This window comes from Leguminivora glycinivorella, chromosome 9 (assembly GCF_023078275.1).
Source record: "Leguminivora glycinivorella isolate SPB_JAAS2020 chromosome 9, LegGlyc_1.1, whole genome shotgun sequence".
Lineage (NCBI taxonomy): Eukaryota > Metazoa > Arthropoda > Insecta > Lepidoptera > Tortricidae > Leguminivora > Leguminivora glycinivorella.
Genome location: NC_062979.1, coordinates 18,364,028 through 18,436,116, shown reverse-complemented (window position 1 = coordinate 18,436,116; position 72,089 = coordinate 18,364,028). Strand labels below are relative to the sequence as shown.

At 36.2% G+C, this 72,089-nt stretch overlaps 1 protein-coding gene across 1 annotated transcript; it reads left to right on the top strand.

Annotated features, from left to right (window-relative positions):
* The first annotated feature begins 23,809 nt into the window (after positions 1-23,809).
* On the top strand, positions 23,810-63,540 carry LOC125229540 (spondin-2). The gene is made up of 7 exons (XM_048134404.1): positions 23,810-24,084; positions 36,650-36,849; positions 48,932-49,036; positions 52,859-53,038; positions 58,422-58,642; positions 58,968-59,152; positions 63,117-63,540. Exons 1-7 carry the CDS (start codon positions 23,895-23,897, stop codon positions 63,317-63,319), a joined length of 1,284 nt encoding a protein of 427 aa, XP_047990361.1. The 5' UTR covers positions 23,810-23,894; the 3' UTR covers positions 63,320-63,540.
* The last annotated feature ends 8,549 nt before the right edge of the window (positions 63,541-72,089 follow it).

The window sequence follows — 72,089 nt, the reverse complement described above, 5'->3', positions numbered from 1 at the left end:
AGTATATACTACTGACGCCATCCTACTAGTATTAAACCTACTCATTGCACACAAGATGGATTGGGATCTTCAAAAGCCTTTGAATTCCTAGGCAGCTGTGTGCACTGCAGCTTTTCTCACGACGTTAGCTATCCTTCACAGAGAAGCTGTGGCAAATATCGAAATGGTATTTTGCCTACAAAAGCATGGGGGAGGCCCGATCTTATTTATAGCCCCTATCAGTTCCTTTCACGTTGATTTGCAAATGATTGTCATCTTAGCTAGCTCCCCAGACCTCGAGGTCCATCGCCGCAGAATATTAAACTGAAAAAATATCTAAGTCTAATAAGTCTATTTAAATTTTGTATTTATAATCAACTAGCTTTTTCCCGCGGCTTCGCTCTCCTTACATTCGAAAATTGTGGAATTCGTCGTACAAACTTCCACCCCCCATTTTAGGGAATTGGGGGATTAAAAAGAGACAAAAATTAGCCTATGTCACTCTCCATCTCTTCAACTATCTCCAGTTAAAAAATCACGTAAATATGTCGTTCCGTTTTGCCGTGAAAGACGGACAAACAAACAGACACACACACTTTCCCATTTAAAATATTAAGTCTGGATTGTATTGTCTCCGCTGTATTTTTTGCTGAGGTGTGCTAATAAAGAGTAGGTAGTCTACCTCTATCTATTAACATATCATACATAAATTCACACCTATTCCCGAAATGAGTAGGCCGAGCGCGCCAAAAGTACATCAGTGCTAATCAATTGCAGTGCTTAAATAGCATGCAGTTCTTAGCAATTAATCGTTTAACATAAACCGATTTGTAGTGACAGGAAGTTATGCTAAACCATCCCCCAGATCACAATCGAACCCAAATCTGACAGTCGACTTCTAAGACACCCACTGCACCCACGGGAATTGGGGTGGTCGAAATTCCTAGCACGTGACGTCACAAATTAAATTTGTGTTAAGTATTTAAATGTTTACTAGTACATTTATTTTAATTCCTCCATCACATTTGGCACTAAAACTGGGTCACCACACTGTTTTCCCCTCCAACCAACACTTTAAAACTTGAAAATTCAACAGTTTAGCCGTAATGCCTCGTCAAAGCGTTTAATAAACGTCGCGTTAAAACTGAGAGAGATTTCCGCAAGTGGAGTAGCGACATGAAAGCATTATTCTGCGAGGTGAGAATTTCTTTGCGGAGTGTGGACGGCGGGCGTGGTCTGAGGGTAAAGAAAATAGAGGGAAAATGTAGGTGATTGACGTAGGTGAGACGCACAAAGCTAAGACATTAGCATAGGTACCAATTTAAAGACGAATACAAACCAGCGATAAAGAGAGATAAGTACGATACCCAGTAACGTGAACAATAGATCACTTGTCTGGTCGCAAAGGTTTGCCCGCGAAGGAGGGTTAACCCACCATTTTATATAGAATTTGACAGTTGACAGCCCACTAACCCTGAGTTAAGTGGTTGGTGCAAGTGGACCTTAGCATCACTTGCACCACCAAAAATGGAGGGTTAACCCGAGGTTAACCCACCATTCTTATATAGAATTGGACAGATGACAGCACACTAACCTTGAGTTAAGTGGTTGGTGCAAGTGGACCTTAGTATCACTTGCACCACCAAAAATGGAGGGTTAACCCAAAGTTAACTCACCATTCTAATATAGAATTGGACAGAATAAAGATGACAACCCACTAACCTTGAGTTAAGCGGGTGGTGCAAGTGGCTCTTAGAGGGAGATATATCGATCGCATTCATTTGGAAAAAAGCGCATTTCTGAGTAATTTAGAAATAAATAATATAAACCGCTAGTTGCTTCCATCTTGCGTCGCTCGGAGAATCTGCGAAGATTTATTCGTGGCTCGCTTTTGACACTATAAAGGCCTTTCATACTTCTAAAACGTTGTTTACTCGTAATATTTACCGACGCCCGCTGGCAAAGTCAGGTAAATAGTGACTTCTTTTGGCAAGATAGTGTAGAGTTTTGGTGGTGGAAGCGCTGGTGGCCTAGCGGTAAGAGCGTGCGACTTTCGATCCGGAGGTCGCGGGTTCGAACCCGGCTCGTACCAATGAGTTTTTCTGAACTTATATACGAAATGTTATTTGATATTTGCCAGTCGCTTTTCGGTGAAGGAAAACATCGTGAGGAAACCGGACTAATTCCAATAAGGCCTACTTACCCTTCGGGTTGGAAGGTCAGATGGCAGTCGCTTTAGTAAAAACTAGTGCCTACGCCAAATCTTGGGATTAGTTGTCAAAGCGGACCCCAGGCTCCCATGAGCCGTGGCAAATGCCGGGATAACGCAAGGAGGATGATGAGTGTAGAGTTTTGGTTTAGACTTTAATACACCGTGGGCCTGAATAACCGAAAAGATTTAACAGTGTATTCCTGATCACATTTAGAGACTATACATAATGTCGTATAAACTTTTCTGGGTATCGCCTAGTTTCAGAGTTATTACCAATTGAAAATTTTTTTTTTTTTCTTATTGTTACGCAGTACAAAACGCCTTTTTAACGGCGTTGATGCCATTACAGAGAATAGTCTCACTATTCTCATAGATAGATGTCAAAAAGTGAGAAGTAAAACCTTTCAAAAAGAAGGTTAAAAATCCATTTTTAGGGCCAGTATTACATTTTTACTTTTTATGTGAAAATACATACAAAAATAGTAAACAAAATGCAAAAAAAATTTTCAAAAAAAAAGTCATATTCTTTGTTTGTTTTTACAGCAAAAATACGTGGTTAAAATCTTTCAAGTTATGCTGGCTCACGGTGTATTTGTGGGTAAAAGTTTTCGTTACGTAACCTGCATCATTGTGTACCCATGCGATCGTCTAGCATTCGTTTCAATATTCAACGTCTTTTTATAATAAGTATTTTGCTGTTTTGTTTGACATTATTTTTATTAATCATTTTATATATTAAACCCGTATTGACGACTTTTTCAAGGCGACATATTCACCAACTTATTTATTGTATCCCGTGTGGGTTAAGAACTTCACCAACCACTTTCCTATAGTGGGTGCCGAAGAAGTCGACTATGGGATATGGATTCAATTGTAGCATAGGCTGGCAACCTGTTACTGCAATGTCACAATTTCGTATCCTGTCTACCCCTTAATTGCTTATAGTGGCACTAGCAATTTTATGTGCTCTGCCCAACCCTTATGGGAATACAGTGTGAATATATAACGACCGGTCTGGCTCAGTTGGTAGTGAACCTGCCTACGAAGCCGCGGTCCTGGGTTCGAATCCTGGTAAGGGCATTTATTTGTGTGGTGAACACAGATATCGTTGTCTGAGTACCTACAACACAAGCCTTCTTGAGCTTACCGTGGGGCTCAGTCAATCTGTGTATGAATGTCCTATAATATTTATTTATTTATTTATTTTATATGTATGTTGTTAAATACACATGTATTTAACAAATTAACAGACAAAGTTTCATTTAAAGAAACAAACTGGTATTTCAAGCAACAGATAACCAAAACGCAAATCAAAAGCGCTGAAGCCACAAACAATGCGGTACAACCACGCGCACTCGATCGGATTCAACAACTCGCAGTCACGAGTCGGCGGGCGGGCATTTGCATTTGTGAGATGCTTTAGATGAACCGGCGGTGCGAAGACTCGAGTTCATTTGCGATGTTCTATAAGTGGAGGTCAATTAAAACAGTTGACGCTTAGGGTTTTCCCAGATGCGGAATCGGTTCCAGCCAAGCGCGGATTCAGCTTCGTGCCCAGGGGGGTCACGTGGTAAAGGCCCCGGCCCCAGGGGGGGGGGGGGGTGACGTGGTCTATTTGTATGGCTAACTGCGTAATTGTACTCGAAAACACTTAGTAACTACTTAAGTTTTTAGTTTTGTTAAAACAAATGGATGTCTACTTTTACTCTTTAGTGCCAAAGTTTCAGGGCAAAGTTCTAAAAGATAATTTAGTTTAATGTAATTGACTTTGGTTTTTAAATTAAGCTGTATTTGCACTACTTTGTTTCACAACTTTCGTGTGTTTTGCATTGGGTTATGACTGCAACTTGGTCAAAATAACAGTGAACATTGTAAACACTAATGGCGTTATTCATTATTACCGTTTTTAGGGTTCTGTAGTCAACTAGGACAACGGACAGACAGACATGGCGAAACCATAAGGGTATAGGTTTCGCCATGTCTGTCTGTCCGTCCGTCCGTCCGCGGATAATCTCAGTGACCGTTAGGACTGGAAAGCTGAGATTTGGTACCAATATGTATATCAATCACGCCGACAAAGTGCAAAAATAAAAAGTGGAAAAAAATGTTTCATTAGGGTACTCCCCACTTTATTACGTGTAGAGCTATCACGTAAAGTGGGGAGTGATTTTTTTTTTTCATTTCAACCCTGACGTGTGCTATATTGTCGGATAGGTATTTAAAACTGAATAGGGGTTTACTAAAATCATTTTTTGATAATGCTCATATTTTCGGAAATAATCGCTCCTAAAGTACCTAAGAAAAATGTGCCCCCCCCCCCTCTAACTTTTGAACCATAAGTTTAAAAAATAAGAATACAATCACAAAAGTAGAACTTTATGAAGACTTTCTAGGATAATTATTTTGAACTTGATAGGTTGAATATTTTTTGAAAAAAATACGGGATGCTACGGAACCCTACACTGAGCGTGGCCCGACACGCTCTTGGCGGGTTTTTCATTATCTGTCATGTTCAAATTGTTGACTTTTGTATTTGTGTGATAGAGATAAAACACTTTTAACTTTGTCAGTTCACTAACTATATATAACGAATAAGGGATAAGACACTTGATCTAAACAACAATATTTTTTTTAGTGACATAGGCAGCAAACGAGCAGACGAGGCACCTGATGGGAAGCAGTCATCGCCGCCCATGGACATATTTTGACGTTCATCAGCATATTATAATAAGACCACTTTGAAAAAGCAAAAATTACCTACGTATTTTTTCTTTAAAGGCTTATGTAGGAATAAATGTTTATTACAACACAAATAAAAGTAGAGTTTTATGATAAAAAAGCCACTACACCCGAAAATCAGTATAAGTGGAATTCCGGTATCTGCTTATTTGCGATCTTCAAGGAAATGGGCGTGATTGTGTGCATAAATCAGTCCATTTCACGGAAAAGTCACACGTTGCGTTGGATTTTTACGCTACACCTCGTGCCGAGCGATCTCTCGGTCGATATCTCAGAATAGACGCGAAATGGGTCACAGCTCCGCGACAACAGACGACTGAAGCTCCAGCCTAGCCGAAGGGACAATCGTTGACGATACGTCGCTATCGAAGCGCAATCTGGCTCTGTCGAGCCACTACAGAAGAGAGTGAGAGAGCTAGTTATGTTTATGAAACGTAAGTGATTGCGATGTTGGCTAGGTACCCGATAAATCGGACTCGGAAACTATGAACTAATAGATTGTTTTGTCGCGGAAAACGACGGAACGGATCATGCTCTTTTTGGTGTTGAAATCGAGTTAAAAGTTGCAAAAAATGGGTTTCAACTTTTTCGTTTAACGCGAAAAGTCAGAGTAAACGCGACGGTTAGAAAAGTTTTTTATTGGAGACAAAAACTGGCTGTTTTATTGAGGCATGCAATATACGTTGACGTTTTAAAAATGTGTTGTAAAATTTATTTTATTTGACATTTTATAAAGCATGCTTTTAGGGTGCAGTTCTGACTTTCTCGTTCGAAAACAGGTTGTTTGTTAGCAGGGCTTTGTGAGTAGCAGTAACATTAAAATTATTGGAATTTCAACGGTATACTCGTGCCAACAGTTTGTTGTAATGTCATAACATAGTAACTGAAACACAGATCATAATAAACGGTCGATTTGTACCAAGGCCACATACCTACCACAGAAGTTCAGTCGTAAAAGTTAATGACATTCTCAATGAAGAGATGTGGGATAGTAAACAGTTTATAGGTTCACGGGGTTATTTTTAACTTTCTTAAACTCAACACGCGTGTAGTGTTGTTAAGTTTACCATTAATTCATACATTTACATAAACAGTAGTATACCCTACATGTAGTTTCGCTGTATAGTACAAAGAACACAATGCGATATTAGAACTAATATTTTTTTTAAACTAATTTTTGCATATTTTACAATAAAATTATGTATAATAAGTGTTTTTTTTTTTATTTTAGTATTTTCTGACATATTAAGGGCCATTTGCACCACCCGCGTAACTCGAAGTTAGTGGGCTGTCAACTGTCAAATTCCATATAAATTTTCGACGGTGCAAGTGACCCTAAGAGGTTTCTGAAAAACCGTTATTCAAAATCGAGGTGTTCCGTGAATAAAATTGTGTAGGTACGCAATTCAAACTGAATGCCAAATACGTAAATTTCTGGTTAAATTGTGGCGTAGGCGAGAGGCTGGCAACCTGTCACTGCAATGTCATAATTTGGATTTCTTTCAACCCTTTTTTGCCAAGAGTGGCACTGAAACTTAGTAGTTCATGTGCTCTGCCTACCCCTTTACGGGATACAGGCGTGATTATATGTATGTATGTATGTAAATTTCTGACATATTCAGACATTGAAATTGTGAAAGTTCCCGTGTCAATAAAATTTGTGTAAAAATCTTTTGATTGAACTAAACAATCTGAAATCGTAAGAGTCCATTATTCGACGAATTGGCTGTCAATTCTCTGAAAGCATTACCGTGTAGACCAAACAATAGGTATTTTTCCCCACACCAGTCGACCATTTCGATTTTACATTGTTCCCTCGATAATTAAGATAAATGATCGGAGTATGAACAATTTTATCGTACGATCGACAAATTCGACAAATTTTGAGCCTTTTGTTGATTGACGTAGGGTGTAAAGTGCTGATTGAAAGTTTGACGTTATCTGTCTCTATTAGTGGGTAGTATTAAAACATGCTTATGCTATATTAGCAACTTTGCGTGTTTTGGTGTGTTAATGGTTGATGTGTTGTTAGTAGTTAGATTTGTTAATTTTTGCTACATGTCTCGTGGGGCACAATTTCTCAATGGTTGTTATGTAATAATACATCATATTTTATGAAAACTATGGCTAACTTAGAAAAGGGCTTTTGTGTGTGTGTGTGTGTGTGTGTGTGTGTGTGTGTGTGTAAGTGTAATGTTTATTGTCTGCATGTCTAATGTTTTGTGTAATGTATTAATTGTAATTTAGAATAAAACATAATAAGGTCATGTTTTGTAACACCAAAATAATAAACTATTTTTATTCGTTCTACTTAAAATTTTAAAATAATCCAATAACTTTATTGAACTATCCAATTACTACACTTCCTATTGTAAATTTATTTCAAAGTAAGATAAATAGCCGTTAATTAAATAATCTAAACTTAAACATAGAATATAACATACAATTATAATCTAATCTCACATAGTTATAAGTACCTACTAAAAACGTGTAAATTCTCAACCGTTTACTTAACCAAATTAATTAACATTTTAAAGTTCCCCGAAACTTACATTCGCGCAGTTTGGGAACATTTTGAATTATTAAATCCTCATTAGACAGTGTATCTCAAACTTGGCTTCGTAACTTGGCGCTAGTATTTTAATACGCCCAGAATATTTACTGTGCAATTTTGTATATTGCTTCTGGATTATTTAAGTTGGATGGGAAATTTATTAGGTTTATGTTAAGGTTATACTTTTAACATAAAAGTTTGGATCTTCAAAAATGAAGTTTTATTTGACATAATATTTAATCAAAAAGTGCTTACAACTAGGTACGTGTCTCTACTCGTAATCCATTTTATAGGAACCTAGATAAATAACGATCTAACTTGATAGACCCGTAATTATCTACTGCACTATAATATCAAGTTTAATCATGATGTTCCTAATATTCACCCAAATTAATATATATAACCATACCAGATCAAAATAACCACCTCTCTCTGTAATATAAATACAAATATTGCAAGCCATTGAACGTTGAAATTATGGAATTATTAAACAAATATGGCTGGCCGCAGTTTCTCAAACCCTGCGTTGTGTATACCGGGTGAGTCCTGCAACACGAGAAAATACCTGATTAACCTGATTAATACGTGATTATACTTCTCAAATGATTTTGCACTATGAAAAATGATTCAGACTTCAGATTCCTGACTTATCAAACAAATATGATAATGTACTGCCATGCCTCTAAGGGTACCTTATTATAAAATGTTACACAGTTTCCCAGGAACGATTTCTTCACTTTCTGTAGACGAAACTTGGAAACCGCTAGCTTATGTTTGTTCCGTGTATTATAACTATGAATATCTGACAGTTTCTTAAAGGACTCTATATTCTTATGAGTATACATTATCACATCTAGTATGTATTGTGAAGCTACTGTAAGGATGTCTATCTCCTTAAAGCGTTCCTTCAGTGAGTCACGTGACGCCACGTGACTCACTGAAGGAACGCTTTAAGGAGATAGACATCCTTACAGTAGCTTCACAATACATACTAGATGTGATAATGTATACTCATAAGAATATAGAGTCCTTTAAGAAACTGTCAGATATTCATAGTTATAATACACGGAACAAACATAAGCTAGCGGTTTCCAAGTTTCGTCTACAGAAAGTGAAGAAATCGTTCCTGGGAAACTGTGTAACATTTTATAATAAGGTACCCTTAGAGGCATGGGATCTGCCCTTTACTTCATTCAAGAAGTACATAAAAAGTGCACTTCTCAAAAAGGGGTACTACAAAATTGATGATTACCTGGGAGATACTACACCATGGCCGACTATCCAGGCTCAAAATCTGTCATAGTTTTGCTAGCAGTGTCCCGGGAGACATTGTGTCATGCTTAAGGCGCTGTTGCTACTGGCTGTTTAAATTATTGATCCTTATTATTGTATAATTATAATTTGGTATATATATATATATATTGACTTGTTGAGTACATACTAGTTATGTATTCTGTAGAATTAGTTGGAGATTGCTAGCTTAACAGTCTCTTGACGTGAAATTTGTATTTCATACGCATTTTTTTTTCTATTTCTAGTTCTTTTGACACTTGGAGAACCTTTACACCTCCAAATTTTTATTTTTTATTATATCCCATTAATTATAATTGACTGTGGGGACCTTTTACATCTCCCAAGATCTTGTTTTCAATTAAGTCAATTTAAACTATGTAACATACAAGCACGGAATGTTGTGTCTTACATCTAGGTATACCGTATTCACTTATTATTGGAATATTTAATACAGCCCGGACAGCTTGAACATGTCATGCTCGCTAAAAAGTCTTTGCTTACGGTGACGTCGTTGATCGGGTCGCCACCTTCCCGAATGAAGGTTGAGGGAGGCGATGGCTGAGATGCGCGCCATATTCGTGAACGGGTGCTGTTTGTGAAGACCGGTCTGTTTCGGCTAATAGGGGCTATGCTATTCTATGTAACATTAATTTTGAATGAGATTACGTTGAGGCACTCTGTTCGGTCCTTGTTTGTTTATTTTTCTTTCTGACTCTTGGAGACCATATACATCTCCAAGGAAAAAAGTAGATTAAGTATACATATATTTTTTTTTCCTTTGCTTAAGACAACAAGAGTCTTTTACAACTCTAAAGTTATTTTAGTTATTCGGTTTTTTTCTTCATGTATAATTTTTTTAGATGTACTTTGACACTTAGAGACTCTATACATCTCTAACATCTCTTATTAATAATCATAATAGCTTTGTACTTTGTATAATTTCTTGTGTTAATATTTTTTTTTTTATGAATACTTTTGCTTATTAAATTGTATCTTGTTTTTTTTTTTTTAATGCATGTTAAATATAAGATGTAATGTTTTGAAAAGAAGTGGCCCGCCGAGTTTCTTGCCGGTCCCATAGTGGATACCCTCCTCCAACTGAGGGGGGACTGAAATCTTCTCGAGGCTGAGGCGTAGGGTTAGAGCCGGCGTAGTTTTATTTGACGTTCATAAGCGCATTGTAATATGCCTACTTGGAAAATAAATATTTCATTTCATTTCATTTCATTACTTACTTTGAAAAGTGATTAAGACATCAGATTAGACTTATCAAATAAATTGATGAATGAAAACAAAATGAATGAAATATACGAAACTATCGTTGCTTGTCGTGCCGTGCTTTAAACTAAGGTACAAGGGATCAATCGAAATATTTTTCAGTCTTAACTAGCGTGCCATTTGTGTACTGGTACACATGTGTCATAAGTAAAAATTGTCGTCACTAGAACATGGTTAGAATGGAACTACCATGAAACGGAACGTTTCCTTAGAAATATATGTATATGTGAAACAAACACACACACACACACATGTGTATTGTATTAATATTGTCAATAAACTATTTTTTATAAATGTCCAGGCGACACATAGGTATGACACTCGAGTGGCCTTCAAGATTGCTTGTACAGTGAACTGAAGGTGCAAGGCAAATTCATCAATGATTCATTCATAGTTTGTCCTTGCAATTTTGCAGCTTAGTGGTTATGTACCTTACCTACCTCGAAAGATAAATACCTAAATACCAATAACTCAGGAGTAAATATTCGTGACACGCGTACAAATAAGCCCTTACCGTCTTAAACTTCGCAGTATAAATACTGATTCCTGACATAATAGTGTTATCGGTACCCACAGGCGTTTAAACAAAAGGGGAGCGTGGGGCAACTTAGCAACCGCGAGGGGAAACTGGGGCTTATGGTATCATAAACTAGGGGCAAAGTGTAAAACAAATATTGGTGGAGAAAATTTGATGATTTTATTAAGAAAGATAAATTATTCCTTGCGCTCTTTTGGAAAAAGGGTTGATAGGGTAAGGTAATTTTTGAACTTACATTTGGTCTTGCATTATAGTAAAACTTAATTACGAGGTAAATTAATATTTTGAACGTTAAGAAATATGTACGCCTGACATAAAACTTATCCAAAATGTTGGAAACAATCAAATCGTTGCTCAACTGTTTTACTCAAGTAAGGCGTCGGATCAAATCATTATTTCCTTAATTTTTCCCCAATTTCCCTGATTTTAAAGCCCCAGTCACGCTCGCGCTCACACTTCTCTAACGTTTAAACCGAATGGTGCCTTATAATGCGTTCGGGGTGATTACAGCTTATTGCTTCAGTAGGCCTTTGGATTTTATTGAAAAGTCACGCCTGCAAGAAATCGCGGCTGCTAAGGTTTAGTACTTACCTGCGTCTTTGTGTAAGGAAATCAATACATATAAGATCTTAACAATACAGCCAAGAGAATTTTGAAACACGATTGATTTAGTCACGCGCCCGCGGTAAGTTGGTTTGTGTAATCGAAATAAAGTGATACCTTTTTGTAGTGTAATATTATATTTTCAGTTAAGAATATGACCCTAGAGTTCATTGTGTATGATGCGGCTATATAAAAATAAATCAATATTATAGGACATTTTTACACAGATTCACTGAGTCCCACAGTAAGCTCAAGAAGGCTTATTTTTTAACCGACTTCAAAAAAGGAGGAGGTTCTCAATTCGACTGAATTTTTTTTTTTTTTTTTTGTATGTATGTTACTCGATATCTCCGAGAATCGTGGACCGATTTTCAAAATTTTTTTTTTGATCGAACGGGTGTAACCCCGAGATGGTCCCATTGGCACCAAGTCGGGGTCTGATGATGGGATCTTGGAGAAATCGAGGGAACTCTTCAAATGTTATAGGCACATGTAATGTTTTTAGTGTATTTTTCAAAGGTACACCAGTATTTACGCCTGATGGTAATAATTTTATGTGGCTGAGCTGATGATGGAAGGTCAACTCCTCAATGGTTAGGAGTTAAAGGATAATTCTTTCACTACTGTACATATCGATACCTTTGGGTTCAATTGGCGTAAAGGACAAAATGCAGGTTTTCAGGAGAAGCAAAAAACAACTTTTTTTTTAGAAAAATGTTTATATCTTTTTTGTTTTTTGACCTATATTTGTGACGTATATAGAAAAATATGTAGATTTTTAGTATCCTTCACCTAGTGTAGCAACCGTAGTGATAAACTAAACGGTTTAGAAGTTAGATGGTTGTAAAGGACACGTCAAAATGCTATGGACGTCCTTTACACCCACGATTTTTTTGAACAATTAGAGTCGATAGGGTCGTAAATGACGGTCTTAGATGATTTTTATACAAATTCGGGGCGTAAATGTAACCAGAATGGTACAAATGGCAACTGTTTTTAGCTTAGTTTACAATTGAGAAATTTGAAAAATGTATCAAAACGTAATTAATATGGCGTAGAATAGCCACATTAGTGTTACAGTGTATATTTATCTAAATATTTAGCAAAGACAAAGAACAAGACTATTTTATATCCAGTTATGCAATAAAGAAACAACATTTGCTTAAAAACTAAGTATCTCATATTTTGGAAAGTTATTATTTTAGTACTCGCCGCTGTCTCAATAAGTTACGCATTCAGTATTTAATTCTAGCAGGGAAACGCTTTCGTAGTTTAAGTAAATATAAAAACACTAATGGTAATCACGTAAATCTTTAATCAGCAACTGTGAATATATTAATACGACAGTAATTTTAAGTCTAAAGTAGAAAGAAGTTCTAAGAATAACTAAGAGTTAAGTACTTATTTATAAACGCAAGTTAGGACGCGTATACAAACTGTAGTCAAAACTACCTACTATGTTGATTCATATTTTTGATAATTTAAAATAGAAGATTGTTATTTAGTCTTAAACCTGTTAAATAAGAATAATCTTAATTATGAGTTCAATCCTAGAAATATTACAGTCAATGCTTTAAGTACCTGAGTACATAGCCAAGTCACCAAACGCTAACGCTCATTCGCTAGCGAAACGCACCTGTTATTGTCGCACTAAATGTTAGTATAGTCTACTGTTAAAGTTTACTGCCGGCGTAGCTGAATGGCAATCGTCGACGCCAGACGCCGACAAAAATGCAGTCTGGTGCAATACGCAAGAGCGATAAAGACAAGCGCTCACGATAATATCTATTTCGTAGCTAAGTATATATACTTAGCTACGAAATAGATATTATCGTGAGCGTTTGTGCATTTGGGCACGTACCCTGATAACCATAATGTTTTTTTTAATTACCTACATCTCGCCGCAGTATAATAATACTACGAAAGCGTTTCCCTGCTAGAATTAAAGACTGAATGCGTAACCTACTAACTATTCAGACAGCGGCGAATACTAAAAAAATAACTTTGAATTTGTTGCCAAAGTATTAGATAGTTTTTAAGCAAATATTGTTTCTTTGTTACAAAACTGGATATAAAATAGTCTTGTTCTTTTTTGTTGCTAAGATAGCATAGATAAATAATACACTGCATTATACTAATGTAGCTATTCTATGCCGTATTAAGTACGTTTTGATACATTTTTCCAGTTTTTAATTGTAAACTTAGCACAACATTTGTACCATTTCGGTTACAATTACGCCCCGACTTTGTATAAAAATCATCTAAGACCGTCATTTACGACCCTATCAAATCATGGGTGTAAAGGACGTTATAACATTTGGACGTGTCCTTTACAACCATCTATCTTCTAAATCGTTTAGTTTATCACTACGGTTGCTACACTAGGTTAAAGATACTCGTAATCTGCATATTTTTCTTATACACGTCACAAATACAGGTCAAAAAAACAAAAAAAGTGGTTTATCTTTGTCTTGGAAACCTGCATTATATGTCCTTTACGACAATTGAACCCAAAGATATCGATTACAGTTGCGAATAAAATATTTTTAGTGCTGGGCGTAAAGGACGAAGAAAAAAAAACTTGTCCTTTACGCCCAACTTTATCACACTACTATAGAAAGTGATCCTTAGAAAGTAAGGGCTTAAAGGGCAACAATATATATAAAGGTGACTTACGACTATATTTTTATTTGTAGATTTCCTTTACGACACAAATAATAATTTATAATTAATGACTTGATATTTACGCCCCTTCAGAAAAGCTATTTTTGCAAGTCCATAGTAGAAAATCTTGGTCGTAAAGGCAACTTTTTAAGAGATATCGAAATTTTAACTACACAGATCGATAGCGCTTGAAATTCTGAACAAAACTGTATATATAACTCATTTTGGCCAAAATGTCCTTTACGCCAATTGAACCCAGAGGTATCGATATATTCGGACTGATACATATAATATCACTAGGAACCACTAAAAATCAACAAATAAATTAACTTTTTAACAAAAAATAAAACCGCCTTCAAAAAAAGCGTGTTACAAAATACGGAGAAACTAAAAAGCCAAAAATAATAAACCTTCGAATTCAGATTTCTTATCGGATTGCAATAATCTAAACATCCAAATTATAAACAAATCAATTATTTTTGGAGTCGGGGCCAGCCTGCGTATGGTTGGGTGGGGCAAACAGGAAATAGCAAGGCGACAAACAGGTCTGGTACCGACTACAAAAATAATTGATTTGTTTATAATTTGGATGTTTTTTATAGTAATATCAGTAATTGCTCGGCCTTCGAGTAGCTATTTGTATTTCGAAATAGGCCGGTATTAATAATGTTGGATATTTTGTATAATTTCAGTAAAATAAGTACTATTAATAAAACAGATGATTTACAATTACATATTCTGTTTAGCAGTTCCACGTTTGTAACGCCGTGTCTTGCGTGGGTGACGGTCGCGCGACCGTCGCCGTCGCGTCTCATACTTCCATATCGATAAGGTTTGATTTCGTATGCGTCGCATCGCCGTCGCGCGACCATCACGCGACCGTCGCCCACGCAAGCCACGGCGTAAGGGTTAGGTAAGGTTAGTAACTTTTATTCATTCATTTCATTACTCTGATGTTATCACAAACCGCAACATGCAACGGTCCGTTGACCTGCAAAATTGAATGAAACTCAAACAATGTTACCTTTTGAACATCACATTTTTACATTTACTTGTTTCATATTACTTTAACCCTGTGCCGTTTTCCATTAGCGTAAGCCGTTCACGTATAAACACATAGTTCGGAAAGGGTGAATAGGATTAAAAACCCCCATGCCGTGACGTCGGCAGTTTCCGGAAATATTGGAAAAATATTGCTGTGAAACTGAATAAGCTTAAGCGCCTCCGAAAAGTAATACAACCCCTTTTTTATTAGCTTTAAAATGAAACGGCGGCAGAAGGGAAGGGACCTAAAGTGACAGGTTTCGCGAAGGAAATTTAAAGTCATGGGTCATCTCGTTTTCTTCCTAGTTACTTCATGAATCGGCATGTCTTAGGTACTGCATGAAGGTCATACAGCGCGTACATTACCTAAGTACAGTCTAGTTCATAAATATGTGTACATTTTTTTCAACGATTCAAGGTGAAAACATATACATATATTTATGAGGTCGAATGTACTTATCATAATTGCTCATTTTGTGTCTCTGACCCCGACGTTTTTATAGTAGGTAAATATTCTCCTTTGCTATATAGTCGATAATTAGTTAGTAACACACATATTAGCTAGGAGTCTCTTGTTATTATTTATAGTCTTTATTTATCTCTTTTCTTATCTCTCTTCTTTTATTATTATTCTCTTTATTTATTATTATTATTTAGAGCTTGTCGTGTCACATTGCAGGTTAAAGGCCTTCCCCCAATTTTTTTCTGATCTCTATCCAGTGCACACAGCTCTGGCTACAATGCATTTAAAAAAAAACGTGATATTTATTTATTACATAGCTTAGCTTAGCTTAGCTTCAATACTTCTATAAATACAAGTCGTTATTAGATCCTTTCCCAAAGCAAAGTCACTTATGATGATACAATACTGAAATACCGTGATCCAGGGATGACCCTTTAGGGCCGCTCATCTCGTAATATTTATTGCCCTTATGTTAAGTGCCTCGGTTTTTTGGAATGGTTTCAGGTGCCATTTGTTTTATGGTGTTTATGTTTTATGTTAACTGGACCGTAATAATGACCTACTTTTAGGGGTTAAAATGACTTTGGTTTTTATACTTCATAATATCATAATCATCATCATTGGCCTCAGTCTATAACGGACTAAGTATACAAGCAGTGTCAAGTGGGGCGACAGAGTTTTTCATGGCTATGTAAGCCAATACAGGGGGGCGATTTTTGAATCTCGCATATTGGATTTTGTCACTAAAATATCGGTTGAAAGCGGTGACTTGCTTATTATTTTCAGTGTCAATTTTCTGAATTCGAACGCGTGAGACTCAGAAATCGGCCCGCAGGAGCGACAAACACGACCACTGTTCATAATATCGTCACTACTTTAAACTAAATCTTCGTCTGTCAATGAAAAGAAAATTGTAGTAAGTATGTATGGAATGCATATAGACTTACTACGTTTTAACTTTGAGAAGCAGGGTGAGATAAGAGATTTTTTCAAAGTAGTGTCGATATGTAGACACAGGTAAACAAATCCGTTATCAAATGTAACGACGACAGACGAGTAAATAGCATACAATGGTACCTAAATGTTCCTTATGATTTATAGACCGTCAACCAAATCTTGTCACTAGAAAAAGGCGGCAAATTTGAAAAATCGCGGGCTACCAACACTAATAGTTTTGAAAATCGGTGGAAATTCGCGTGTCATTTGTATCTTATCTGTGGAAATCTCCAACCTACCAAAAAGAGAAATGACTAGCACATATCCGTCTCTTTTTAATAGGGTAAACGCAGCTATTAACGCTCCATCGAAAATCGGAAGGTATTACCGATCTAATAAGTAATTCGGCATTTATCCGTTGCCACTAGTAACGTGAGGGTAGGTAGGTTATTTTCTAAAAGCGTTTATTTCTTGAGTATAGGGTAGTGTTACATTAGTTTGAGTGGTAGTTCGAGAAATCATAATAATACGTCAATCAAGTCGTGGATACCGAAGAAGAAGGACATTCCATACTGGCGCTTGCACTTTCAAGTAAGGATTTGACTTATCTGGCTAAGACGTTTATGTTAACAATTGACTATTTTACATTTACTTTTGTTGTTAATTATATTCAGTCATTTATAAATTATAGATTTGTTATCACGATTTGTTAAAAAACATCCATTAACATACATAAAACATGAAATTAAATTTGGGCGGTGATAGCTTCATCAGTTTTAGTAGTAGCAGCTATCAACGACCCATAGGTCGGTAATGACTATAACGTCATGTTAAGTTTTTTCTTTCTTTTACAATATTATTCTTTAGAAACATAAGAATGTTTATAGATTGTTTGAGACCCAAATAATAGTTTTTTTCAAAAAGCTATTAACGACATACACATTTGTACTTAGTTTTCTTCTTTTGACGTTGTAAAGTTTACTAAAATAACAATATTTTTGGAAAACGGATATTGTGTAAGACATTGTTTGTGAAGGAGTTTTACCCATAAAAACTGATTTTATGTCAAAAATTTTGAATATCACGTAATAACAAAGTGTTTAGTAGCCACAACAATAATAAAATAACAATAAAAATGTTGTTTAATATGGGTCGGTCATACATTTTACGTTAGTGCTTACATATTCTTTCAACGACTCATAGAAATCGCTATTACAAACCATGAGAAGGTATGACCGATCGTTCCTAAATAAGTAGGTTATAATATTAAGGATATTATTAAAGCCATACAATTATTACAAACATACAAGTTTTAACAAAAATGTGGCTTTGGTACCAAGAAGAGTTGCCTAATACAGCCGCTTGGGTTGTGCCTCTCTTGCAGCACTGTAGGAAAAAATATCACGATAAAAGTTAAATTTGTTTTACAAGGGGGCAAATTTGTTGTTTAACCGCACGTACAAATATTGATACCTACTATCTAATAATGATACTCGAGCAAGCTAAAGACTTCAATATTGATCCATGAGCGTAGCGAGTGGTTCAGAATGTAGCATCTGAGGGTTGCGAGGGTTTCAAGATACGAAGGTTAAACAAACTTTTAAAATTTTTAAAGTAACACAATATATAATTGTTTTGATTTGTGATTTCATTTTGTTTTATTTCTTAGTGGGCATGATAGACGTGAAAAATGTTATATGAATAGGTACAAAAGTAGGTAGGAATAGGTACAATAGAAATGAATCTTCGATGACAATGCTGAACATGTTTTTAATAAATTACCCGTTACCTGTGGACTATGCGACTATACTAGGTGTTGCTGTACTGTGTACTCGCTGGGCGTTCAGGTAATTACTCATACTTCTAACACAATCGGTAATAGCTGCTTAAAAATCGTTGATAGCTTCATATGCATTTTTATGGGTCGCTAATGGTAGCAATCGACTCAGTAATTTAAAAATAGATTTTTAATATCATAATGTTTAATTTGAGTACAAGTAACACAATATTTACCTTTTTTAATTATCATAGTATCACATGTAATAGGAAAATAAAATGTTTGAACAACGTGTATACTTAATAATTAGACCCGATTGTAAAATTGCCTTAAGGGGGGCGTTAATAGCTGCGTTTACCCTACATTATCTAATTCGTAAGGAAGGAGGGAGCCCCTTGAAAAAAAAATATCTGTGGCTGTTCGACGTACATTGCTGGTTTTTGTTCGTTGCATAGGGATACCATACTTTAGTTTGATGTACATTGCTACTGCCAAAATTTGGTTGACAGGCTATATACAGTTACAGTAAGACGAAATTCTGTTCGAATTTTAAAATGAAAACCACTTTTCTGTCGGAAAACGTTAAACTAAAAGAAGTTACCGGCGGCGCTTCCCGGCTCCATCGAACAGAAAAATAGTATACACCTACCTGGCCCCGTAGCCGAATGGCATTTCTCCGACGCCAAACGAAAGCGATACGCCGCTGGCTCTGTCGCGCCAATACGCAAGCGCGATAGAGATAGATAGCTACTAGCGCTTCGTTTCGTGAGCGTTTCGTGAGCGATTGTGCCATTCGGCTAGCCACCCAGGTACCTACACCCCTTGGCCAGTAAATAGGATAGCCTCAGATCACATGCTTGCTGACCTCGGCTCTTACGTTATAGCAAACATTATGTATATAGGATTTACATACTTCATACTAAGAATCGTACCTCGATTTTTTAGCGCCACCTATTAAATGCTATCATAACTACACTGATGATGCCTACAAATTTATTTTTTTCATTGACGTGATATCATGATTTTAATAGTACATTACTACAGAGGCCGGGACAAAGGGGGTTGGAAATGGCAACCCCATTTCCCGCCGAGGTATGTATAGTGCTTTTCTCAAACATGGTATGAAATAAATAAAGTCTACTGAAAATAGTAACTTTGGATGGCTGTATCTCCTAAACGGTGCGTCGTAGCGCAAAAATAATCGAATTTTCGTTTCCCTTTGATACCCCGTATACGCTTATAGTTAAAAAAAAATTCAAAAAAAAACGAAAAAAATTTTTTTGTATGAAAACGCACCCAAAATCAAATATTGTCTAGGGCCCGTACCAGTTGCAGTCGGCACGTCTATAAAGCCCCTTATAGTTTTTTTTTTGTAATTGGCTAAATACCTGGATGTTATGTCACAATTATCTGTGTTTGGAAATTAAAAAAGAAGACTTTGCTGGCCTTGGCCTGCAAGGTTTGTATGAAATTCCATTATCTATCAATCGTCCTAGTCGCACCTGCAACGTCATACTTCGCTGCTAATTATAAGGCACATAACATCAATATTTCATACCATGTTTGAGAAAAATAATGAAGTATGTCATTTGTTCTTATAAAAAATTAAAACACGCAAAAATATTTGGGGAAAATATGATTTTGGCCACGTTCAGGTTGCGAACAGCGCCATCTAGTTTTAAGCCTAAAAGTCCCATACATTTCCGGGGTACGCTTTTTTGTCCCATACAAAAGTCAGTCCAGTATTAAATCGTTCTTGGTTATAGCATCTTACGTATCTTACGTATGTAACGTATTATGTATTACCAAAGAGGATCGAGTATTATAGAGAGTTACTGTCAAAGTAAAATGTGTAATCACAGTGCACAGACTGCCATCTCTCGACACAGGCTTAAAACTTTTGAACCTCAGTTTTGACAATTTGGCCCACAGGCCCATATTCTTAGCTTGATATTTGTTAAAATGTCAAATATTAATATTAGCGCCATATAGCCGAGCGTAACCCTAAAGTTGTATCGCCATCTACATCACCGTACCTTTTTCTGTATGGTTTTGAGGTACGTTTTTAGGGTTCCGTAGCCAAAATGGCAAAAACGGAACCCTTATAGTTTCGTCATGTCCGTCTGTCCGTCTGTCCGTCTGTCCGTCTGTCCGTCTGTCACAGCCGATTTACTCGGAAACTATAAGTACTACAGTGATGAAATTTGATGGGAATATGTGTTGTATGAACCGCTACAAAATTATGACACTAAATAGTAAAAAAAAAGAATTGGGGTGGGGCCCCCATACATGTAACTGAGGGATGAAAATTTTTTTTTCGATGTACATACCCGTGTGGGGTATCAATGGAAAGGTCTTTTAAAATGATATAAAGTTTTCTAAAAAACATTTTTCTTAAAGTGAACGGTTTTTGAGATATCAGCTCTCAAAGTCGTAAAAAGTATGTCCCCCCCCCTCTATTTTTATAACTACGGGGTATAAAATTCTAAAAAAAATAGAGGTGATGCATGCTAATTAACTCTTTCAACGATTTTTGGTTTGATCAAAGTATCTCTTATAGTTTTTGAGATAGGTTGATTTAACTGTAATTTTGGCAGGTGTATAAATTGACATAATAAGTTTATTATATTTGCTGCTACGGAACCCTTTGTGCGCGAGCCCGACTCGCACTTGGCCGGTTTTTCTCTTAGACTTTATCTGTCTATACGGAGTATACGGATGTATAATACTCATATATCATAAATAATTGTAATCTACATTCATAATCTCAGCAATCGATTTCGCGAAAAATAATAGAGAATATAATTATATACATAAAAACAGCAGGGAAAATCAATCGTTTAATTCACAATAAGCTTAGCCTGTGGGTACCTACAAGTTACAACATGGTTCGTAATATTATACTAGCGTTATCGTGAATGGCACGTGTTTACACTCCCTATAATTACACATATATGTAGTAAAGATGTGTTTACGTCATCTCATCAATCATATTATACTATCAAACCAGCTTGTGGTGTTCTAGAAAGCTCAATCTATCATTAAAATCCATACGACTCGGAACCATGTCTCACCGGGCAATGAACTTATCTATTTTAAGATGATTTATTAGAATCACATACTTTGTATCGTTACTATAAAATATACACTTTTGACGTATAATTAAGTGTTGATAAATTTGTTTTTTCTATGCCAAGAAAAATATAAAAACGTGGAACATGCGTAGCCATAATTATGTCGTTTTGAGAAAGTACCACATTTACTAAATATTGCTGTTGATATTATATTTAAATACGACCTCGGTCTCTTTAAAACAAGAGTAAATAGGCTGTTACTGAATCGGCGAGCTCCATCTTAGACTCTGTCTTCAGTTTCCATCAGACCCTTTAGCACAGCTTGCCTTGTCGCGCGCGAGTCCATACATCAAGCGCGACTTCAAGTATGGACTCGCGCGCGACAAGGCAAGTTGTGTTAGAGGGCCGGTGTGACTAGGGTCAATCGATAATCAGTCTACAATAAAAAAAAATCTTGGTAACATATTGTAATAAGTCTTTACAATTTTGTAGGTACGTTTTAGCTTTAAGCGTTGTTGTCGTACCTAATAATTAGATTAGATTTAAAGGAAACTTCATTTAGTAATTTTCAAAACTATAAGCAGATAGTTAAACTTCGAAACCTCACCACGTATACCAAATATCCATAGTCCATAGTAATATTATAAATGGGAAAGTGTGTGTGTCTGTTTGCTTGTCCGTCTTTCACAGCCAAACGGAGCGACGAATTGACGTGATTGTTTAAGTGGAGATAGTTGAAGGGATGGAGAGTGACATGGGCTACTTTTTGTCTCTTTCTAACGCGTGCGAAGCCGCGGGCGACAGCTAGTACTTCATAAAGCCATAAACCAAAAATAGCTGGATTTAAAAATAATTCCCCTTCCACCCTAAATAACTACAAAGGGAACTAATAATTGCATAACAGGCTACTTAGCCAACGTGACAAACGCTTACGCTATCGTAGCTAGCTCTCCCTATCGCTCTTCTGCTGCGTTTTGATGGTCATGTAGCGTTAACGATTGTCACTTTGGCTAGGACAGCAGATGTAATAGCTCGGTGTAAAGTACTGTCCAATTATACAATTCATCGGCGTTTAGCGGCAAATTGGACTATTACGAGGTAATTGACAAACTATCAAAAAATTGGAAATTCCGTATCTTTTTATATAATTGTAACTATGTATTTTTATGTATTGTATTGTAAAATTGTATTCTAGTTGTCAAGATATCTGTATCAATTTTGCGCCAAATTTGTAACTCGGATGTAAGCTGGTTACCTACAGCACAGGCCTCGCCTAGTGTAGGAACCAGGTCAACTTAATAAGGGAAAGCACAAGCGATGTTCTCTCAAATTCTGTATTGTCTTAGTTTAATTTCTTCATTTTATGATGAATGTTGAATTTGTGAAGATAAATAAATGTGTGAATGTTATACTATATCGATGACAACCTACCGATGCAATCACTATCATCGCATCACATCGGATGCATCGGTGGCTACTCTTCTAGTGATGTGTACCTAACCGTGTGATCTCACCGGTAGGAACACAAGTAACACAACACTATAAGTGGGGTGTAGTAATCTTTCGCTGCGGTTTTCTGCAAAGTGGAGGTACAGTGAGCGAAATTGCATGGAGAAATTATGAATGAATTCATTAAATTCGCCATGAACTTTTGCAGCTCACTGTAAGTACCTCCCCACTAAGACTTTGAGTCTTGGACTTTGCTTTAGATTTGGTTTGCTTTGCTGTACCCTACCACAAAAAGTGAGATGATTTTAGAAGTAATTTTAGGTATAGGTATACCCGGTGTTAGGTCGAAGTGCCCGTCCAAAAATTCCGCCCAACACGAATTGTGTCAACTTTATGATATACAAATGTACGTATTCTGACACGATTTCGCTTAAAATGAAATGAATGAATTACAAACTGTTTCATACAATACACATTTACCGAGTGGGTGTGGCAGCAAATGGCTTCATTATCTTGACAATAGACCTCACATTAGCATAGTTCACTTTCCATACAAAAAGGAACGCTTTTTATTAACGAATTCGCCATGAACAAAATGGCGGCGAACGTATTATAAAATATGAAATGAATGCGTTACCCAAATTGGTAATGTGTAACACTGTATATGTGACTCTTTATATTTTAGACGTGAATAAGAATCTTTTTGAAAAAAAAAAATCCATGTAGGTAGGTGTTTGGAACAAATATCTCAAATAGGGTAGCAATAAGAGCATTACAACAATTTTCTGTAAGCATTTTAGCTTCAAATTATATAATTGTTTGGCGTAGTCGCGTGGACCAACGTTGCTCGCACTAAGTAGTTTCCAGTGTCAGTTCTTTGAGAGATTTTCTTTCTAGGCAACCTGTCATTAGTTCAAATTTTCTTTTTCCAAAAGTATTTTATTATGTACAATCCACTCTCAAGTTTTTTTTGAAATGTTTATATAATTCACTTGACATCTAACGCCTCGAAGATGATTTTTTCGTTTTAGTCTCGAAGAAAAAAAAGTATTTTAATAGAAATAAAGGAGATAAAACCCTGAAATACATTTTGCTTTCGGTTTGACTTACAACTTTGTCTTTATTTCGTTAGCTCATATTCTTGTCTGCATCAACACTGATATGAATATTCAAACTCCACAGAATTCCCACTTTAACAAGCATGTTCCATTGTTCCAGGTACAACCGTCATAATGTTGTGACAATGAGCATGGACTAGTGTTGTGCGCGAGTCGATATCCGTGTCGATAAAATGGCCCGGTTGTTGCTGGTGCTGGTGCTGCCCGCACTCGCGGCGGCACTGCAGCCGACCGACAGTGACACGTGTAACCCGGACAAGATGACCGTGTACCGGATGGTGTTACACACGTATTGGACGAGGGAAAAGTTCCCGAAACATTACCCGGACTGGCGGCCGCCGGCGCAGTGGTCGAGGGTCTATGGTGAGTAGTGTTCATTTATTTAATTTTATGCTGTGCTAATTATGTTCATAAAGATGCAATCTAGCTAATCTCTGAAAATATCAAATGTCTAACTATGTTCATGAAATACAGCCTAGTGAGAGACGGGCAGGCAGGTAGCCAGACAGGGACGGAAGAATGTAAGTGGATGGCGAATTTATCAATGAATTCATTCATAATTTCTCCATGCAATTTTGCAGCTGATAGTACAGCGAAGTCTTAGTAAAAAGAATAAGGTCCTGTTTTCTCATTTTGCTAAAAATTACCAAATCGTAGTTATTTCAACTATTAAAGCTTCGAAAAACTATTATAAAACCATATTCAAAATGAGTAAATAAAATTATTATCAAACTTAAAAAAGAGCACTTTAAGTTATTAAATTAACCGTCATCTTAAAGCTCATTTTCCAAAGGTAACATAAAAGGAGGTAAAACATATTATAATTGCAAAATAAATTATCCATTCATTCGCGGATTTAGAATGCTTCAAAGTTTTGAGTTCATGCATACATTTCCTCAATTGTGTGAATTCGGTCGAAATAACTAACAGGGAATGAAATTTATTGGCCAAATTTACATTCTTAAAAGCTTCATGTTCCTTGTCTTACTTGTTTCAAACAAATTAATTTATTCTTAAGTATTTGCGTATATTGAAATGATTACTCATGTGTTTTATTTTATTGTGGCAATCTTACTTTAAATATTTGACAGTTGAAATTGGTTAAATTATATCATAAAAACCATATTTGTAACGGCTGTTACAGTTGTTTGTTACCGTTGTCATAGCTTGCCCACGCAATTATTTTTTTAAATATACTTATTCAACAAATAAAAAAGCGATGGTAGCCTAGCGGTAATAGCGGGCGACTTTCAATCCGGAGGTCGCGGGTTCGAACCCCGGCTCGTACCAATGAGTTTTTCGGAACTTATGTTACGGGACTAGAATGGGTTAGGACGGTTAGGACGACCGGTCTGGCTCAGTCGGTAGTGACCCTGCCTGCTGTGCCGCGGTCCTGGGTTCGAGTCCCGGTGAAGGCATTTGTTTGTGTGATGAGCACAGATATTTGTTCCTGAGTCATGGATGTTTTCTACATATATACTCGTAAGTATGTATTTATCTATTTAAGTATGTATATCGTCGCTTAGCACCCATAGTACAAGCTTTGCTCAGTTTGGGGCTAAGTTGATCTGTATAAGGTGTTCCCATTATTTATTTATTTTATTTATTTATGTGCGAAATGTCATTTGATATTTGCCAGTCGCTTTTCGGTGAAGGAAAACATCGTGAGGAAACCGGGCCAATTCCAATAAGGCCTAGTTACCCTTCGGGTTAGAAGGTCAGATGGCAGTCGCTTTCGTAAAAGTAGTGCCTACGCCAAATCTTGGGATTAGTTGTCAAATCGGACCCTAAGCTCCCATGCCGGGATAACGCAAGGAGTATGACTTATTCAACAAATACCTAAAATTACTTCAAAACGTAGTGATTCTATATCCTTACGTATATTATAATATACAATCTGAACATCGTTCTGAACTATTACAATATTTGATCACGTACCGTTAATTTTTATTCAATCACATTTAATATAAATATGGCGTCCGATTTGATATTCCTTGCAGATTTATTCCGAGAAGCGTCTGAATAAACAATAGGAGATGATTCAATGCCGATGCCGCTATGATTCATTTTGCAGCGACCGGAGCTCTTGATTAAATGCGTACAAAATGCATTCGGTTTCAATTACGAGAGCGACTAATATATCTTGTGGACACTCCTTTGTAGTTACTGTTCGGGTACTTCAATTATGTTTTTATTTTTATTTTGCTTATTTAGTGTTGAGAAACGATCTTTTTTGACTTTATTTTCATATAGGCTGAAACGCTCACTGAAACGAAAATTCAATAAGATGTATTTGAATTATTTCATATGTTGATAACTTTACTGTCATTTAGCCCTTAAACTAACTATTGTTGGAATTTTGGGTAATTTCATCTCATGTTCGAAACTGTCTGCTAACCTTCTTTTCATAATCCATGTATGTAGGTACCTAATTGCTTTCTTCAGACTATTATGATTATCCGTACTTGCGCATTCTTACAATGTTTTGTTTACATACTATTATTGTTCAGTAAAGCTATTCTATAAAACGAAAGTAGAACAGCTCTAACACTTGCAAACATCTAAAGCTTTATTGTGCTGCAATATCGTAAAACGTTTGTTGCACAACTATAAAAAAACACTAGTAAAATATAGTAGCATCGCACCACTATCTAATCTTTTGATCTACCGTTGTATTTTAAAAATACTTGCCCGCATACTTAAACCAATAGTAGTAAAAATAACCGCGAAACCCATTATACAGTATAAACCAAGACAAATACGCTCCATTCATAAATAACTTCAAAGATACAAAAATCTCAGAATAGACGATTAATTTCCACACACCGCCATAGTCGTTCGGTTTGGCACGGCGCCAACGGCAGGCGTTAAAATAGCTTCACTTATCGATAGAGACAGGAAATACGATGCTGTCACAGCACTATTATATGACGGGAAGCGTTGTGAAGGGAAGCACATGGAGACAAAACTATCGACATTGCCGGAACAGTTTGAGACAGCTCTATTAGGTTACAAAGGGCAATTTCAAGTTCCAGAACAGAAATTAGTACAGATTTGGTCCTGTGGACTTAGTCTCAGAACTCTCAGATGATTACAAACTCCTACAAGATAAATTTGCCTCAGTCGTGATCTTCTTCAACATTTAATATTCTTATTAATTAATGATAAACGAAACACCTATTCAACCGTATAAATAAAAAAATCTTACATACTTACATATAACAAAATTACACGAATTGCTATTTATTTCACACTCATTTGTAGTAGCAATGTTGATAATAAACGGGTATTTTTGTCGGTAACAACATTGACATTGTAGTAGACATGTTGATAATAAACGGGTATTTTTGTCGGTAACAACATTGACATTGTAGTAGACATGTTGATAATAAACGGGTATTTTTGTCGGTAATAACATTGACATTGTAGTAGACATGTTGATAATAAACGGGTATTTTTGTCGGTAATAACATTGACATTGTAGTAGACATGTTGATAATGAACGGGTATTTTTGTCGGTAACAACATTGACATTGTAGTAGACATGTTGATATTAAACGGGTATTTTTGTCGGTAAAAACATTGACATTGCATCTGGCATAGTGACATTCAGCCATCTTTGGTAGTTTTCTATTGAAGAGTGAGATATTTGACGTATCGCAACATAATCTTAAAGTTAGAATTGCGCTTTTAATTTTTCCTTACATCACTTAGTTTATTGCAATATTATATTTAGAAATATTCCAAACTCACTGCAAAAGCCGTAGTTAATAAAATTTAATGTAAAAGCTAAATCACTAAAAGATCTTTTAGTCGAAAATCTCGTAAAATCGAATGAAACCTTTGAAGTTGCTAAATCTATTTAACTCTGAGATTTTCCCGGATCTCTTTGAGGCCAAAATTATTATTTTATCAAATAACTAAGCTTCGGATTTACTCTAGTAACTTCGTAGCTAATTAGTGGATTTATTCCTGCGCAAAAAGTACCAAGTGCCCTATACGGAACTTTAAAATTAGTGACGTTCAAAGTAGGGCTTATTTGGCAGGGATAAGGTTTTCGACCGCTGGCAAAAAATGCGTTAGCCAAGATAACCTAATTACGAAGTTTGCTTCACGCCACTTGACAAGTAGGTGAATAGGTAGTTAAAAATAAGACCGCGTAATTATGAGTGTGGAAAATATTTCAGTGAGGTTAACGAGTATTTTAAACTCGTGTTATTGTTTTTGTGGTTTTATTACGATGACCTGTTTCGGATGCAGTTGTAGGTCAATTGTTTTTCAACTGAAATACTGATTAAAATTACTGTTTTGTTTTGTGATATCATGGCGCTGATTATCACAAATACATGTAATCTTATGGATATTACTAACATTAATGCGGCTTCCGTTAGAACTAATTTGATTCCATATACACTAACCACAAAATTAAAATTTTGAAAAAACCCCCGACCGCGACATAGTGGACCGATTTTTATGAAACATGGCTAAGAACACATCCGACTAACTCAGCTTTCAAAAAAAAAACTAAATCGAAATCGGTTCATCCGTTCGGGAGCTACGATGCACAGACAGACACCCACCGACAGACAGACAGACAGTCACGTCAAACTTAGAACACCCCGTCATTTTTGCGTCGGGGGTTAAAAATTTGACATAGAATAGCCTACAAAAGGCAGCACCAATCATGTACATAGCGAATAGGTAGCGTACACAGAACTTAGTAGCGTAGGTAATGTAGTCGAGTTGCTATCAACATACAATAACAATGAAACAAAAACTCGCGTCAGGATCTCGCTATCACAGGGAACAAGAACATTCTAGATTACTAAATAAATTAACGTCCCGTACATCCAAGTTTTTCCAGAGGAAAAAGAAAATTAGGGGAGTGTAAGGAAAAACACGACCATCAGTTTAAGGTAGGATCTGGCCCGTCCTAATTACTGTTGATATACTGGGGATGTGTCCCGGGGTATGTCCCGGGATATAAGGGTATGCTATCCCGGGCTTATAGAGTGGAATAGACCCCGTGTAGTGCTCAGAGGCTGTCTTAATTAAAATTGTGAGCTTGTACTACAAGGTTCTTGGACGAAATTAGATCATTTTGACGGGGTTGATTAAATATTAGTGCATTATAATGAGCCGTTTGTTTAATTTTAGGCAACAAAAATATTAAGTGTAAGGTGTACCAAAGCTTGATAGTGTCAAAGTGGAGGCCACTTAAGATTTTTAGTCATCCATACTAATATTATAAATGGGAAAGTGTGTGTGTCTGTTTGTCCGTCTTTCACGGCAAAACGGAGATACGAATTGACCTGATTTTTTTAAGTGGAGATATTTGAAGAGATGGAGAGTGTCATAGGCTACTTTTTGTCTCTTTCTAACGCGAGCGAAGCCGCGGGCAATAGCTAGTACTTAATAAAATGTAACAGGAAGGGGATCTATTGGTTATTATTATCTATGTAGTTTCGAGCACTGATGTTTTTTACTTCTTAAGCATACATCTTCTTTTGTTTACTACAACGCAGTTCTCCCCTTGGAAAAACACCCTTAGTGCGTTTTCACATTATCCGATCCGATATCGGATGTCAGAAGGATCTCAAAGGAACAAATCAAAGAATCGGCTCAAATATATGGAATATCGGTGCTACATCGTCGATATCAGATCGGATAGTGTGTAAACGCACTTAGGCCGAAATTAAATCTAGGTTTCCCTTATTTGCCGGCCTATTTAAAATAGCCAGGCAAACACTGATGGCTTAAGTGCCTTAATGGATGATAATGAAATATTGAATAATTTATTGGTGCAATAATTATATTTATTTTAGTTCTAGTATAAATTGGGTTACGGATGCGAGACGTCTCTCTGAGGGACAAAATTCGGAACGAAGTGATCCGCCAGAGAACCAAGGTGACCGACATAGCTCTGAAAGTTAGTAGGTTGAAGTGGCAATGGGCTGGCCACATATGTCGCAGAACCGATAACCGCTGGAGCAAGCGTGTTCTGGAGTGGAGACCGCGTCTTGGTAAACGTAGTGTGGGACACCCTCTGGCTAGATGGCGGGATGATTTGCATAGGGGGGCCGGCGGAAACTGGATGCATAAAGCAGCAGACCGGGCTCTGTGGCGTACCTTGGGGGAGGCCTATGTCCAGCAGTGGACTGCAGCGGGCTGATGATGATGATGATGATGATAAATTGGGTTGAGCTGGTCATTAAGGTAATGACGCATACGAGTAAGTAGGTACGTATGATATAAATAGGTTATTTTATACGATCGTTCAACGACAAAGTATTTAAGTAGGCCTATAAAAAATATATAGTAATAGTATGGGGTCAAAGTAATTTTTACTATGGCCCAATTCCCAAATGTAAAAATAGCAGTTTTCTATAAAACTGTATAGACTATCAGTTCCATAGAGATTTAGATTCTTCATATCATCATTCATTCATTTTATAACGTGGCTAAATAATCACCTTTACAAATAAATAAATAAATAAATAAATATTATAGGACATTCTTACACAGATTGACTGAGTCCCACGGTAAGCTCAAGAAGGCTTGTGTTGCAGGTACTCAGACAACGATATATATAATATATAAATACTTATATACATAGAAAACATCCATGACTCAGGAACAAATATCTGTGCTCATCACACAAATAAATGCCCTTACCGGGATTCGAACCCGGGACCGCGGCGTAGCAGGCAGGGTCACTACCGACTGCGCCAGACCGGTCGTAAATGATATAAGTAGTAAAAAATGAAAAATTCAAAACAACAATGACCAGCATTTACAGTATTATTTATAACTATGTACTCAATGGTTTTAAAATTCAAATTAATGAAAGTCCCCAAATCCCAATTACCAAGAAATAATTTCTTCCTAAAGCCCGCTTCATTGCACCTGTCACTGCGCACAAATAAATTATGCAAACAAGTCGAGTGACTAGTTGTAAAACAGCTCAAGTACCCGACGCCTGAAGAGAATTGGGTCCAACTGTTCTCCATACGAACGAAGACCTCGTTTTCCTCTCTGGATCAATATGCAAAACAGAAAATCAAAACTAAATCAAGATATTAATATAAACATTTTTTTTATAAAGTGAATACTAGTGAATAGTGTTTAGAATGTAAATTATTCAACCATATTGTACAAATCGAAATATTTTCCATTACTAAACCACATATACATATGTAGAGGTATATCAAATGGACTACTACGGTACGCATTTTTGGTGGGGTACGCATTTTTAGTGGGCACATAATTATCGCGTAGAGGAAAATGAGGCCAACAGCTGTATAACCCACGTTTTTGGGTCGGTCGTTTCTTAATTCGCGTATTGTTTATCTCGGGTGCGCGTGCGACTGCCAATTGGCAGGGAACTGAGTTCACTAGCCGTTGATTCATCGTTACGTAAATATAGTATTAATATCAGCAACTAGGATTCCCTTAGGTGTTATGACTAATCTTGTACGGTTGGCCTCGTTTTCAACACTTTAGTACATGAATTATGTATTTCTGTTTGCAGTGCGGAAAGTGTCATCTTTCAGTACATTGTGCTTGACAAAGTTGGCGCTTTACCGTTTTGTTGTTCAGTGCCACTCTTAGCAATTAACGCGTTGAAAGAAACCAATAGGGTGATATTGATATGGCAGTGACAGGTTTCTAGACCATCGCTCAGAACAGAACAATGAAATGGGATTTGCCCACAGTCGACTTCTACGACACCCACGGGAGGAAAGTGGGTGGTGACTGGTGACATTCTTAGCTCGTCATCACACGGAGAATTTTAAGATAAATCCATTTTTTATTTGTAAATAAAAATATGTCTTAAAAGTATGTACTAAATATGTTAAAATAAACATTTGATATTGTACTTTATAAAACATTGAGTAAAAATTGAATTATCCGTAGTAGCGTATAACACAAAAAATACTAATATAACCAGAGTAAAATTGTAATTAAAGTGTAACAGAGCCCCTGATAATACAGGTAAGCGAGATTTTTATAGCGTCGGGAAAAATTTAATTAAATTTCAGCAATAAAAACAAGCAACGCAATTTAGGATTTATTTTTTACTAGCTTTTGCCCGCAGCTTCGCTCGCGTTAGAAAGAGACAAAAAGTAGCCTATGTCACTCTCCATCCCTTCAACTATCTTCACTTAAAAAATCACGTTGGTTCGTCGCTCCGTTTTGCCGTGAAAGACGGAAAAACAAACAGACACACACACTTTCCCATTTATTATGTTAGTATGGATTATTCATAGGTACGTACGAGTACATTTAAGCAAGTTAATATTTTAATAAAGTACGAACAGATATTTTGTAAAACGTGGTAATTGCAACAGCAAAGAGGATCGAGTATAGAGAGTTACTGTCAAAGTAAAATGTGTAATCACAGTGCATAGACTGCCATATCTCTCGACACAAGCTTAAAACTTTTGAACCTCAGTTTTGACAATTTGGCCCATATTGTTAGCATGATATGTATGTATGTGATAAAATGTCAAATATTAATATTAGCGCCATCTAGCCGAGCGTTCCCCAAAGGTGTAACGCCACCCAGGCCACAGTATCTTTTTCTCTAGGGCTTTGAGGTACGTTTTTTTCTTAGACTTTATACGTCTATACGGAGTTACATATGTCTTTGTGCAACAGTCATGAGAATTTAGCATTTCGCCTCCTAGGAAGGAAACAGAGTTGCCTAACCAGAATGCCAATCGTTTACAATCTGTAGGAAATGTATCTGTCTTACTAATACGGAAGAGTGTCACAGATTAAGTCCGCTACAAGTTGACATCTTGTTTATGCACCCTAATGTGGTTATACGGTTTTGGGCGTAATTAATAACTTGTGTTGAGTAAATTCGGAAATTGTTTCCATGTATAAATATATCTAAAATTGTACGAGAGGATTTTTTTATTAGTAGGTTATCGTATTAACTTACTTGTATACTCTTATCAGTAGATACCTACATTTCTTACGATTTTTTAAGTCAAATTACCAGTGCATGAACATTGTTCCAGTATGTCAATGTTGCCACTTCCCGTATGTCATTGTCAATAAATTGTGATGTGTGGAGTAAATGACAACTGCTTAGAGTATACGTTTATTGCGTCCTAAATAAATAACAAGTACATGCCATTTTATACTAAATAAACTTTGCACTTGTGTGGGTAAGGTGTGGTATCTACACACACTACAAAATGGCGTAACCCATACAACCATTTCAGTCGCAAAATCTTCAAATCAGTAACTAACTGTCAAATGTGACATAATGCGTGGTAACGTCGTGCAAACAATGCGACCGTATTGATACAATAACAAAATGTAGTGATCGTCGTGTGCACTCGTTACGGTAACAAAATGTGTACGAATTTGTGGCTGTCAATGTCACTGTCAGAATGACTTTTAACGACACTTTATTAGTCGACGTTTGCACACATAACGGTAACAACATGTGGACGAATTTGTGGCTGTCATTGTCACTGTCAGAACGGTTTCTGACAGTGACATTGACAGAATTTGTACACACATGTGTAGGTCTGATTACCGAACTGCTCCTAAACCACTGTATCCGCAAATGACAATCTGAAATACGAAGGTTTATCAAACTGTCTTGTGAAGTTGTGGACTGGTTGCTTTGAATCATTTAAATATGAGCGAATTAAATAATAATAAACGACGACGACCATTTAAGCACTCTTCGACATTTTATAGAAATGTGGGAAAGTTAAGAAAAGTGCAGAATGATAATACAAATAGATAAGCACTTTATAGTTACTTAATGTATTACATATATATTTTTAATTCTTATTGATAAAAATGAAGTGTAGTGTTGCTTTACACAATAAAAGTAGGAATCAAATGAAATAGAGTATTTACTGTGATATTAATAGAATTTCTGTTGCGCAATGATAGTTTTTTTCAGTACAGATGCTGCTTTTTCTAACGCAGTAGTGCGAGCAAATCGAGCAATGATTCATTTCTTGTCTGGTCGAAACTCTTAGCTTAGATTTAGGTACTGAAAATCGTCGTACGATACACGTGCGAAAAGGACATTCACAACTCGTGTCGAAGTAAAACACTCCCTTCGTTCGTGTATTAATTTATCGCTACTCGTATCGATTTTCCTCTTTTCCGCACTCGTATCTACAAGTATTTTGTTTGGGTTACAAAAAAAAACACATTATTTACTCTACTACGTTTTATTTATGTCTCTTTAACATTACAAATTTGTAGACACTTATCTATACAAAAATCTTGACTTAAGAAGTACAGATCGCTGAAATTAATGTTGATAGTAATATTAATGACGACTACTTCAACAAGTGTCAATTGTGAAATGCCGCAAAATACTAGTTGCTCTATAGAAGACCATAATAATATGATCCCCGATCCTTTACAACCCAGAGACTCGATACGCACGTTACAATTTTTTTTAATCTTCTTTAGTGAGGGCAACTGAGTACGACGGCATATTTAATTGTTTATAAAGTTTGAGGATACCTGGAAAAAATTAATACATGAAGCCATTTTGAAAATATAATAAATATTCACTGCTTTCGGTCACGCGTGTACGCTGCGACCATTTTGCGACCGTTTGTCGACCGTTTGGTGACCGTTTGGCGACTGTTTTTTACATGGAATATTACCGTCTTAATCCATATTTTAACAACTTTATTGGTTTTCTAGGCATTATTTTTATTATTTCAGTATAGTATATGCACGGGAGCACTAAAACTTCACCAATCAATATACATAACACGCAAACACCGAGTAGTCAATAATATTATTACTGGTTAAACTGAGGTAAATTGATGGCGCGTTGATAAATTTAGACTTATTTTATGAAATCACTTGAGCAATTTAATTGGCCATGGTAATTAGCCCACATTATATTACAAATGCAAACAATATTTTATCTTTAACAAATTCTTACGCCATTACATTTTAATGTCAAATGATTTTATTTCTTTTTTACTTTGACGTCTCTGACAGTCGCCATTTGAAAAGAATGAAATGAACGAATGATTTTGGGAAAGTAGTCGCCAAACGGTAACAATGTGTGCACGCGTAGTGCACACTTCTGTCACTTCTGTGACCATTTGTGCCTGTTACCAATCGTCCCCATTTGGGTCGCCGCGACTAAACGTCGACCGTACTGCGACTAAGCATTGAGACCCGAAGACCTGTGTGTACACAAAATAGGAGGATTTGCGTAAGAACGGCGACCGATTATGGTTATATGGGAACAGAAACGTGCCATCTTTATGGCGTATATAATGGCGTAACAGAAACAGCACTGGGTAGTTTACCTTACCTACATAGTTGAGAGCTGTCAAAAAGGATGTAACACCATAACTACAAACCAGCGTTCTACAACAGAACCCTAAAGCCTCCGCCACACACAAAGCGTTTTGATAGCGTAGCGTTAGCGGAGCGCAATGATAGCGGTGCGCCGGACGAACGCTGGCGTTCCGCTCGCAATCCGCGTGCATTCCGCTCGCAATCCGCGCTCGTTAGTTCCCGCCGGCATCCGCTGGGCGTAACGCCAGCGTTCGTCCGGCGCACCGCTATCAATGGCTATCATTGCGCTCCGCTGACGCTCCGCTAACGCTCCGCCTACGCTCTCAAAACGCGCTGCGCGCATGTGTGGCCGAGCTTTAAAACTGATAGCACTTACCCACAGCTCAGCGAATAGTTGTGGACGAATTGCTAGCAGCGTAAAGTTTTTATTACTTCTTCATTCCGTCTTTGCATTTCAAAAGATCCAATAGGGAAAGTACTTTTAGAAATCGTATTTTGTTTACTGTGCGGGGGATGGTGATTTCTATGTACGTAGATATTTCAGTGCGTCTTCCTTTTACATACAATCATACATACAATCACGCCTGTATTCCATAAAGGGGTAGGCAGAGCACATGAAACTACTAAAGCTTCTGTGCCACTCTTGGCAAGTAAGGGGTTGAAAGAAAATGAAACTGTGACATTGCAGTGACAGGTTGCCAGCCTCCCGCCTACGCCACAATTTAACCCATATCCCACAGTCGCCTTTTGAAACCTAAAAATGATTCATGATTGGTTGCAGCAAGTTGCTTTGATGGTTTAGAAAATGAAGAAGATTGGAAGTAAAAATGGAAATTTTCACATGCCCTGTGGCAGAGCATATTAAGGATCTCCAATGTAAACACTTTATAACATCTACTGTAACGCACCATATGTTCTTGTGAATAAACTTTCATTCAAAACTACCGGTTTATAATATTTTTACAAACGATGTTGTCTGTATTTATTACATTCGTTTGTAGTTTTATTTAATGATCCGTTTTAAAACAGAGACCGGGATATTGTTCGAATAATCAACACGTAGCTTTTATTTTCCCTCCTTTATTTTCTAATTTTAATGGTGTTTGCCGTGATCATTACATACCTCGGAACATGTTTAGCAATATATACATACCCATATTATGTTATTGCCTGAAACAGAATACATCATGCACTAAAGAAAAGTAGGTAACAAAGTCCACTGGCGGCCGAGACGGCAGTCGAATCTGGGGTCTTACCACCAGACTACCTCTTGGCCATAGAAAATCATAAAAATGTCAGACCCGTAGCCGAATGGCATTTCTGCGAAATGAAACGCCATCGGAACGCCGCAGAAATGTAGTCTGGCTCTGTCGCGCCAATATGCAAGAGCGACAGAGATAGATAGGTACGAAAGAGATATTATCGTGAGCGTTTCGTGAGCGTTTGTGCATTCGGCTACGCACACTGTAATCTTGTTGAACAAAATGTTACTATCAAGTTTGATGAGAAAAAAAGAATTTAATTTGTTCTCTAGTCGAAACAATTTTGCCAACTTCTTTCGAAAAGTTGTCTTTTTAGCATACGTCACGTATAACATCATGTTCCTTTGTTCCAGGTGTGTCCCACGACCGTTCATACGTGCTGTTCCGCCTAGGCCGGCGGGTCTCGTCTCCGGTCCGGCAGTTCGCTGAGTCAGGGCGTGCGGACGCGCTGGGTTCAGCGCCCGGCACTATGGATGTGTTCGGAGCACCCGCTGTGATGCAGGGCGCAGGCCGGACGGAGGCAGAATTCTTTGTTGACGGGAACCATTCAAGGGTAAGTCATTAATTTAGGATTAGGAACGTGTACTTAGTTACATAAGTAATGGAATAGACCAATGATAAGTCTCAAATGAGCAGTTCGCAAGTTCACTGAGTCAGGGCGTGCGGACGCGCTGGGTTCAGCGCCGGGCATTATAGATGTGTTTGGCGCACCCGCTGTGATGCAGGGCGCAGGCCGGACGGAGGCAGAGTTCTTTGTTGACGGGAACCAGTCAAGGGTAAGCCATTAAAATAGGAATACTTGTACTTGATCAACTTCATCTTTTTGACCAGTCATAAATGAGTGGTCGGCTATTTGCTGCGTCAGGGCGTGATGATGGGGCAATATAATTATCTGGTACCATTTAACATCGGGTGTCGCAAAATACATTTTCAAAGAAAGATACCTACAGGACTTGCTCATTTAGAAACTACTCGATTTCCTAAAACCAAGGGGGCTTGGCTTAATTTTGGCAATTTTTTTATTGAGTGTATTTACAAAACATAAGCCTCTTTTTATGGCGTCCGTAAAAGTAGCTTATAAAATCCAGACAGACCAACTACATAAATTCCACAGTAAAATCTGAACGAGCCAACAAAACATCCCCAAAATACGGAACAATAAAACGAAACTTTCGCACGCCAATAACTCTCCAATTTAACCAACATTGGTACTTATACACATACAGTCAACAACACAGCTGTGAATACAAAGTGCTAAAAATATGTATACAAAATTGTATTGCCTGTACATTAAGGTGTGTATACATCATTTTGGCACTTTGTATTCAGTTGTGTTGTTGACTGTACATAAAGCTTTTTACAATGCCTGGAAATATCGTATTTCACCACTAATTAAAGCCCTGGGGAGCAAACAACAATTACGGTACGTCAAACTGTTATCGAGCAAAAATGTATCGATTCAAATTTGTAATAAAGGGGGAGTTTTCTTATAATCAGAGTAGTATTGGAAGTATTTTAACTCTAAATAAAACGAGTACACTTTTAAACTGAAAAATTTTTCGTAGTGAGAATTTATTGGCGAATATAATACTAGAAAATATTATATTCATTTAGCACACCTCAATAAAAAATATACAAAATAATAAAGTTGTGAAAGTAGAGGCAGATAACAGTCAGAATAACCTAACCACAAAATTAAAATTTTCAAAGAAGACCTACCGCAATGGATTGATTATCATGAAACATTGCGAGGTACACTCCCGACTAATTCAGATTTCAAACAAAAAAATCTAAATCTCAATCGGTTTATCCGTTCGGGAGCTACGATGCCACAGACAGACACACACACAAACAGACAGACACGTCAAACTTATAAACACCCCGTCGTTTTGGCGTCGAAGGTTAAAAATAAACAACAGGGAAATAAGACTCGTGACCAAGTAAGGATACTGTTTCTTAAACACTTGTGGTGTTATCGCATTGTCATTTCGTTTGTTGTATCTATCCAATTTGGCCCGATTACAATTAACGACAATAGCTATGGTGACAAATGTCATGTTTTTAACCCTTTAAACGACAAAAACCACTAAAAAGTTCGTCTGACGTGCCTGCGACGTCAATGGCCACTAAAAGTGTTACTGCGGACGTTGTCAAACCGACTGTTCTACTGTCAGTTAAGTTTATTCAGTTAATTATTATAAATGGGAAAGTGTGTGTGTCGGTTTGTTTGTCCGTCTTTGGCTCCCCACAGACAGTCTTAAAAATTCATAATCTTAAAAAAAACTTGTATGCAATCTGACAGTTCAGATCTGTCAGTGTCTTGTCAGTGTCAGTTTGAACTGTCAGATTGCATACAAGTTTTTTTTAAGATTATGAATTTTTAAGACTGTCTGTGGGGAGCCTTTCACGGCAAAAAAGAGCGAGAAGTGATTTTTTAAGTGGAGATAGTTAAGGAGATGGAGAGTGACATAGGCTACTTTTTGTCCCTTTCTAACGCGTGCGAAGCAGCGGGCAAAAGCTAGTATTAGCTATTTTCAGTCGATATTTTAGGTTTATACCATTTTGACAAGGGAGAAGTTTTATGCTTATTTTCTTAAAATTACTTAGTCGGTCCTAAAATTCTGTCACTGGCACCTTATTTTTAAATTTAGAACATAATTTTAAGAAAATGATTTTGGATTCCATTTTTGAATGTTTGACAATTATTTTAAAACAAAAAACAGTCATTTCCTGCGATTGCTCACGATGGAGTGGTCATTAAAAGAAAACCGAATAGCTGTTTTAGCGTTGCACCGCTGTGGGCACTCGCCAAGTACCATTTTCAAGTTACTCAAAAAATTAAATATAACGCTTAGGTTTGTGTACCTTAATATTGATAGGTACAATGAAGTCTCTAGTGTTTAGGACAAAAAAAGAACTGGCCGGCTCCGGCTACGCTCCGTAAGAACACCAGCAGTGATCATCAAAGCGATCAAGGCCCGTATACTCGTAGCAAGAAATCCTGTCCGAAAACAGAAGTTGATGGCTTTGCAGATGGGTGTCAGTAGGAAAACCGTAAAAAAGATTTTAAACGAAGATCTTAGTCTACGAGCATACAAAAAAAGAGTGGGCACTTGCTTAATGAGCGTCTTCACAGAACTTAATTTAGATAGAAGAAACAAATTCATATATTTGTATAGGGGCCGAGCGTGTCAAATTTTGTACTGAAGTTGATTCTTGCCTGTAATTTTAAATATGTCTCAGGCTCTTGATTGTTCATAATTTTTGTGTTGTTGCAATTGCATTAAAATTTAGCAGGTCTTAGAGGAGAAGGTCTGTGCTAAGCCACATACAAATTTGGAGAGCCTGAAGTCATCTATAAGAAAAGCAGTCGCTGAAATAGACATGAATATGGTGAGTGCTGCGATAGACGACTGGCCGCGGTGTTTATTGGCCTGTATTAAAAATAATGGAGGTCATTTTGAATAATTTTAAGTTATGTGCATTTTCTATTAAATGTACTTTAAATTGATATATTATTTATTAAAAATTGATTGGTACTTTTGTTTTTATCATTATTTTTATTTGTGACAGAACTTTAGGACCGACTAAAAATTATTAAAAAGATATATTTTTAAATACTTATAAAAAGCTCTTTCATTTGATATGTAACACAATATAGTTTTTTTTATACTACGTCGGTGGCAAACAAGCATACGGTCCGCCTGATGGAAAGCGGTCACCGTAACCTATGAAAGCCTGCAACTCAAGGAGTGTCACATGCGCGTTGCCAACCCATTAGAAGCTTGTATAGTAGGTATAGTACAAAAAACTTTGATTTTAAATTTTCATCTTAACCCCCAAAAGTGGCCCCTATAACTAAATTTTCATAATATAAATTTCATGTCTGTCTTTGGGTCACAGGTTAACATATGTGGCCCCAATTTCAGGTTAATCGGTTGAGTAGTTTTGGAGAAAATTGGCTGTGACAGACGGACAGACAGACACACGAATGATCCGTTTTTCCTTTTTGAGGTACGGAACCCTAAAACCAAATACAAAATTATTAACACTCAAGGGCCAGAGACATTTATTATTTCCTCACAGGTTATTGTCAGTACAAAACGTGACACGCTCGGCCCCTATACAAATAAGTTGATTTCTTCTATCTAAATATAGTTCTGTGGTACCGCCCTTTCAGGAGTTTCAGCTCCGCCGCATATGTCTTTCACAGCGAGATGAACACGTGCTTACCAATAACTATCGGTAACTACAGCCTGCCGAGATTGATTTATCCGTATCAGAAAATACGTTTATGTATCCGAGATGTATTGATATTGTTTACCGTGGGGCAAACTTAATAATACAGAAGACTCAACCATAGACTACCCCTTATAGATTACGTATCGAGAAGGCTTCTTAGGCTCACATACTCTCTCTTCTTCCTCCTACCCTTATCCCACGTTATGTGGGGTCGGTACAACATGTCTTCCTCTTCCATTCTCCCCTATCTCTCGTCATCTCAACACTCACATCTTTCTTTCTCATGTCCTCTTTCACACAATCCATCCATCGTTGTTTGGGTTTACCCCTCCCTCTCCATCCATCAACATTCATCTCCAACATTCTTTTGCCTATATGACACTCATCCCTCCTCATTACATGACCGTACCACTAATAAGAAAAAGAAGAAAGATTAATACTGTGGCTCTAGTGAAAAAGGGTATAATATAACTCAAATTGACTCGGTGAAAAAAGGCACACATGTCCGAGGTGGGACTTGTGCCTTTTTTCACCGAGTCAATTTGAGTTATATCCTTTTTCACTAGACCCACAGAATATTTTGTAGGCCTACTTTGTGCATTATATTAATAGGTTTTAAAGAATCATCTCTAGTCACAAAAAATATTCCAGGATGTCAGACACTGTGTGTGTAGTGCATCATTGAGACCATCAAGTTCTCAGTTGTTTTCATATAAATAAGCACGATTTACATTATAATTTACACTATAGGTTCATTCTAGTGCTTTTGAAGATACACTTTTAAATGAGTGCATTGTTAGAAATATAAATAAGGTCAGTGCGGGTAAGACCGGCATACTATATTTGAAATAAAGTTTGAGTGGATAAAACTAGACTATTAAAGTAGTCTGGAGTAATCCGCATGGTCCTATGGGCTAGCAAATTTTATATTCTACACAGCTTTTATAATACTTTGGTGAATTAAAGTAAACTTATGTGATAAAAATCACTTTTTTTAGGCTCGGCGGGTTGACCGGCCCCACGCGCTGAGTACGGAAAGACCGTCTAGTGCTCGTTGTCGCGTAATTTCATATGGAAATAAGTATCAAAATCATGTTTATTGTTATATTCTGTAATAACAGGGAGTAATGTGATAGATATTAAAACAAATAACGTTGATATTTTCAACATATCAGCATTTTTCTATTTATAAGGCAAGACCGTCATATGTCCCGTAAATGAGGTTGATAACCTTCTTTTTTCAGGTCCAGACAAAAGCAAAGCCGAAACTTATAATTAAAATTAACCTACAACACCCGTTTAAACTCGACTTATTTCCCATAAAGCCTAAAAAAGGCGCATTTCCCTTGTATAGTGCCGGTCTTTCCGACTAGGCACTATTTCGAAGTTACATATTTCAGGATACAAAACAATAAATTGAACGCGTCTTAAGAGCATTAATTGTACTAGACAGGAAGAACGATTATTAAATTAACACGTTGCATACATAATGCACAAATATTCAAACCGCTTCTATTTTATTTTAATTTTTTGCGTAACCTTGTTGAACTCGTTGGTCGAGTTCGAAACACGAATCAAGTTTTTTGTTAACTAGTGTTCGTCCTAGGGATATCTATTGAAGACCAATGGATTAAGGATGAAAAACTGGTATACCTTCGGAGGTGTAAGAAGTGATAGATATATAAAAGTTATATTCAGTCTTTATGGGTAGACGTTCTTTCAGACACTGACCTTAATAAATTAACATCTTTCAGTTATGCTTTAAAATTAATAGATGCGTATCATTCTATCATAAGTATTTATCCATCTACACTTAGTAATCAAAATGATCACTGGCTTTCGGACTGTTTGACAGACATTTCCTATCCATGAGTAGGGCCGGGTCTAATAGATCGGGCTCTCGGATAAACATAATGCCTGAAAGGCAGTGTTTGTACGCGCATTGTACCTATTAGTCCGCCTCACTTAGCTTCTTCCCGGGATGAGCAGACACTGGCTATCTGGCTAAAAGGATTGAGAGAACAATAAATGTTAAAGGTATGGAGTATAGAGAAAAACTAATGTCTACGTAGCCTCGTAAAGCTTGGTCACGTCATCTTTTTCAGACAAATTATAACACTGTTTAGTATATTTTTGCTATCATAATTTTTAAAGAGATACTTATATATATATTTAGTAGGCATAATGAGACATTAAATAGTGATTGTAGTATATTTTATGACATGTGTCCCAGGAGCATAAAAGGAGATGGTTATTTATTACGGTATAATTTAAATAAATATATATAACAAGTTTTTATTACTTATTATGTTCCTTTACAGTTACATCCTCGTTTACAAGTTTATTCGGTCAAATCAATTCCTGAACTGTAATCACATCTCAAGTGAACTAGAACTTGGCACCCACTTACCTAGATCTCAACTGTTTTGTTGGAGTCATATTGAACTCGGCTCTCATTTTACATGTAAGGTACAGCGGGGCAAATCTCGACTGGGGGGCAAATGTAACTGGTCCATTTTTTCCATGTTATACAATGTTTGCATTATTAAATAGAGTGTCCGCCGATTATATATGGTAGGCGTGTTCAGTGGATACATATATAACTCAAAATCATAGTGTAATAATGGAAAACAATGGATTAGTTACAATTGACCCCAGTCGAGATTTACCCCGCTGTACCTTACGTATGCTTTCGATTGTACGATTTTTACGGGAAGTACGGGATTACGAGTTTTTACGATGGCTACTTTAAAATTTTGTCGTTTGATATAACTATACCATATTTTACACTAATCAAAATGCATTGTTTTTCAAAGAATTTGCCACGTTGTTTTATACATTTTTCCATAGGTAAGTGCGAACCAATTTTGGAAACATTTATTCTGAAGTTGGGATTGCTGAAACAGCCGACTTGCCTATTCGAGTGTGCTACGACGTTGACCACGATGACTGCTTATTTTTGGGGAAAGTGAAAAATCATTGGCTTAAGTAAGGGTTGTACTTCCGTACGGTGGTCCAGAATTTCGAAGTTTTTTTCCATTTAAGAACGGTTTTGTGATAGAATTCACACAAATATATAACTAGCAGCAAACAAACTGTTGAATACCAGTCAGCATTCCGATCTTTAAGACAACAGACGATTTAATTCGTATTTAGCCCAGGATTATTACACCTAAGACGGTACACTAATTAAAACATTCCTAAATAACATATAATAATCCTGGAGTTCACACTTCCCACTTAACCTCGTTCGAGACACCGACAGCAAACAAGAACTCGAATAATTCCGCAAACTTCCATAATACGCCAACAACAATATCGGAAGTTGGGGCGACAGTTGGGACCTACTTACACTAAGGTCCAGACAGGTTCACCAAGCTACCTTGCTAACTCAATTAAACCAATATAAGAGTTCTATAGGTAGTAGTTCATTTAGCGAGAAGAGCACCGATTGTAATAGTATATATAACTTCTTCCACTTTAGTCATGTTAAGAGGGCTTTCATGTGAAAAATAGTGAAATCGTAACCGAGCGCTTAATCATACCGTGTGTGGTATCAAATTAAAGGGCTTTACGAGTAGTTTACAAATATATAACATATTATGGGACTTTTTCTACTTGGTAGAACAAAATATGAGAAAAAGTCTAGAAGTGGTAATAATTGTGACGGTGAAGGCTCGTTTTCAAAAAATTGCCAAAAATATATAAAAGAAAGCACAAGAGCATTTTTAGTAAACGTTGTAGATTATTTTTGTACAAAAATAACTTCGATGTGATTGTAGATTTTCAAAGATTGTGATACTTAATTTCAGGTAACTTCAGAAAAAAAATGAATTCGTCTTAGCCTCGTTTACTCTTTTTCAAAACCTTATAATAAAAATGTAGTCTGAGAAGATTGTAGTAGAGGATATACGTATTATAAATTAACTAGTTTCAGTGTTCAACGTTGTCCAAATTTTACAAAATCAAGATAATATGATGCTTTAATTGAAATTTTAATAAAATATATCCATTAGATAACGGAATGTGTAGTATTTCACCGACTAAAACTATCAATTTTACATTATTTTGACGTTTTTCTTGAAAGTAAGCACCCTTAAGGTTCTCCTAAACAGTGAATGCGCAGAAAGCAACGGTACTGACAGCATTGGCCGTGGCAAGTTAGTCGCGGAGCAGGAGGTCGTTGTCACGTAGTTTAATAGTGTTAATTAAATACATTATTTTATATTAAAACTGTTGCTGTTAATAATGATAAGCTACAAAAAACGATTAGGAAATTAAAGGACTGAGACTGAAAGTTATTGGCGCCAGATAGCCCGTTAAAAATTGGAACAGATTTATAAATATACTAAACATTTGCTTAAAATCATAATTTTAATATCGTTGTTATTGGTGGTAAGCGTTCGGAATATCATCCTTGGTTAGGTTTGTGGGAGTTGAGGGATGTCCGGATTGTCCGGTGGGGTTGCGATTTGTTTTTACCTGACAATCGGACTAACTTCTCAAAGAAGAATAAAGGATTTTCCGAGTTGTCCTTCGAGAAATGAGACGAACTGCTAAGTTTGTTTATAATCAATAACCTTAATAATATTTGGAAACCAAGTTTTTATTTTAAATACATATATTTAAGTAAATTCAGATGGTTTTGCTCTTTAACCGTAAGTCTGTTTTCACATTATCCGATCCGATATCGGATGTCCGAAGGATTTTAATGGAAAAAAATCCAAGATGGCGCCTGTAATGTATGAGATATCGGTCGAAATCCGATATCGGATCGGATAATGTGAAAACGCACTAAGGAGTACAATAAACACAAAATAGGATCCTGTTTCGTTGTGTAATGTGACATAAGTGCAATATAAATTACTCGCATGTCTTTGAATTATTATTCTTTCTTTGGTATGTAATTGGCATATTACCTTCATGCCAAAACATATAAAAGTGGAAAGAAATTAGACGCCTAATTTGATAAAGCTTAAGGAAATCCCCGTAGAAATAATTTATGTCAATTCCTTTTTAATTATACGAAATGAATGTAATGTGGAGGGTAATTTGACGGAGGCACCGTAAGTAGCTCCTCGGGGAGGCTGATCAGGCGTGTGCCGGGACCAAAGTGGATTAAAAAAGGAGATTTGAAATGTAAGAAGAATTAAATGTATTTTCAATTCTTTTCAAGAATTCGTTCAGTATCCTTTTATATTGCAGATGCGTTAAGAAATTATTGTAGTAGGAAATAAGCCATATTTTTATAAGGTAAGTTTACTCACCCAAAATTCAATACATGTTCAGTTCAGTTCAGTTTCTTTATTGATAAAAATGAAACATTTTACAGGTTATATCAGGTTATTACAGAAATAGAAAGTTAAAAGGTACACAATAAAATAATAAATTACTTACATTATACATTACATTCTACAAAACTTACATTATACAAAAAATACTTAGGTCTAAATTTACTTTTGTTGAAATAATAATAATGATTGTGCCAGCTATTAATTACCTCTATATTATTACATTATTTAGAAATAGTTATATTCATAAAGTCCTCGTCATTCGAGTTAATTCATCATTTCATAAAGTCCTCGACAATATAACATATATGTATGTATGTTTAATAAACAAGCATTACATAACATTTTTTATTTTTTATTTTCCTCAAAGAAAGATAATATTCAGCTTCTAATAACCTTTGGGCAAATATATATCATGCCAATCCAAGTATTTGTAATTTTTTGTTTCACTTCTTCAAATGGTGAAGTTTTCTGGGACAGATTATTGTGCAAATACTTCAATGAATATAGCAACATTGACAACGGGTTGATTATGACAGATCGAAACCTAGCAGGCAAGCATGCAGGGCCGTCCCTATCGCACTTACAAATAGGGATGACGACTACATAAAAAAAAAATAGTATTCTGTTTAGTCCGTCAGTTAGATCATCCAAAAATACTGAACACATATTTTTCGCTTTATGTAATTAATGAAAAAATACAAAGATACAGATAATCAAAGTTCCGGAGTGGGGGTTTGTGACGTCACCTTTATCTAAAATTTGTACCGTCGTCATTTTTCGTTTACGAGAAATAATAAAAAATATGTGTTCAAAATTTTTTGATAATCTAACTGACGGACTAAATAGTTTTTTTAATAGAGTTGCTCAAAAAGTGCCCGTTTTTTGGCTGTTTAGCGTGCGAGAAGTTTTATTTTAAGCACTAGTGCGTATGCGGTTCCATATTACGACTACATACCGACCTGTTTTAATATTAGTCTATTTTACTAAGACGGAATAAAACTATAAACATACTATTAAGTGATTAATGTTTAAAACATTGATATTTCATATGTGATTGTTTATTTTTAGTCATACTAAACATAATTTATAAAGTGGTTTATACTTTGAAAAAGTGGCTGTTAATGAGTCGTGTAAACAGAACGTGAAATGGAACAAAACGCGTCGTCTGTCATTTAAAGTAATGGCGTCTTACCAATGTTACCTACTTAATGCAAGCACGTTCAAAAACCTTAATATGTTACGCGATTTGTCATAATTATTTTATGTTATTTGCAATACTTCGAGGCATAAATGGTCGATTGAATTAAAATATAGGTATATATTAAACAATCGTCTCAAATCGTTAATGTTTATGTTTTTATGGCACACAATAAAATAAATAAATTGTGTTGGATGGATAGCAAAATCGAAAATATGAACGCAAGTTTAAAAGCTTCAAAGATAGGTACGTCAATGTCAATGCGAAAATATGGAGTTCGGATTGTTTATCGTTTTATTTCGTTGTAGTAGTGATTTTTCGCAACTGTATTAAAAACGTCGTTCGTCACACGTGCGAGAATGTCATTCTTCACTCGTCTCGAGTTTTGCCACTCGCGTGCCGCTCGTGGCAAAATGTCTCGGGACTCGTGAAGTAATGACATACTTCTCGCACTTATAACGAAATGTACTATTTTAGTCGCCTCGCCAATTATAGTGCAATAGGGACGGCCTGATGTTTTATCATTTATCGCGCGACCATGCTATTGTTGTAGATATGTATTCTGTGCTATCGGTGCAGATTGACCCGTTAAGCTCGTCAATAAATTTCCTACGTTTAATTAATTTGTTACCTAGGTAGATCTGAAATAACTGAATTGATCAACATTTAGCGCCAATAGCAATCTAAATTAAATTATATTACAATCAGTTCCAAAGGTTCAGTACCTCTCGGGTAGGCACGCCTGCCTCGGACGTATTAATTACCGACTGTCTAAACCACGGCTCACCTGGGCGCTTGACGTGTGATCTATTCAAATTGTGCGCACCGGTGGAAAATAATTGAGTTTGACCTTTTTTGTGTTTAATAAAAGGTTGGAGGAAAAATAATATGAAAAAAATACTCATACACGTCTACGAGAAACATGATATAGGATTACATCGAGCGTATGCTCGTTTTAAAGTAACAAGAAATGTGAGTGTGTTAAGTAAAACGTCCCTTGTCGGTTACCATTAAGGCGAGATTTACTTGTATCGTTATGTGAATAAACTGGCAACGCGGCTTTAAAGCAATCGACAAAGTGGGACGTTTTCCCGTGCACACTCACAAATAATGTTTTTGACTCCCAAAACAGATTATTAAAGTCTATGTCCAAATAGCAGATTTAACGAATAATGTAAAATAAACTTACATATTCCATACATTTCATGTGAAAATTAACATGCCATCCCACATCTCTCCGCTCAGCAACATATAAGTAACCCCTGCAGGGTTAGCACATGATTGCCGCGAGAGTATGTCGCCGCGAGATAGACTACCTGTCCTTATGTCATTAATACAGTTAGAAGACGTGTGATCTATCTCGCGGCGACATACTCTCACAGCAATCCTATGCTAGGCCTAGGCCTACTGAAGTCTCTCACCAATATAAGGCGTCCAGCTTTTTTTTTTTATTATTATAAATGGGCTTACTCTTGACCACAGACTATCCAAAGGCAAAGACGTGGCTTACGATGGAGTGAGCTCGCCCAGAAGATGCCTGTTCACTCTTGATTTGAAGGTTGCCGGGTTATATGAGCTCGGAAATATAGCCGCCGGCAAGGAATTCCACTCCTTGGCAGTGCGCATAAGAAAAGAAGAAGCAAAGCGCTTCGTGCGGATTCGTGGAATATCCACCAAGTAAGGATGGAGACCTGCCGTGCGTCTAAGAGTCCGATGGTAGAATGGGGACGGTGGCTTGTCCCGCCATCTTCGACGATAGACCTCGTCGGTATCGGTACTATAGAATGTGACGCCTCCCAAGATAGACCGACTTATCCTTTCCAGTTCCATTTAAACTTTGCAGCAGTTTCTGCTAGAAAAACAATAAGAAATTGTATAGTAACCTCAATTATTTGTTTCAGGTATCCGTAATGGCCAGAATGATCCCCTCCCCCGACTGGTTCGTGGGGGTGGATAGCTTCGACCTCTGCGTGGACGGAAACTGGCTGGACAGTATCACGATAGAGGTACTAGTTCTTTAGCTACGTATAGGTTCACTGATAAAACACAACTGCAACTCTTTATTTCTTCATAATCGTCACGACAAAAGCGATTCTGAAAAAAATATGGAAAGCTTCGTCACAAGTACCTAAGTGCTTAACGAAGCTTTCCTTATATTTTTACCTACCACCTACGCTTTTACTTTTCGATCCTTTCCACGAACACCTATCTCTAGAGTTACAAAGTAAATCGTTCGTTTTACGTGCGTGAAACAGTTATTTACCTCTATATTAATAAATTACCTATCAAAGTATTATATGAACAAGGAAAACTTAGGTAAGGTACAGAGGGAAAACTCGCCTGGTGTGTAATTAATTTAAATGTCATGTTTACAGTGTATAAATATGTCACTGCCGTCCTATCACTAGAACCCCTCTAAGCTGCATATTACCAGTTTTCATTTGGATAAATATTCTTAAATAGGAAAGAATTCCCCATCGACTGGTCTTGGAATCATATTTTTATCATTTTTAGTTACCGAGATACAGAGTCGACATACCTCGCTAAGTGCACTATTTTATAACCCTTTTCAATAGTATAAAACCGCAAACCCACATTTGTCTTCTATAACTTATATTAAAGCGCTTAGCAGTTGTTTATCTTCATAGTTTTATCACACGATACATAACTATAACAACGTTACTTGACATAAGCTTCATAAATTCCCATTAAAGCCGTTTAATTGCGTTATTACATTTTATAACATTCACTTTTTTAAATAAAATACTACGCTTAAACACGGCTAAAGTCCTTTAACCGTGTATTTAAAGACTTTCATTGTAATTTCGGTTACAAATACATCACTAAAACCTAGTTACTGCGCTTTACGGTGAATTTATTACTAAAAAATATTCATAATGCCACACTGAAACAGGACAAACCAGCAAAGCTACGCTAAAACCCCGCTAGTTGTAAAAGTATACCTTCCAAAGTTATTGCGCCAGTCCGACAGTCGGCCGAGCGGCTCGCGCGCAGAAGGTTGTGCGAAGGCTGTAGTGACCGGTGAATGAACATTTTCTCCTTAAAATGTTAAGAAACCGAAGACCAGGTAAGTGTTAAATATCTTTTTTTCAAGCACAACTTGCGTTTTGCTAACGTATTATCACACGTTTGCCGCGACAAGTAAATACCTAACTCATAAGTTATTCGATCAAGAGCCCAGTTAAAACTATTGTGTATAAATAAAGCGTAAACAAAAAAGTCAAGAAATTACATTGTACCATCCTATTGCTATGTAGGCATTGCCATAGCCACATACATTTTGTAAGCATTTATTTACCTTACAATGTTTTAGTACCTATGTAGGTATGGATTACTTGCGCAACATTATATTACCGTCAAGCTGATTTAATTATTTATTTAATAATGCAGTCAAAAATCAAATTAATTAATGTTATTTCTTTTAGGCTTGTTACGAACTTAAGGATACAAACGATAACAGAGATCTGCGAATAAAATGAATACCGAAAAACCGACCACAAGTCATCACACCAGCAGTAAGTTTAATAAATCTAGAACAGAAGGGGATTGCTCAACTCGATCTTTACCAAGGAACATTCTATCGTTGTGTATTGTTTCAAGAATTTTTGAGATTGATACCTCAGAATTCTTTGCCTAACTTAGCCACGTCGAACGTTTCTGCTTTAATTTTCAATGCTGACGAAAATACATCAATTTTAAAACTCCCTTTTACTGGTCCAAGCTAAAACCGTTGCTGACGATCATCGAATTTGGGTTTATCCTTCGTTGTAACAAAATCGAACAACGTTTACTTCTTTAATCATTCGTAAAATGCTTCTCATCTTGATATAAGGAAAGAAGGTTTTTGACTATTCCGTCGCAGACGCATTGAAACTACAAGTGATGACTCGAAAGAAGAAGAACTCTATACCTAGCATGTAAAAATTGTAAAATGACAACATATGTATCATCCAAAATGAAGCTTTATCTTGATTTATCCGCTCCAATTCATACAAACAACAGAGAAACAGACTTAAATTTAACCTAGTTAATACAATTTTAAGCAATGATGCACCTGATTTTACCAGAAATTGTTAACAAAGATCTCTATATTGATTCTAGTTTAAAGAAAAAAAAAGATGTATGATATATAAGTATTCTGCTGTACCAATTCATTCAGACCCTTCAAATCCAGAAGTTTTACATACAGAAAAGGAGGACTGACCTACACATAAGTACATATAACCATTTATCGATGTAGAACCACCGTCGATATAGAGCACTACACTCGTAATATTAATATTAATAATACAACTGTCGAAAACCAAACGCACAACAAAAGAAAAATAAATTTTAAGAAGAACGGAATCAAGCGGAAAGAGAGAAAATTATTATGTCAAACAATCCTAAATGTATTTTAAATTTTTGAAGTATAAAATAAATAAAGATTGCTATTTTCACTTGCTTGGCGAATAATAAATGAAATCCGTGTTTCTTTTTGTAAGAACTGCCAATGTCAACCGTTTCTAACCTTATATAACTCGGTAATAAAAACATTATTTTAATAGTGTATTATAGTAATAATACGAATAACTTTGGATATCCAAGAGTGACACCTTTCGCCGTGTCGGTATAGCAAATTGATTTGTTGCAATGTAAAAAGCGAATTTTATTGTTTCATATTAATGTTATGTTAGTTTTCACTAATGTTAGAATATTATATTAAGTTTAAATATGTTAATTTGTAACATAACTTATAACGAGGTTTTTTATGCATGCAAATAAATGGTTAGAATATCATACAGTTGTCTTTTATTCATTTAACAAATTGAATTGCTCTTGAAACTTAGTGCAGGTACTGAAGGTAAACGGGACATTGCTAAAATGATAAACTCCTTTTAAAAAGAATGACAATGCTAAAACCTAGTAATCGTCGCTGGTTTGTCATATAGCGGGCTTTTAGATTAGGAATGCATACAAATTATTTCGATGTTAGTAGTCATTGCATAGCTTAAAAACGGTTACAGCATTTTTTTAAGAGCATATACGATAGTATAAAATTGTTTAGTGTCTTTGCGGTTATTAAGCTATGTTTTTAGATTATTATGCAATGCTCAGTTACGATTACTATAAACACGTAAATTTACTTTGCCGTTATTAAGCCATGTTTTATGTATTATTCAATCCTAAAAAACGGCTAAAGTATACTTAACCGTGTTTTAACAGTAAAATCATACATATTTTAGGAATTATTTGCATAACTTAAACACAAAATGGCGAATTTCTAATAAATTAAACAATATTTAATTAAATTGATTTTAAATAATGTTAGCGTGAATTTAGTTTTAATTTAAGAATAAAAGAAATCTGGACTAAATCGACACATTTCCTAGAGATATGGGTTTTTATGTTTTTTGTCCATATCTCAAAACTATCATTTGTGGGTTAGATGGGTTTTAGTGATAGGACGGCAGGTCACTTTTGTGTGTTTTCAGTGGATACATATGTCACTCTTGTTAATACTTATAACGTACCTAAAACATTATGAATTATTTCGACTAGTTGAATTTGCCCGCCTGTTAAGATTTTCCTCCTGTATCTTAAATAATGTTAGTAAAAAAATCGTCGTTAACAGTTCTACTTGGATCTACTTACATGACAACAACAACAAAATCGTCTATTATAGCGAGCAATTCCAAAACTTTTGAACTCTTATGGCAAATACATGACTTATGACTTTATGACTTATGACTCTTTTTCTCGGTTTCAGGTGAATGTCGTTTGGTCACTTCTTTCACAATACTAAATTGCCAAATCTTCTCACTCAGGTGGACCCGCTAGACGCCGGGACAGACAACGGGTTCACATTCACAGCGCCCAACTGGCCGACGGCACCACAAGGGGTCGCGTACCGCATCACCTCCAAATACCCTTCACACCCTGCTGGCTCCTTCTTCTATCCGCACCTGAGAAGACTGCCGCCTATAGCCACCTTCCAGTTCATTAAGGTATGGTTCCACTTACGTGTATAACCAACGCGTTTACAGCTAGAGTCTGTTTGGAAAGAAAAGAGTCATGAAATGTATAAAGCCTTGAACATAATATAATGTGACTATGTCGTTACTTACGATGACGAGCGATTTTTAAAACCGTAGCATTTAAATAAAAACACGTCCTATCTTCGTGAATGACAATGGTGTCATATAAAGTATATGTAAATGTATAGATGGCTATACAAAGAATTTGCGTCCCACGCCTCTCGTACCTGGGAGCTTATTTTTGTCCTGAGGGAATGGTTGGCAGGTTCTCTCCGTATTTTTTTATTATTAATCCTTACTTAACTATTCTTAGATCTACTTATTTTGTTTTATTTTGTGGAACAACTATTAGTCTGAAGAACCTAAAACTAAAACATAATATTTTATATTATGTTTTAGGTTCTTCATTTTATAAACAATTAAAATGGACTTAGAGGATTAGTACGTACCTAAACAAAGACTTGCTAAGAATCAGAAAGCAACTTTATAAGTTAATCAGATTTATATTTTTAAAGTAAACACTGAATGCATTAGTAAATACAAACGACAGCCAAAAACTAGTTCACATTGCAGTAAGTTTCACATTGCGTCTTAAATTAATCTAGTACAAACATAAAAATGATTAATTTGTACATTCGGTACTTACAGATAAACTTATATTTATATCAACTTTACCACATATTCAAGATTGCGTTCATTCATCACATGTTTAATTCTCATTGTCAAGTATAATCCTCCCACACATTGTCAAAATTCTGACATAAGCATGTAAGCAATACAAGGGTTTATATCAAAGCTGTTATATCTTCGTCTCTCAAATGCGTCGTAAGAAGACAAACGGTAATAGTAACGTCATTACGTAATAAGTAAAGAACATTCCCATGTATCGCTTTCAAACGGTTAGCGTCTCAGCCTTATCCTTGCAGGTTTCTTCTACTTGGCTCTATATATTTTTATTCAGTAAAAAATATATATTTTTATTCAGTAAAAAAAAAAACAGTTTGTGGGCAGGGTAACTATACAAAATGGCAATACATTATCATCATTTGCTGAAACTTGGCTATTGCCTTGTGCAGACGGTAATATCACCAATTAGTAAGGACCTATAGTGGGTCAATTTCGATTGGCGGGTAATTTCAATGTATTAATATTTTGCCATGTTTTAAACGTGCCATAGGGTACGCGTGTCAGGGGACACATTTGGCACTCAAATTAATTGTGTAAGACATAGAATATATTTAGATTAATTGAAATTACCTTACCTGCCAGTGTAAATTTAAGATATTAAATTTGATCTGTAAAATGAAGGGTAAAATAACAAAACCTTTAAATCATTAATACACAAAACATCGAGTACAATGCTTTCTTGCAAAGAATCCTGCAGCAAATATTAATACCTAAAATATGTATTACTGTATATAAATAGAATTCATATTCGACGTGTGTAAGTGTATACTCGTGGTTGAAATATTATTTATTTAAACTTTATTGCACAGTAAAAAAAAAGAAGTACAAATGGCGGACTTAATGCCTTAAGGCATTCTTTACCAGTCTACCATAGGGCAAATCAGAAATACGCGAATGTGGGTGCAGTAAGAAAAATAATTTAGAGAGCATAATCAATCAATCAATCAATTATTTATTGATAACAGGAGTTACACGTCATTTTAACATTTTCTGCTTACTTAATTTAACATGCCTAATAAACAAAACAAACATATACCATAATAAGACAATCAATAAAGGAGTATAGTAACTACAATAATCTCAATTATTCACTTAATAATAACATTACATTAGATAGGTACATTAAAGCGCTGGTGGCCTAGCGGTAAGAGCGTACGACTTTTAATCCGGAGGTCGCGGGTTCGAACCCCGGCTCGTACCAATGAGTTTTTCGGAACTTATGTGCGAAATATCATTTGATATTTGCCAGTCGCTTTTCGGTGACGGAAAACATCGTGAGGAAACCGGACTAATTCCAATAAGGCCTAGTTACCCTTTGGGTTGGAAGGTCAGATGGCAGTCGCTTTCGTAAAACTAGTGCCTGCGCCAAAACTTGGGATTAGTTGTCACAGCGGACCCCAGGCTCCCATGAGCCGCGGCAAATGCCGGGATAACGCAAGGAGGATGATGAGATAGGTACATTATAGGGAAATACTGTCAAATTGGATTCTTGAACATCATATAATTGTGCATGACAACTAGGCATAGGCAATTTACGACAACTATTAACACTATACAAATAAACACATAACACTATTATTAAATATTACATGTTAAGCGTTAGTTATTATGTCAGTTTAATATCCGAAATAATCGGCTTGAAAGTTCCAAATATAATTCACAGTTACATTATTGTTTCAAATTCTAAAACTAATTCTTTAATTTGAATTAAAACTAAGTATTTAATTTCACATCGGATTATAATCTACCTAGCAAAGCAACGTAGCAAATTTTATGGTGAACGCTGTGTCATAAAATGTGGTTTAAACTCAAATAATTTGTTGCCTGCATTTAATAAATTGGTAAAATTATAAAGTTGGTACAACTTTTACTGAGTATCCACAGTCATTTTACTGTCAAATATGTTGCCTTCATAATTTATAATCAGACTAGTTATCTAGGTTTAATTTTTTTGTCAATTCCTTTCATATGGCCGCCCAGCCGGCGTATCATGCTTCTAATTTTATCACTTATCCACGTGGATAAGATATCTGTCACGCTTTAGCAAGTATGTCAGTGTGAGAGTGACAGATGTCTTATCCACGTGGATAAGTGATAAAATTGGAAGCATGGTACGCCGGCAGCTTACATCAATAAAATTAACCACGTAAGCTGAAAACCTGGGTTCGATCCGGCTCGGTCGCCTTAGCCGCTTTTTCTTTTGTTATGATATCTAATTTCAGTTTATAATTCATGTATAGAAATGTAATTATGTCATTAAAAAATCAAATACTGAAAGAAAAAAAAAATTGTACGTGTTTCCTAGTTAAATTTTTATTAACTTTATAATAGAAATATATATATATTTTTTAGTTTTCACCGGGTTCCATTAAGAGTGGAGTTCCGCAGTACAGCTGACAACACATTAGCCCTGCGCCAGACAGATACAAATTGCGTAATTTGTAACGTTAAGTCTTGCTTCTCGTACCGATGGCTGCTGACGTACTCTTTCAAATTATACTACTGAGCCTTCCAATAGGTACTATGAGTTTTTGAAGTTTTGGAAAACGTTACTTGATATCGTAAACAATTTCTTTTAAATCTGTAACACCTGAATTCAGTCCCCGCGAATGGTATGGGCGGCTGAATTCAATTTGATGTTTTTTCTGTATGTATTCTAAACCTGCATGTAGACATTTATGTGATGTGATGAAATTTGTGAAAGAAATGAATAATTGAATGATAATGAGTTATGTACCGTTAATTTTTTTCTGTTTGTTGACAATTCAAGTGGTGAATTTACTGAATGATTCCAAAGATGTTTTTTTGTAATGAGTTCCAGGAAATTATAAGTGTCAACTTTGAGGTTCTGAAATATGATTTCCTGGTCAAGACGACAGTGTTGAAACGATGAAGATGTATGGAATAGGAAGACGTGCTGCGCCGAGCCCAAGTGATTGAGATAAGGACAATCGGACCATGACCTTAAACGTCACGGAAAATGATATTGTTCAGTTTGAACAGCGCCCCCAAACGGTTACTTACTAGAAATACAAATTACATACACTTTCCGTGACGCTGTCAAGTAACGCTTCATAGCGTAGCAGATTCTGAAACATCACATTATAAAAATCTCATAGTAGAGTTTGTAAACATTTGTTTTGTTTTTATTTTTCATTTTCTTTGGAGTCGCAGCACCTTTTGTCTCCTGGACACACTGAATTGTTGAGTGAGATTACAGTCGGGTATTGCGCTCAGGTAATTTTGCCTCACTTCGCTAGAAATCTGTGAGCATTACTCTGGAGCAAAAAACAAAGTTAAAGTAGTTGAATACTTATTTGAAATATTGTGATACTGAAGTGTTTGCTTGTCGTCTCACGTTTAAATGGGCAAATTACGTACTACGCTAATATATTTCAGGTTTACTGTTTTATGGCAACAATAATTTATAAAATATAATAGAATATAATTCATTCGAAAGAACACAGACTATAAGCCTCCGCCACACATGAGTTTTGAGAGCGTGGCGTGAGCGGGGCGTGAGCGGGGCGCGATGAGAGCGTAGTACCGCCAGTGCCGCGCCCCGCTCATTTATGTGCGTTCCCATTGAGGGTCCACGTTAGAATTTCGAGCTTTTGAATGTGTTAGTCTTTAGTAAAAGTTCTCAAACGATTGTAAATTCAACCAATATTTCATTTTGTAAAGGTAGGCACTCAAAAGTTACATTCGGTTAAAGGTGGACCCTCAGTCGTGCAAGTCAGGTATCCATATTTCATAATCCACTTCAAATTTACAACTTATGTAAATTACTACTCTTAGTAAAATACTCCTTTCTGCTAACTCAATACGAAAAAATTGCATGCAGTATGTGGTCCCTCAATCGATCGCGATAAGTTCACATTAAGAGATAACAATAGTATTATTTAAAATATAGGTGTGACTGAGAGTTAGTAAAAGTACTCGAATCATCATTGTAAATTCAAGCTTTAGTTTGTAAAAGATGCCATTCAAAAGTTTCAATTGATTAAAGGTGGTCCCTCAATTGAAACGTTTGTCATAAAAATAAATCGATTTACGTAACATTTGGTTGTTAAATAGACAATTGTTATAGTCTACTCATTAGTAAAAAATATTTACTAACTGTTGCTCATCGATCAGTAAAAACATATGTACCGTTTTACTTAAAATAATAATCAAATGCCTGCGAAGAAATACTACAGGTCAGATGACCACATATTAGCAAAAAGGAGTCACAATTAATGAAATTAGTTTTACAATTTTTTTACTAAGAGTAGTCATTTACAGAAGTTGTAAATTTGAAGTGGATTATGAAATATGGATATCTGACTTGCACGACTGAGGGTCCACCTTTAACCGAATGTAACTTTTGAGTGCCTATTACTTTTACAAATTATTGGTTGAATTTACAATCGTTTGAGAACTTTTACTAAAGACTGACACATTCAGAAGCTTGAAATTCCAACGTGGACCCTCAATGGGAACGCACATCGCTCACTTCGGCGGAGGCTTAAGCCATTATATACAGACATAAAAAAATTAAGTGCCACGAAATGACTTCAGCAAATTTCTGGCGACTTCCAGCCCTTTTGAAAAGACAGTACTCAATTGACAGTAAGACTGATGGATTATTATACCTAAGACACTTATCAAACCATTTCTCCCACAGCTTCGCGAATACGAGCTGTCAGAGGTGTTCCACCGTGACAGCGACGACCGACGGTATGACGTCATTCAGCTGGACAAGCTCAGTCACAACAGCATCGACGTCTTAGACGGGAACAGAGCGCTATCCATAGCTGAAGAGGTGGAGAGAGAAGAGCAGGCGCCTAGGATTTACTCTGAAGGCGCGATGACGACACCAGATGGAGCGTACTCCTATTACTTTCTGTAAGGATTTATCATTTGACTTGTAACCTTTAAATATTTATTTTACCACATGACCAAGCTGGAGAAGCTCAGCCATAACAACATCGACGTCCTAGACGGGAACAGAGCGCTGTCCATAGCTGAAGAGGTGGAGAGAGAAGAGCAGGCGCCTAGGATTTACTCCGAAGGCGCTATGACAACACAGTTTTGTTTGATTCTGAATGATTAACACTTTTAATTATGACAAGCTCGAAGTTTTTACTTCAATTCGTCAAACCAAAAATAACAGTCTTTAAATCTTCATAAATCGTGCCAAACATAATTATAACTGTTTTCTTGTTCTCAGGGTAAACACCACAACAAGTACAACGGAAGAGCCGCGCTCAGCCAACGAGTTGCCGACATCAGGGCCGACCGCCAGCGAGAGATCGGCGCTCCGTAGTCTAGCGCGCCGGTATCGAGCGCGAAGGCGGCGTAAGCTGCGCGCCGACAACGCCGACCCGGCTGAGCGGAGGAAGCGAAAAAGAGCTAGTAAGTCATACAACAAAAGAGCTTATCTTGGTCAAAGTATTGTCAACGTGAGGTCTGAGCGACAATGAGAGATCGGCGCACCTCTATGTTGCGCGCCGGTATCGAGCACGAAGGCGGCGTAAGCTGCAGTACAAGGCCGCACTGGCAGGGTCGCCATGTAAGTTGAGGGAAACAGCTTGTCAGTCGAGTTGAGTTGAGTTTTATAACTGTCATATGAGCCTTAACCTACGAAATATAATATAGTAAGATTATGAGAAGGTGTGTGTACTGTGTAAGGTACATCACACACTACAGTGAACACTAATAGAACCTTGAATATTTACATTAATGTTTGCCTGTTGCTTATTATTATAAAATTCAATTCAATTCAATTCAAAACCTTTAATGTCATAAACAACACATGTCAAAAATGTACTCAAAATTAAGTTTTCAAAATAAAAAACGAAAATCTGTTAACTCATTTCATTTCCTTTCATTATTTGCTTTAATAAGATACAAGTATCATGCAAAATTTTATACAGTAAAATCAACTCAACTCAACTTATATTCCTCCAACATAAATTATTATTCCGTTATCTTTTAAATTAAATAATACGAAGTAGGTAAAAGGTAAATGTAAGTTTTCAGGCATTTATCAAGCCAGTATTTATATTTATTTAAAGTCACTTACAGTTATGTCAAACGCAATTCATTGACATTATTTTAACTTTTTTATCCGATTATTTGGCCAGGTTGCGCGTTTGAATTGTAAGTAGCTTTAAATAATATGTGTATACAACGCCATAATTCAAAGTGTTATATTGCGTTATTTTTATTAAATATTAAAAAAAAGGCTGTTTACCAGAGATTTCCTTTAAAACAGAAACAGACGCACTTTTAAACACACCTTAAAACAATCCCTGCCAAATGGCGGTCGACCACTCGACGACCGCAACCCCCAGGCTGACTTGTAATGTGAGGAAAAATGCGTAAATACCCGTACGAGTTCGAACGGGACCTTTTAGGAAAATATCAAATTAAATTACTGGGTACCTATTTATTGAGGTGGCACGGCTTAGAGTTGATGGTTAAAAAAATTGTGGATGTAGTTATCTAAGGAAAAAAATTTTTATAGAATTCGGCTTCGCGGTCTATCGTGAGTTAGCCTTAAAAGTGAAAACCGTATTAAACCCGTATACTGTATTATAAATGGATGATTATTTACTGTTTTTAAAAGTTTGTTCTGAATTTAATCAGTAAATGTATCCATCCATACTCGCCACAAATTGAAATAGTTTTTACTTCATAAATCATCAAATAGTAAATATTGTGTAACTGATAAAACAACTGCATAAATATCTCCATACAAACACCAAACAGACTTTAACATTGTGTAATACTCCAGCCTTGTTAACACGGCTGTCAGCAAACGTAACAAATTGTTACGTATTCAACACCGTGCACTAAATGTTCACATGCCATCTATTCTATTTGTAAAACACACTGCATTTCAAATACAGTTGTAGTGCGAAAAGGGTTTCCTTCGTATTTTTCCGGAAACGTTCGTAGTTGTCATGCTAGCTCAGTTAAGAAGATACGGTAGCGAAAATGCTAAAATGGAAAGGAGCCTCCCTTTCAACTTGGGAATTTTAGTTAAATATACAAGTGTCATTAACTAGATTTATCGAAAAAAATTGTCCATTAAGAACAACTCAGTCAAAAGATATTTCAAAAAAATCTTTAAAATCGAGGTTCCGCTCTCGACTCTTTCCTCATTCAAAACTTAATCAATCGGAACGAAATCTGAGAATCTGAATAACAATGAAATAATCTATGTCGGACCGTTTAGCTTTTTTGGTTAATTGTTACCAATCTTGAGTATCACACCTTTTTTTGCGCTTCAATGAAAAAGGCCGTTTTCGGAATTTTTTGATTGGCTCTAGAATCTTTAAAAAGCAGAATATCAAAAAAATCAAAACGGTCCGACACAGATAAAAATAATAACAAAAACCAGGGAGGAAATAGTCGAGAGCGTTTGTATGGAGAATTGACGGTTGTCTATTGTTTGCCCGACAGTCATTTAACATAATATTCATTTGCCCGAATCTAACTTGCCTGAATTTCATTTGCCCGAATGATTTGTTTACCATAAAAATCATATGACATACTCGTTGTTTATCCGAATATTACCTTCCATAATCATACAATGCCATACTATTTGTTAGCCATATTATTAAGTGCAATAATATGGTTTCATAGAATATTCAAACGCCATAAGCAATTATTGCCATATTAATTTTTGCCCATATTATTACCTAACCTAACCTACTTTCTGATAGCAGTTTCATTTTCCAGGGGTCACAGTTCTAACCTAACCTAACCTACTTTTCCAGCAGTTTCATTCTCCAGGGGGTCACAGTTCTAACCTAACCTAACCTACTTTCTGATAGCAGTTTCATTTTCCAGGGGGTCGCAGTTCTAACCTAACCTAACCTACTGTCTGATAGTATTTTCATTTTCCGAGGGGTCACAGTTCTAACCTAACCTAACCTACTTTTCAAGCAGTTTCCTTTTCCAGAGGTTCACAGTTCTAACCTAACCTAACCTACTTTCTGATAGCAGTTTCATTTTCCAGGGGTCACAGTTCTAACCTAACCTAACCTACTTTCTGATAGCAGTTTCATTCTCTAGTCCTTCTAGTACCTATTATAGTAGTTTTCGATTCTGCCAAAGCACATTATGGAAATTGACTTTTCTGGACGCTAATTTGTATGACAAATGATGGTATGGAATGTGGTAATTACGGATTTCGATGATTCTGACAAATGACATTATGGAAACTGACTTTATGGGAAACAAAGTTTCTGGCACTAGATTAATATAGTAAACAATGATTATGGCATAAGATGTTATGAGAAACAATATTATGATTGTTGAATAGGATGGCAAATAAAATTATGGCAAATGAAATTCTGGCAAATGGGGGTATCCCAGAATTGACCCCTACCGTATCGTCTTAATGTCAGTACACCTTGTAACTACTGAGACTGACTGAAATAGCATGACACGTTCGTACATTTCCGTAACAATACGAAGGCAAATCTTTTCGCACTACATCTGTACTATCTGGAGCTTCATTCGACTTGCCAAAATTGTGGTTTCGCCTTGATTCTCCGTTGGTATGGATGTAGCCAGACCAGGCTAAGTTAAGCTAATATTATAAATAAATAAAGTAGATTTTGGGTACACTATTTTTAACAATTAATTTGTTTTCGTTGTACATTTGAGAGAATCAAGATTTGATACAATCAACGTGGGATTATACCTACTGTTGATTACAGAATGATAAAAAAATAAAGCCCTGGTATATAATACCAATTCCACTTCAATCGCCAGGCCGATGGATTACACGACTTGATTAATAGGGTGACCACCAGATTGATTAATATTCCAATATTTCTGGTATAAAGGAAATCATGAAAACGTTATTGGATACTGACAGTTTGTAGTCTAGATTATATTAACCGTTAATTTCGGGTACAACAGGTTCACGGTCGGGTATCCAATTTACAACATGTTGAACATTCAGACATTGATTACCTATGCGGTTGTTGGTAAATCGAAATTACTACAAGTGACCTTCATATCCAGATATTGTTCATGATTTTGTTACTACAGGTACAGCTAGCGCTGGTGGCCTAGCGGTAAGAGCGTGCGACTTTCGATCCGGAGGTCGCGGGTTCGAACCCCGGCTCGTACCAATGAGTTTTTCGGAACTTATGTGCGAAATGTCATTTGATATTTGCCAGTCGCTTTTCGGTGAAGGAAAACATCGTGAGGAAACCGGACTAATCCCAATAAGGCCTAGTTACCCTCCGGGTTGGAAGGTCAGATGGCAGTCGCTTTCGTAAAACTAGTGCCTACCTGATAAAGAATAAAAACTTTTTGTATTCAGAATTTGCCTAAAATACTTGTTTCCATCCAGAGCTGCTCGACTGCCGCGTGTCTGACTGGGGCGAGTGGAGCGCGTGTCGCACGGACGGCGGCTGCGTGGGTTCCGCGCATCGCTCGCGGCGCGTGCTTCGGCGCCAGCGGCCCGGCGGCGCGCCCTGCCCCCCCACCGCCCAGTCCCGGTGGTGCTTCACCAACTGCACCAACACTGATGACTGGAGGAACAATCTCACGTAATTTTGGTCGTATGTTCAGTTGAAGACCGACGTCTGAATGTAACCCGTGATAGATTTTTTTAGACATCATCAAAACATGTAACACCCTATTATTTTTTAGTTATGAGCAGCGGGCGTAGCACACTAGTGCAGAGGTGCACTGAGAGAAATTTGCATTGTGAATTTAACAAGTTCGACTTGTTGCGGTTTATCCGTTTGAATCAGCCAAACGTATGTTTAAAACAATATGTGTCAGGTTGTTTTTATAAAATCGACTTGTTGATTCAAATATATTGCCGATTAAAATGACAAGTAGCTTGTTGTTTGAACCAAAGAGCACGTAGGCGCTATTTTAACCAAAAAACTTGTGGAACGAACATGAAAACTGGTTGTATTTTCTCTCAGTGTGGGCAAACCAGCCCACAGGCCAATTTCCGCCTACGAAAGGCTTTCATCCGCCCCCTACCGGTCCTTCAAAACAGCGTGTGACATGGCCACTTGGCCAGCAATGTAGTAAAAATCCATGTTTGATGTAAATCTGGCCCACCTCTTAAATGTTTGTCCACCACTGTACTAGTGTGATAAAACCTATCGCGTCGGTGCGTCAGTATCGCATTTGAAAATAGTGCGAAAAGGACGGCCTGACGTGGTACGCTTTGTCACGTGACGTGTTTGCCCGCCAGTGGTCGGCGAGGGTGAGCTATTTTCCTTGTCATATTTTACATCTCTAACGTCATATTATAAAGCGGGTATCTCACCTTTCCTAGATCCGGTTATGATTAACAGCATACTAGTGTATTTGGTTATGTTGCACATTGCCGTAACCACAACGATAGGTACATACTGTACTTAGCTCCTACCGTTAGACATAATTGGTGCTACTAAAGCAACCAACGTCCGCATGAGACCTATTTAAGAGGTGGGGTAAAACAAACATTATGAGGATTCTCTACAAATGTTAGTCTTAGCTAGTTTGTCTTACCGCGTCTAACCTAAAAAAATATGATGTCCCTAACTATCTTACGGTGTTGTAGACGTTGCTCTTTAAAAAAAAAGATTGCTAAATGTTTATTAAATCACAGTGTTAGACGAAAGTTTATACCAGTTCTTTGAGACCTTATAATATTCATTCGTAAATGTATACAAATGTACTAATTTAAGTTCTGAAGATTTTCCCGTTTACATTCATTTGTCTTTTACGTCTGTGTCTGTCCGTCCAAAGAGATGTTTCTTCTAATCATTTTCACTTCCTTTTTCATTCGATGTTTTCACTACAGTGTACAAGGTGTAAAAATAAATTAAAAATGACGTGTATAAAATACTTAGTAAGAGACTGTCGATGTTCGAAATTAGATAGACGTTTCATTGTTTTCGCTGTATCTACATAAGCTTATTCAAAATCATTTTCATTTATTTGTCAATTATTGTTAGGATAAGTAAGTTAAGGTTAAGCAGAGTCAGAAATAAGATTCTCTTAAGTTTCAGAAAATATATCGTAACAATGTTTAATATAGCATTTCTTTAATCTATTTTCTATCTGGATCTGTTCATTTTCTTCGGCAAACATTACGTACCTACATTTTCAGCTCTAGTACAAAATAATATCGTGTCTTATGCTAGACTATATAAATAAACTTTAAACATGTTTAAGTTAATTTTGTCTTTAGCTGTAACGATTTCGTATTTTTACTAAGGTTTCCTGACAATATACACTGGGGGCTTAAACAATAAAATAAACATATCGTTTACTTAAGTATTTCACTCGTGACAGTAATTCAATAAATATGATAGTGGTCTACTGGGTTCAGTAGAAGGAAAATTACTCCAAAGATGCAGCTTTTATTTAGTAAATATAAATTAAAGATATTGACGTTACTTGCACTAAATCATAAAAAAACACAAATTGATTTTGAAATTTTACCCAAAGTTTAAAATTTAATTTAGAGAGAAAATCTTTTAATAAATATGATTTGGTGCAAGCGTCAATGAAATATAAATTAAGCCTGTATTTAGATTAATATTATGTATAGATCAGCAATGCCTTCTGCGTGGTTCTCTACCTATTTTGGTACCTTTAAAATCTATGTCTGTGTTTTGTAAATTGCACCTTTTGCAAAGCATGCTTTAAAATATTGAGAATTATTTTAATGTTAGTACATATCCAAAACAGCGTAGTCGCTTTCAAATGCCAAAGAAATATCTAGGCTTAAATTGGGAAAATCTTTCTGTTGAAGTCAACTCACATATATTCTGATTTCCTCCGTGCAAATGTTTCCGAGGTATCCGGGCCATGTCTGGTAAAGTTTTCGAGAATCTAATCTATCTCGACCATGAATGATAAATATGTCTTGTTTGTTCGAACGTCCTGAGTAATCGCTGGGTGCCGTTTCTTGAATAAAACAGAAAAATAAACGAGGTTAAATATAATGCTACGTTTATATTGAAATAGATACTGTAGTACTTGGAAAACAAGGACAATTGAAGTAAAACTGAAATTAATCATGCTAATCAATTGTCGCAACTCAAGTGTGTACAGAAACAAAAATGGGTTTCAGTCAGGGATTGTAACGTAAGTTCACAAGCTTATATCAAATCATTGAATTAGAATGGACTTCCATCTCCTGACAAACGATAAACAGCCTCTTAGCACTACTACTTTAACAATTTTGTACTTATCGCTTTTTTGTTTAATACATGACCTTGAAGATTGCTCACGTGAACTTGCAGAATTGAGTTTCAAATGCACGCCCCTCACTAAGACGATCGTCATGGTCTTATCAAAACCAGTTCATAGCCGTTACCAGATCATAAATCAAAACCTGGTACCTGTTTTATGATGCCCCGGCATCGTTTTATTACCTGAATATTTCTACTTTGAAGTTAGTAATATGTGAGTTGATAAAATTCTAGTTTAGAAATTACTCAAAAATACCTTGTAATGTCAAAGAATTCTAGATTATTCAGAAATGAGATTTAAGCTATAGAGAAGATTGTAAAATAGAGCCAAAAATTAAAGCTAAAATGTTAACCTTAGTGTAATAACTATTGGAGTCCGTGTATTTTTTACAATGTAAATTATTCTCATTTCAATAATAAAATCTTAAATAATAAAATTCGAGTTTTATTTGACCCCTTCTGAATAGTTTTGAAAAAGAGGCCTTTACAATAATCGTATTTTCTCGCCAGGTTATTAAACAGCTGGCAGTACTCATTCAAAAGTCTCACGAAAAAAATCTTAGTTAAAATGACAAAATAATCTCCACAGAATAAGGTCAGTGATACACCTACTCCGTAGCCGAGAGAAATTAGGTTGGATAATTACGTTCCTAAACTCGCTCGCGGGCGCGGCCTGTCGTGTTTACTACTGCCTTGGAGGGAAGTAATAAAAAGGTAATGATCTAGGAAAACGTATTGTTCCGGAGTAAATAATGAGGGATAGATAGCCAGTTTGATAGCTAAGACCACGATGTAGATACTTGTTATACGTTTTCAAGATACATTTATGTATGTATAAGGCGAAATATATATTTCTGTAACGTAATGAAATTAATGAAAAAATATATAAACATATTTTTGACAAATCATTTGATTTATATCACGATTTCATAGGTGTACTCTTATACAGTTAAAAAAACATTAATAAAGAAACGGACATAAAAAAAGTTTATTAAATAATTTGGTCTAATTAAAAACTTAACCCATTACCTCTTAATCTTAGGGCCTAAAACATCAAAGCGGATGCCACTCGGCATTTGCCGACGGCTAAATTATTTCTTTATTTATAAATTACTTAGAATTAACACTAACAGACAGGCTATACATGTTAATAGGAGGGTGGTTACTCATACAATAAGGTACAAACTTATACTTAGTCTTATGATTGATTAATAATCAGTAGCTAATGGAACTTGGAGTCGTATTAGCTTCCAGGTATCAGCTGCTAATCGAAAGGAATTGCGATTCCGTGCTGTAAAACATGTCCAGATTGCTGTCACTGGCCAGTATTTCATTTAGAAGAGCTAATGCATGGTGTAGCGGAGAGTGTGATAGAGCATGAGTTCGTGCTGTCGGGATAGCACGGCGTTGGTTTTTTGGGCAATCAATTGAGAAATGCTCTAAACAAAATAAAAAAATAACAACTGTCAAGAGAGTAAAGAGGTAACAGGTAAGTTTGAGTTATAATTTTACAGAATAACAATTATTTTACAGACGCCTGAAAAAATAATAAAGTGCTCCTTTTAAAAACTTAAAAGCTGACACAAGATAAGATCCTATTCTCAATTGGGCGCACGTACCCTGACCGCTCACTTCACCCGAGTCTTTACGACTTCGCTCAATCGTACGTAGTCAAAAGTTATACTTCCAAGCCTTTCTTTAATCCCTGTACGAATATAAACTCTAAAATGTGAGCTTTACCTTCAAAATGGCATGCACGTATCAAATCTCCAAGTTGTGTCTTGTTTAATGCTCTGCCAAGTCGAGTTCGTTACGTAGATAGAATCTTTAATTTCCTCCAGTTGTGTCACTGTCATTCGTTCTACAAAAGGTCGTTTATATTAGAATCGCTCAGAAGTGAGAATTATGCGGAGTGCTATTATGGAAAAGAAAAGTTGAGACATTAAACAACCCTTTCTGACAACGGTCATTTGAATTTATTTCATTCGCGTTGAGCTGTAATAACTTTCAACTGAATTCGAAAACATGGAGGTACATTTTGCAGTGATATCAAAATAGGCGAAACTCGATTCCAGTCCAGGCATACGTATAGTTATCAAATTATGCCTGGACTGGAATCGTGTAAGTAGGTACCAATATAAATATAATATATTTTTTTGCCAAAGTATGATAAAATATTGTAGTTACAGTGCATAGGCTACCACGTCTTGACAACGAGGATAACATTTTGATCGTTCCGAGGTAGGTACGTTTTTCTCTTACATTTTTTGTTGTCTTATTAAAGCCAACAACATATTATTATAAAATTTAATTTATTAAAGTAAAAACTGCACCGAAATGCGGACATCGTAAATCCTCCACATATTATTATCAGCCTTATCCGACTACATTACTTAATATTAAATGGCTATTAATATTATATTAATTTGTGGAAGCAATTATATGGTTAACCATTTCCGATATTTTGGTACACTTTATTACCTTCCTGTAATATAGAGTAAATTAACACAATACTAGTATTTATATATTGGTTAGGTACATATTTTGTATTTTATTTATGTACTCTAGTTTGTAATTTATTTTATAGTGTCATTTTGTATTTATGTAGTTTATTTAATTGTTAGCAATATTTTCGATTACTTTTGACCTTTATTGTACTCCTGTAAGTGTGTCTATCTTAACTACTGGAACGATCTTCTAATCTGCTTCAAGGTGAGCTGGAAGAGATCCCTTATAGGGATAAGCTCGCCTTTGTATCTCTATTCCTACAAATTGTATATAAACTGTTGTACACAATAAAGTGATTACTACTACTACTACTAGTTAATTTGATTGCAAAAAGTTCAAATTTTAAATCCGTACTGATTTTGATACAAAAATATCGATATTGTTCCTCTGATATTCCTAGCTAGAAAATAGCCACTGTCATTCAGCAACTGAATTTATTCAGCGACAGAAAAAAAAATTAAAAATAGATCTAACTTTGGTAATGAAATCTTAATCTCTTTTTTTTGGTAAATGACGTCTTCAGCTTTACCCGGCAATGGTGGCAGTAGCCGTCTGATTTTTTTTATATTAATTTTTAAAGTATGCATTAACATAGACAAGTTGCTAAATTGGGCAACGCCGTATAATTACTATCAAAATTGTACAGTATTAAATTACGCAGCCAAATTCACCCCGTAGCGTTTCGTTGACATTTCCATTTCAAGTTCCTCAATTAGACCTCGGCAATCTACAAAACAACAATGGCCGAAGATTCTACCTTAGATATCTTAGGGAGACTCATTGGAAATTAATCAAGGACCGGCAGAGGCAAAACATTCGGGCCCATTCTGTTTCATGAATTTATATGGAACTAGGAAACAAATGTAGCCATTTTGTGAAATATTTTTCCCTATTTGGTACCCTACAACCCGTACTTTTATTATTAATTTATTTATTTATTAACAAAAGTATGCAGCTTATACAAGTACAGTGTCCCACAAAACAGTTTCCACGGTTGGACTGTGGGATCGTGCCGTCATCATCGCTAACGGACGATCATGATTATGATGAATGACTTTTTATCAAATAAGTACGTAATAAAATAACGAACCTTATTGATTGAATACTTATTTACATCGCTTTTTGACAGAAATTTTGTTTAACGCTATTTTGCACCAAATTTAACGGCATATAAATCATTTCACGAAGTGCAATTTTACTCGCACTCAAACTCCAAGACATGAGAATTTAAAGTTAATATTGTAATTTATCCATACAACGAGCGTATGTTGCTCTGTGGTAATAGACCTGCGTGCCTAGCCGAATGCACAAACGCTCACGATAATATCTGTTTCGTAGCTATTTATCTCTATCGGTCTTGCGTATTGGCGCGACAGAGCTAGACAGCATTTGTGTCGGCGTCTAGCGTCGACGATTGTCATTCAGTCATTCGTGTGAAAAAGTTAAGTAGTATCAAAATAGATCGGAAACTTTATCAAATTTTAATATCCGAATCAGCCGCCTTGTAACCTCAGATTGAATGAAACCTTTTTACTGTCATAAACATTGATAGCGATCCTTTAATTAATAAATAATACGTGGAGAGATACGTGGATCTCTGAAATCCGAGTTTTGGATGTTTATTTATCGTGAATAATTAATTTGGTAACATGCAGAAGCCTGACGTCTTGTAATGGAAATGTGGTTGTGAGCGAGTTAATTGACTTTGATTTCTGTTTTTTTTAATGCAATTTACACAGTGGTGGTGGCAAAATAGCATGGCTAGCCAATCTAGCCAACTGGTAAGAAGCCAATATAGCTTTTGGCAACGAACAACAACCCTTTATGTGAAGGATTCTGCCCCTATAATGGTGGTGCTCTATGCCGCCACTTTAAAAATAAGTTTTCAGGTATTATTGTTGCGTAATTCCGTAAATATAATCGAACGCGACTGTAGGTAGATATACCGTGTGCTAATCAAATATTTCGCGCAATTGACTAAATTATCATCCAAACAAAGAACGATGAGCGAACCCATTTGACTGCATCAAATGGGTTATGTTTAATTTATTACGCTTCCCCTAAGCTTCCCTTTCCTTTATTACGTTATAACCGGCGCCCTAATCGACAGGAAACGTCATATCTTGTACCGACTTTGCATTCCTTCCTATAAGTATTATTCCGTTTGGTGAAATAAGGAAAGTCGAACTCACACAACCAGCGTAATAATAACCTACTGGGGCCTACTATGACCCCGTTCGCGTTCCCGCTTTCAAAGATCATTCTTTTATAATAATTATAATGTGAATGATCTTAAATTTGATTTAATTAAAGTACAATTTATAATGAACTTGAATCATGAATACGTTTGTAATGTCATTCATTTTAATAGAGAACATAATATAATTAAATAGGTAATTAATATAATCTAAATACAAAAATTCTTCTATATATAAAGAATAAAAAACTAAAACTAAACTAAATCTAAAAAACCGGCCAAGAGCGTGTCGGGCCACGCTCAGTGTAGGGTTCCGTAGTTTTCCGTATTTTCTCAAAAACTACTAAACCTATCAAGTTCAAAACAATTTTCCTAAGTAGTCTTTATAAAGTTCTACTTTTGTGATTTTTTTCATATTTTTTAAACATATGGTTCAAAAGTTAGATGGGGGGGCGCACTTTTTTTTCCTTTAGGAGCGATTATTTCCGAAAATATTAATATTATTGAAAAACGATCTTAGTAAACCCTCATTTATTTTTAAATACCTATCCAACAATATATCACACGTTGGGGTTGGAATGAAAAAAAAATATCAGCCCCCACTTTACATATAGGAGGGGTACCTTAATAAAACATTTTTTTCCATTTTTTTATTTTTGCACTTTGTTGTCGTGATTGATATACATATTGGTACCAAATTTCAGCTTTCTAGTGCTAACGGTTACAGAGATTATCCGCGGACGGACGGACGGACGGACAGACAGACAGACATGGCGAAACTATAAGGGTTCCTAGTTGACTACGGAACCCTAAAAAGGTCCCCGCGGTAAGGTGCCGTAGATGCTGGCTGCGTTACCTCGCTGGACTGCCAAACTGATTCGCTGAGTGAGGTAACTATTTATAATTATAATTGAAACTGCAAGTGTATCGATGGGCAATATTAGTCGTGACACCTTGTGATTATTTTCAGAAATTTGCGTGTGCTACGATTGAAGTTCAGGTATTACTCGTATATTAAAGGGTGGTATTGACAAAAGTTGGTTAGACATGACATGAGTTAATTTTTACTACTTTCCTCCTTAGAACTACTTATTTGTATACTTATTGAATGTAATGATTAAAGTATTAATAATACATACTTAACATAAAAAAAATCATATAGAAATACACAATAAGAAATCTAGGTTTGATTTATAAAACTGAATAATGCTAAAGACTACTTTAAACACGTTTAACAGTTATTTAAATCACTCATGTACCTACTATAAACTCCAAAAACAAAATGCTGAATTAGAAACATTATGAAAACATATTCATCCCATGCAAGGCAAACTTCGTATCTGAGTGAGCGGAAGTTTCCATTCATTCATTCATTCATTCATGGCGGGAGCATGAATAATGCCGATCAGGG

Bases quoted from the DNA above. Each gene is read 5' to 3' on its own strand.
- LOC125229540 (XM_048134404.1), top strand. From the start codon at position 23,895: ATGGCCCGGTTGTTGCTGGTGCTGGTGCTGCCCGCACTCGCGGCGGCA. The intron at 36,850-48,931 runs GTAAGTCATTAA...TATTTGTTTCAG, and splicing joins TTGACGGGAACCATTCAAGG to GTATCCGTAATGGCCAGAAT. The intron at 59,153-63,116 runs GTAAGTCATACA...GTTTCCATCCAG, and splicing joins GAGGAAGCGAAAAAGAGCTA to AGCTGCTCGACTGCCGCGTG.